The sequence below is a fragment of the Phoca vitulina genome, unplaced genomic scaffold, assembly GCF_004348235.1.
Source record: "Phoca vitulina isolate PV1807 unplaced genomic scaffold, GSC_HSeal_1.0 scaffold31, whole genome shotgun sequence".
Taxonomy (NCBI): domain Eukaryota; kingdom Metazoa; phylum Chordata; class Mammalia; order Carnivora; family Phocidae; genus Phoca; species Phoca vitulina.
Genome location: NW_022589734.1, coordinates 4,844,054 through 4,916,142, shown reverse-complemented (window position 1 = coordinate 4,916,142; position 72,089 = coordinate 4,844,054). Strand labels below are relative to the sequence as shown.

General features: G+C 39.0%; 3 protein-coding genes across 12 annotated transcripts in view; 1 reads left to right on the top strand and 2 right to left on the bottom strand.

Annotated features, from left to right (window-relative positions):
• CUNH6orf201 (chromosome unknown C6orf201 homolog) overlaps positions 1 to 11,025 on the bottom strand; it is a 15,348-nt gene extending 4,323 nt beyond the window's left edge. The window contains exons 1-2 of the mRNA XM_032424731.1: positions 10,833 to 11,025; positions 2,279 to 2,477 (exon numbers count right to left, since the gene is read on the bottom strand). Coding sequence (XP_032280622.1) covers positions 2,279 to 2,477; positions 10,833 to 11,025 — 392 coding nt within the window. The remainder of the gene's footprint in view (positions 1 to 2,278; positions 2,478 to 10,832) is intronic.
• Positions 11,026 to 17,301: 6,276 nt separating this feature from the next.
• Positions 17,302 to 25,850, top strand: FAM217A (family with sequence similarity 217 member A). Its single transcript, XM_032424730.1, has 7 exons — positions 17,302 to 17,777; positions 18,830 to 18,917; positions 20,757 to 20,841; positions 21,006 to 21,019; positions 21,651 to 21,725; positions 21,812 to 21,879; positions 24,333 to 25,850. The coding sequence occupies exons 1-7, from the start codon at positions 17,302 to 17,304 to the stop codon at positions 25,549 to 25,551; spliced, it is 2,025 nt and encodes a 674-aa protein (XP_032280621.1). The 3' UTR covers positions 25,552 to 25,850.
• Positions 25,851 to 29,579: 3,729 nt separating this feature from the next.
• Positions 29,580 to 67,602, bottom strand: PRPF4B (pre-mRNA processing factor 4B). 10 transcript variants are annotated; one of them, XR_004301850.1, is made up of 19 exons: positions 67,420 to 67,602; positions 57,853 to 59,052; positions 55,117 to 55,293; positions 51,262 to 51,417; positions 49,794 to 49,875; positions 48,247 to 48,457; positions 44,815 to 44,888; positions 43,144 to 43,234; positions 42,340 to 42,487; positions 41,268 to 41,405; positions 40,494 to 40,647; positions 37,532 to 37,646; positions 36,787 to 36,938; positions 35,368 to 35,454; positions 33,535 to 34,277; positions 32,981 to 33,026; positions 32,373 to 32,458; positions 31,544 to 31,589; positions 29,580 to 29,760 (listed from the first exon to the last, which is right to left on the bottom strand). XR_004301850.1 is itself a non-coding variant. In XM_032424776.1 (15 exons), exons 1-15 carry the CDS (start codon positions 67,554 to 67,556, stop codon positions 34,074 to 34,076), a joined length of 3,126 nt encoding a protein of 1,041 aa, XP_032280667.1. In that variant the 5' UTR covers positions 67,557 to 67,602; the 3' UTR covers positions 32,776 to 34,073. The 10 variants fall into 10 exon arrangements, 3 of the variants coding, with proteins under 3 accessions (XP_032280667.1, XP_032280668.1, XP_032280669.1); XR_004301851.1 differs by having other exon boundaries at positions 29,589 to 31,589; positions 33,535 to 33,669; positions 33,999 to 34,277; XR_004301849.1 differs by having other exon boundaries at positions 29,589 to 32,458.
• Positions 67,603 to 72,089: the final 4,487 nt, after the last annotated feature.

Sequence of the window (72,089 nt, the reverse complement as noted above, 5' to 3'; positions counted from 1 at the left end):
TAATGCCCCCAAACTGTACACTTAAAAAAAATGGGAAAAATAGGAAATTTTATGTTATGTACATTCTACCATGATAAAAATATTTTTTAAAAATAATACAATTCAGAATTCTTAATCTCAGGAAACAAACTGAGGGTTGCTGGACTGGGGGGTGGGGTGGGAGGGATGGGGTGACTGGGTGATGGACACTGGGGAGGGTATGTGCTCTGGTAAGCGCTGTGAATTGTGCAAGACTGTTGAATCTCAGATCTGTACCTCTGAAACAAATAATGCAATATATGTTAAGAAAGAAAAAAAGAAGAAGAAGAATGTAGCAGGAGGGCACGTTCTGCATGGAGCACTGGGTGTTATGCACAAACAATGAATCATGGAACACTATATCTAAAACTAATGATGTAATGTATGGGGATTAACATAACAATAAAAAAAATTTTTAAAAAAATAATACAATTCACCATATTAATAGAAAAGATAAATATGATCAACTTGATGGATACAGAGAAAGCATTTGACAAAATTCAGTATCCATTATGATAAAAACTAAGCAAAGCAGCCACAGTCATGAACTTCTTCAGACTGATAAAAGTAACCTGCAAAAACCAATAGCCAACAAAATACTGAATTATTTTCCCCTGACATTAAGAATAAGTACAGGATGCCTGCTTTTACCAGTCCTAGCTTTTAAGGAAAGCAAATGAATGTTCATAGAGGAAAATGTGAATAAATAGATCATTTCTTACGTTCTAACAATGGAGCTATCTTTTCAGAAACCACACAAACTAAGATGTAAATTAAAATATATTAGTTCATGTCAAGACATTATGGCCTGAAATTGAGGTATATAAACTTTCCGTGATTGTGAAGTTGTTTTTTTCTTTTTTTTTTTTTTATAGGCCTCCAAAGTATGGTCAAATAATTTTAACTCAAGTAATCAGGAATCATCACTTAAAATAACTTATACCCTTAATCTGGATGCAAATTTAGTGCCGTGTATTGTCCAAGAAGAAAATACCACCATTCTAATTCTTTTATAACATATCTTTGCCTTCTTCGAATATGGACTTTTAAGTCAAATTGTCAAGTTATGCCACTGAGGACACTGGGGGGAAAAAAGTAGACAAGGACATTACTTCCATAGAACAATGGTCCCAGTGGGAGCGTCCCGTACAGGCAAATTCATGAGCTGGAAGTCTCTCCCTGTGTCTGCTACCTTCAAAGCAGAGAGAACTCTGTCTTTATAGCAAATTATACATTTCTCCTGTCAGCTTGGCAACATTTTTGGAACACCTACTAAGTACTGAGCAGAAATTCTTTATTAGGTATTGTACAGCAACCCGTGCGGCAATACTAAAGAAACAAATATGAAGACATCATCTGTCTGGCACAATTAGGGAAGGAAGACCAACCAACAAAGATAATTTGCCAAGGAACCAAAGCTTATCGCTTGCTTCTTTTTTTTTTTTTTTTTTTTAGAGAGAGTGCGTGCGCAAGAGTGGGGAGGGGCAGAGGGAGAGGGTGCGAGAATCCCAAGCGGGCTCCGCAGCCAGCGTGGAGCCAGACACGGGGCTCGATCCCAGGGCCCTGAGATCATGACCCCAGCCGAAGTCAAGAGTCAGACGCTTAACTAGCTGAGCCACCCAGGCGCCCCCAAAGCTTACAACTTCAGGTGCCAGAATCCAGGCAATTCCACATCCCCACTGTTACCACCTGGTCTGAGGCCCACCACCCCTCTCCTGAGTCCACCCTTGTCCCCCTACAGGCCAGGGAGGGTTCAGATCAGATCGCGTCACCACTCTCATTAAGACCCTGAAATGGCTCCCATTTCTGTCCGGGTAAAATCTGGCAGACTACAGATCAAGCCAAATTTCTACTGTTTATGCTGTTGGGCCCTAGGCTGCTGGTCATCCTGGGGGTGAGCTGGTGTTTCCTGACTCATGCAGCGTAAAAGAGCTACAGTTCAGTGGTTGGCTCCCTCTCCAAGAATCCCATTGCAGCCCTGCTAGATCTCTGCTCACCAGCCTGCAATGCAATGGCTCCCGGGGGACCCACACACCTGCTCCTGTCTCCCTGAGTTTTCTCTCAGTGAGGGCTCCTCCAGACACTTGGGTGTGTGAAAATGGGGCTTATGTGCTTTAATACATAGCCATCCTTGTTTTCAGGCTTACCATGTATCTCAAAGACCACATTAAGTCATTTTTTAGCTAAGGCATAAAGAGAGTTTGTGGTCATCCTGGATATCTCTAAATATGTTGGCAGCAGACAAAAATTAGACACCTACCTGACAACTATGGTTGACATCGGAGGTTCCGCCACGTTTTTATTCCACAAGAGGCATTTCTTCCACCCACGATTTGCATTATTGATGGATTTTCTTTTCCACAGGGACATGCTACTTGGCTTTGGGGTCATGTTAATCTCTTTTGGAAACTCATGTCTTGCTAAGATCCTTTCTAAGCCAGAGAATTCAGAATTCTGACCTGGTAATAGAAGAAACGTTAATGCAATCCGACATGCCTTTTCATCTTTGCACAGCAAGAGTAACATGGCACTCATTTGAGAAAGAATATTTATGCCACTACGTAATTGCTATTGAGCTCTGCCATCCCTTCCCTGCAAAAATATTACTGAGCAACACTGAGACCCTAGCCTGGTCCTGGACATCCGATAGACGCACAGCAAATGAATGAGTGAATGAACATGCAAACCAATGTGCTGGCACCACCACGAATACTGAAGTCTATTTAAGCAATCCGTGCCTGATTCTCAAATCAATGGCAATTGAATGCACAATTATTTTTATCTCTGGAGATGTTAACCACACTCTGCATTTACGTCACATGCACTGCTTCACGTGGACCTCGTTTGGCCCCAAACCAAATGGCTCATCTTAATGGGACAAAGAGCTCGGGCCAGAATGTAATTCAATACACTGCATCCTTCATCAAAACAGTCCTGCTACCAAAAGGAAGGAAGAGGGGGACGGAGGGAGGGAAGGAAAGGGAGTCAGTAAAACTACATCGTGGATTTAGTGACATGACTGTCTTACACTGTGGTATAAGCTTCTCTCTTTGCCAACTGGTAACAATTTGAGAATCAAAAGCCAGCGTGCAGGCTGCTCTATGCGTGGCTCTGAGATCCATCTGGGTGTATGAGAAACTAAGACACTGTCATCAACCTAATGCAGGAAGAGGAGCTGAGCCCCAGTGATTCAGCGTGACCCTGCACAGAAATTAGGTCAGAACTCATCCAGCCTCCCTTGTTTCTCAGACTGAACGCCTGAAGGTCCCTCCCAGACAAGGTAATTGGCACAGACCCCAAAGAACCAAGAATTGGCCCAACGGGCCATAGCTTGGCAATCTGACTAAATGATGTAATGATTAATAGATTGATCCTTAGAGGCCTGAAAATCCTTCCAATGAGTCAGAAACAGGGCTGGAATCTGGGGCTCCTGCCCGGTGGTCTCAGGCCTGGCCCAAACAGCTTCCACATACTGCTCTTACAGACAGTTTATTAGCTCAGGATCCCACAGTGGGGCATCCAGAAGCTCTCCCTGGCACTGGAATGTTAGGAATAGCATATGGTTTGCTTTGGTTGTCAGACCCCACAGCTAAAGTTAATATAATATTAAACTGAATTAATTAACCCAATTCAGGTATTGGATGACATCCAGCTAAAAATATTATTTTTTTGCCTCAAATGAATTGTTTTTTATTGTCTTGTTGTATACACATACTTTGGTATTGTAAACTGCTTCAAATCCTTTATGTAAGGAAACAGGAATAAATTAGAGAGACTAGTATTTCACAAATATTACAAATTATCTTATCCTCCAGTATTTAGTACTGCACACCAAAATGAGATAAAAACTCAGAACTCACTTTCAATATTTAATTAGATCTTATTGCTGGCCTTCTTGAAATTATAAGCAAGTTTCCTGGTTTTGAAAGAAAGTACAAAAATTATAAGGATGCCTCAAGACATTATTGGAAGGAGAGGCACCTGGGTGGCTCAGTCAGAAGAGCATGTGACTCTTGATCTCGGGGTCGTAAATTTGAGCCCCACTCTGGGTGTAGAGATTACTTAAATAAATAAAAAATTTTTTAAAAAATTATTGGAAGTATAATAATATGGATTATCAATTTATAGATGAAATTTTAGCTATATTGGACTGTGAGCTGCTTGGATGGTTTTGTATTTCTTATTTTAATGTATGGAATGTAATACATGTTAGATGGGTAGAGGGATGGATGGAAGAATGGGTGGGTGGATGAATTAGTAATCACAAAACAATTCAGCATAGATCAGGTACACAAGTACCTGAGCCAAGTACACAAGCCAGTGTGTGTGTGTGTGTGTGTGTGTTTACCAGAGTCAGTAAAAATAGGTAACTTAGAACTCCAGGTTTTAAAATGATTTGTTGCCTTCACACTTCATAAATGTCTTCTCTAATTTGCACACGGAAGTCATGGATTTGGTGGCCATCAGTGGTCGGCTGGCACGTGAACAGCATGCGCGCATACACACACACACACACACTGCTTTGAGAGTTGCCCCACTGGTGTCTCCGCCTGAGCCCACTCACTCTGTGGAAACCACTCTTCCCGCCTGCGTCATCTCTCCCTGCATCCAATTATGCAACCTCCCAAAGTATCTGGAGAGGGGGAGCAGGGAATTAACCAAGAGAGGCATCTTCTTAAGCATTAAAAACAACATACAAAAGCTTTAAACTTCCTCCCATGTCCTACTTTTTGGTTTGGTACCAGTCATTGAAAGGACTGGTTTGGAGAATGTATTAAACATCATCAAACCAATCCTAAAGTGATCTCAGGATAGCTCCTTACACTGCTGTGCTGGGATGTAGTGGGGGAGGAGGAAGAGGAGGAAGAGGGTCACTCACAGAGGCTTGTGATGTTTGGGGGACAGTTATGTGGGCACAGTAGATCTAAATGCATAGAGTGTAATGGATCCTCATTCTTCATTTTACATTGTTCGTATGATTTAAGTTCCTATTATTTAAAATCCAGAAAAAAGGACCCTGTGTTTCTTTTTTTTTTTAAAGACCCTGTGTTTCTAACTACAAATCTTCAGTTTTTTTTTCTATTTCTTTCTTCTTCTGATGGCTCTGGGTAACAAATATAGTTTAATGCAGGCAAAGCTTCCCTGCAGGTGCAGGTGGGGGGGGGGGGCGCGAGAAGAAATAAAACCCATTTTTAAGGTCAGGTGAAATTTCAACTAGACGGAAGGCTTTAGACATGTAGCAGTGAGCCATTGGTATCCATTATTGAATTCATAATCTGACGATGAAAGTGTGAGAAATAGGGTAATCTCTTGCAGATGCACCTTCAAGGCTATCACTGGAAATGGCATTCTGGAAATGAAGCAGCCTTCCAGTGAAGAATTCAGGGTCTCGGAGGCTAATGTCCCCTCAATGACTGGATTCTGCCTCAGACCCAGGACTCTGAGGAAACATTTCTTCCTCCGAATGCCGTTCATGTCAGCTATGTCATGCACTTTCAACTGACTTCCAACCAGCGAAGAGCCCCTGCAGCCCAACCCCTCTGAAACAGAGGGACCTCAGTGATCATGAGCAGAGGTTTTATCTGGCAGGAACACTACCAGTGGCTAAAGGGGTATCAATACCTATCCGTGTCTACATTGGGACGCTAAGGGAACAAAACTGAAATCAACATATAACTGGAATATCACTAGAAAATCAAAACCCACTTCTCCAACCTCACATAAACACTGAATGCATTTTCAATGGTAAAATTGCGTTTTCATTACAAAAATACATGAAAAGATTTCCATTGGAATAAATAAAATCAGACAACTTAAAGTAGTATACATAGTTAAAGGGAACGTCTTCATTCCTCTTTCTCTAGAGGTAGCCACCGGCCTGAATATGATGTGTCTCTTTCCAGAACTCTTCCCTCTGCATGTACGTACATGTCTGTATGTACAGGTATACAGTCTTCTTTTGGTATAAGTGGAACCAGTGTTTCTTATTTTGCAGCGTATTTTTTAATATTCTACAGGGCATTTTATAAATATTTTAACATCAGCTTCCTTTTTAATAGTATTCCACAATACGGATGTATCCGTTTATTTAAGCGTTCTGCTATTGAATGACATGAGGCTGTTTACAATTTGTCATCATGATAAACAATGCTTCAGCGCACACACTCCTTCCTGCATCTGTGTGCACGGGTGCAAGAATTTCTCTAAGACACTAACTAGAAGGGGAATTGCTAAGTCAAAGGGCATGAGTATGTAATGGGATGTTAAAATGAGAAAAAGCTGGTAGGTGGCAGTTCCCCACCTATGCACAACATACCTATGTATACAAGAAAAAGCTAAACATGGGACACCTGGGTGGCTCAGTCGGTTAAGCGTCTGCCTTCAGCTCTGGTCATGGTCCCAGGGTCCTGGGATTGAACCCCACATCAGGCTCCTTGCTCAGCGGGAGCCTTCTTCTCCCCCTGCCTGCCGCTCCCCCTGCTTGTGTGCACGCACTCTCTCTCTCTGACAAATAAATAAAATCTTTTTAAAAAAACAAACAAGAAAAAGCTAAACATTCTTTAAGGCATGTGGAGATTACTTTAGGCTGAGTTGTTTGTAATACTGTGCACTGTAGCATCTCTGCTCCCCCTGGCAACTGAAGGTGCTTTAAGAGAACTACCTGAGATCCACAACTCTATGGTCAACTAATCTTTGAGAAGCAGGAAAGACTATCCAAGGGAAAAAGACAGTCTCTTCAACAAATGGTATTGGGAAAACTGGATGGCAACATGCAGAATGAAACTGGACCACTTTCTTACACCATACACAAAAATAAACTCAAAATGGATGAAAGATCTAAATGTAAGACAGGAACCCATTTTGATAATACTAGAGGTGAAAAACACACAGCGACCTCTTTGACCGTGGCCATAACAACTTCTTGCTAGACACATCGCTGGAAGCAAGGGAAACAAAAGCAAAAATGAACTATTGGGACTTCATCAAAATAAAAAGCTTTTGTACAATGAAGGAAACAATCAATAAAACTAAAAGGCAGCCTATGGAATGGGAAAAGATATTTGCAAATGACATGTCGGATAAAGGGCTAGTAACCAGAATCTACAAAGAATTCATCAAAATCAATACCGAAAAAAAACAAAAAATCCAGTCAAGAAATGGGCAGAAGACATGAACAAACATTTCTCCAAAGAAGACATACAAATGACCAACAGACACATGAAAAAAAGCTCAACATCACTCAGCATCAGGGAAATACAAATCAAAACTACAATGAGATACCACCTTACACCAGTCAGAATGGGTAAAAATCAACAACACAAGAAACAACAGGTGTTGGCAAGAATGTGGAGAAAGGGGAAACCTCTTGCACTGTTGGTAGGAATGCAAACTGGTGCAGCCACTCTGGAGAACAGTATGGAGGTTCCTTAAAAAGTTACAAATAGAACTACTCTACAGCCCAGCAATTGCATTACTAGGTATTTACCCAAAGGATACAAAAGTGCTGATTTGAAGGGACACCTGCACCCCAGTGTTTATAGCAGCACTATCAACAATGGATAAAGAAGAGGTGGCATATATTTACAATGGAAAAAGAATGAAATCTTGCCATTAGCGATGATGTGGATGGAACTAGAGGGTATAATGCTAAGTGAAATAAGTCAGTCAGAGAAAGACAAATACATGATTTCACTCTTATGTGGAATTTAAGAAATAAAACAGATGAACATAGGGGAAGGGAAGGAAAAATAAAATAAGATAAAAACAGAGAGGGAGGGGCACCTGGGTCGCTCAGTCAGTTGAGCACCCGACTCCTGATTTCAGCTCAGGTCACGATCTTAGGGTCACAGGATCAAGCCTCGTTATCAGGCTCCCTGCTCAGCGTGGAGTCTGCTTGCCCTGTCCCTACCCCTTGGCCCCTCCACTTGCTTGCTTACTCTCAATCTCTCTCTATAAAATAAATAAAATCTTAAAAAAAAAAAAAACAGAGAGGGAGGCAAACCATAGGAGACTATAGTTAAGAGAACAAACTGAGGGTTGCTGGAGGGGAGGTGGGTGGGGGGATGGGCTAGATGGGGGATGGGCATTAAAGAAGGCACTGGTGTTGAGCACTGGGTTTTATATGTAAGTGATGATTCACTAAATTCTACTCCTGAAATACTACACTATATTTAATAACTTGAATTTAAATTTAAAAAAATAATAAATAAATAAGAGAACTACCTGGGGAACTGGGCTGTGTCCCCTAACACCTGATGTATTCATTTCCTAGGACTACCATAATAAAGTGCCACAGTCTGGGTGGCTTAAAACAAAAAATGTATTATCTCCCAGTTCGGGAGGCTGGAAGTCTGAAACCAAGGTGTCATCAGGGCTGTGTTCCCTCTGAAACCTCTAGGAGAAAATCCTTCCTTACCTCTTCCTAGGTTTTAACATTTGCTGGCAATCCCTGGTGTTACCCTGACTTACAGATGCATCAGTCCAATCTTTGCCTTTGTTGTCATATGGCCATCTCCTCCCTCTGTGTCTCTGTCCTCTTACAAGGAGAGTCATATTGGTTTAGGAACCCACCCCACTCCAGTTGACCTCCTCTTAATTACATCTGCACCTCTCTCAAGACCCTATTTCCAAATAAATTCACATCCTGGGATACTGGGGGGTTAAGACTTCAACATATCATTTTGGGGGACATAGTTCAGCCCTAATACCTCAGAAAGTATAAGATAATTGGTTAGGACCACAGCTGCCTGTGGCCACAGAGACACAGAGACTCCCACAGTGTTGGGAGTCACTTGTATTTTCACCAGCTGGGTGAAGGTATGAAGGACAGGGGGTCAAGTTTTCTACATGTTATATGTGAACCCCCTGGAAATGGGTTAGTTTTGAGTCATCTTGAATAGGCTCTCAAGAGGGCTTCTGTCACCCAGTGAGGCAGTCTCCACTGAAACACGTTGGGAGCACAGCCTACAGAAGCTGGGCCAGGGGTGGGGGTGGAGGAGGGGAAACGTCAGCAGGAGGCTGAGTGAATGAGAGATCTCCAGCAAGGGAACCCACCAAATGCCCAGGAAAGAAGAGGCCAGCTTTGGAAAGCTGCCACCCTTAGAAGGCACGAATGACAGGTGACAATCTGATATTTCACATCAAGGAAATCTTTTCAGTTCTTCCCACCCTCACCCTTGTCAACCCAAGAGCAGCCAGTGAGCGGGGATGGAACAATAAAAAACAAAAAAGCCCCACCACATCGCAGGCCGACTCCCAGTCTCTGAGTCTACGTCAGGCCAGAGCGGTGGGGAGCAGAGAGGTCTTTACTCTGGTTGGGGGTTTAGAATGTGGGCATTAGAGTGGACATTTTGTTATCTGAATGAATACGACCAGGAAAGCTCTGAGATCTGCTTGTAGTTTCACCCAAAGCTGATGAGCAAAGAGCAACAGAATGGGCCAAAGGGGGAAGTTGAGAGAAAAAAGAAAATTAGTTTCTACTTACTCTTTGCCCAGTTCAACTCATTTAAGAAGCCAGTAACATACATTTCAAATTTTGACAAAGACTTTCAAATTATCTTCAAAAAAGCCTGAATCAGTAAGCATGCTAATAATGATTGGGAGGGTATTAATTTCCCCACATGTTCATCATTATTGATCTCTCAAGATTTGACCAGTATGATGGCCTAAAAAATGCCACCTTGATTTATCTTCTGCTTCCTTGATTACCAGAGTGTTTGAACGTCTTTGATGCTTATTGATAATTTGCATTTCATCTTGTGAATTGCCTATCTATGACATGTATCACTTGTAGTAGGTTCCTTATATGTTCCTTGACTATTTTTATGTAATTGTTAGTGTAATCTGGATGTTGGGGTCAATTCATAATACTGTGCATTCAGGGACCAGGGACTAACCAGAATACAAATGGACAAATTTGCCATCAAAACTTCCTACCCCTGACTTGTGTCTTCATCACTGTGGTAGCTGCTACTTTGTTTCTAAGTTCATGGGCACAAGTGGCTACCAGCTACCTTTGCCCTTCCCTGAAGCATAAACAATTCAGGAGGCAGGCTCCACCCAATTCTGCGAATCAGTCCAGTTATCAACTGCCCTGATGGAATTCCAGAAGTGGAGGGCCACTCCAAACTCCAGAAAGGGAAGGTCATTTGTAATCTTCGGGGGGAATATCTGGCTTCTTTCTGGGGTGGTACAAATGGAGGAAGAAGCAGCGGGAAAGAGAGCAAAGGAATAAATGTCAAAGCCCCACCTTCAACTTGGAAGTTCTCTCACTCATCTCAAAATCACATTTACACCTGTAAATTTAGTGGTAATTTCCCACTTAGTCCAGTTTCCATCATTCCACAGGTAAGCTTTGCCGAAAGAGGAGTGACAGACCTATCTCCGTTCATAAAAGACCAGTGAAAGAAAAGGAATGTGAAGGAGTGATGGTGGAGTCCATCAATGGGCACGCTATCCACGGGGCCATGGGTCTCAAGGACAGACCACACCCGCCATGTAGAGAGGCAGTTCTTGGGACACCTGGGTGGCTCAGTCAGTTGAGCATCCAGCTCTTGATTTCAGCTCAGGTCATGATCTCAAGGTCATGAGATCGAGCCCCCTGTGGGGCTCCGCACTCTGCGGGGAGTGTGCTTGGGATTCTCTCTCTCTTTCTCTCTCCCTCTGCCCCTCTCCCTGCTCTCTCTCTCTCAAAAAAAACAAAACAAAACAAAACAAAAAACCAGTTCTTACTTGTGGCTAAAAGAAGAAGCAGTTTGTGCCAAGATAAAGTGTGTGCTTGTTAAAAGAGCTCACACCACCCTCTACTCACGTACAGTTTTGTTTGTCCTCTTCCCTCTTGTAAGAATAAAGTGTCTCCATCAGATGGTTTGGCAGCAGCCTGTGAAGGTTGGACAGAGTCTCAAAGGTGTGATGCAGAACCTCAGGCTGTGCGTAGTTTTTGGGTGTCTTCGGTTTGTCTAGGAGAGGAAGTTTCAGTGTGAAGTGGTTGTTCTTGGCTGTCCCCATGACCACCCACCGGAGTTAGAGAGAACAAATAAAGAATTGGAAGGGTGGAGCCCCTTGCCGTTGTTCTTTCTCCATGTTTTTCTACACCTCTGAGGAGATGCCATGGAATCCCTTTTCTGGTCTCTGATCGCTTAGCGTTCTGAGAGTCACAATGGCCCAGACCTTCGCCTGGAACCCTGAGGGCTATCCAATCTTCAAACCAGAGGAAATCAGCCAGTCAAAAACACCTTGCCAAGTCTTACAGGGATTTCAGGCAGAAACTCCGGTTTCCTGTCTGAACAAGAGCAAGACCTGAGGAAAGCAGGTGCTTTCCCGAAGGGAAGAGGGGAAGCCAGTGTGCGTGCCTCCAGTGCTCTTTCTCTGGCTGGCACTCCGCGCGGGCCATGCACCTTGGGTGCATGTAATTCAGACTCCACAGACCCACGGGGCCCTGAGGGAGGGCACTTACATCCACACAGTTCTCGAGCAGAACTGAAAAGAGCTCCATCGCCCAAAACTGCGGAAATGTCCAGATTAACACAGGTAAGAAGCCAACCTGCTGTGTATTCTCTTATCCAAACTGACAAAGGAAACAAAATGTTCAATTCTAGCTTGAGCGGCAGAAGCCATTCTTCACCGTGGACCCCGAGCAGAAGTACTAAATCATCTTAAGCCACCACACTCGATGGCACAGCCCTGAGCCAGATAGAAGGTGCCAAGAGCTACTCCCAGATTTGGGGCAAACGTGCAAATAATAAGGGTTGTTCTAGCTACTCCTTAATCTCAGCATGCTCCACCCAAGGAGCCAGGTTCACTGTCATTACCCTGTCCCGTGCACTGGCTGGGAATCGCACCTCAAAATGATCAGGGAGAGCCATGGAAGCCAGGCATGCCAGGGCAAGAGCTGGGAGTGTTTGCCAGCTTTTTACCGAACTTAAAAACCCTTGACCAAGACTATAAAAACTTCAGGATTATATCGTAGTGCCCAGAGTGGAAGATACCAACTTTCACTTCTTAACAATCGAGTTCATTTTCCATTTGCAAACTTTAAAAAGTAAGACTTTTAAACATACACAAAAAGGTATACTTTAAATAAACTTAAAATATGATATAGAATCAGAGCCACTCGAATAGAATGTGATTCTCATAATGTCGTGGATGTTTTTGGAAAGAGAAGGGAGCTGGTGGAAGTGAAGGTGGTAGAATATTTTGATAGACAGAGACTTCTTTCTTCCAGGCAAACTTGAGTGTATTACTCTAAATATTTATATAAATTGAAAAGAACAAGCCATGTTTTAAGCCATTCAACAGGCCAAGGAAGTGATATATTAAAATTGATTCTTTATACTGCATGTAAATTGATATATAGATATATCAATATATATAAATTGATACATATATGATATATATATAATGCTATTACAATACCATTGACTATATTCCCTATACTGTACCCTTCATCCCCACCATATGTTCTTAATCATTGCTCTGAATAGCAACTGATGGAATGTTTCTAGTTATCTGGTTTATTGACCTTGGCTGAAATCAGAAGTAGACCACAATTATGATATTTTATTTTTAAATAAACTTTATTTAATGGATGGATAAATGTCTTTTGCAATGGATAAGACTTCTCCAAGGAATCCATCTCCTTCATCTTCTCTAATTGTGCTGGAAAGAACACTGTTCAAGACCAGAGTTAACACCCCTGAGGCTAACCAGCTGTGTGATCTTGATCTCAGCCAGCCAGGTCTCAGCCTGCAGAACGAATGTGCTCTGACAAAACAGATCCTTCTCTTTTGTATCTTGTTTGCGATTCGGCTTATTTCCAATTCTGTTCTTCCATGATCAATACATTTCCATTTCCACAACCACAGTGGCAACGTATTATTATTTTCTCAAAGAAAAGATGAGAGAGAATCCTCCTAAGCCTGCACTCCCTTTCTGATTGTGACAGCGAGTTGCTAGGAAGGGCCAGCCACGCCGCTCAGGTAGTAGCTCTGTGTTATTAACTAAATTGATCCCACAGCATAGCACCTGCAGGACACTGGGTTGTTTATCTAGTTAGGCTGATCTCTTATTCATGACTTTTAGGTAAACGGCAATTCCTTTTTTTGTTCCAAAGAGGGCTGTTGTGTCTCCCGAGCACCTTCCCCTTCCCCTCTGCCACAGTGGATGTGACAAGACCAGCTGGCTTCCAGAAGGCAAAGTATTCAGTAATGTTCAAAGGGAAAAGATCATCTCCAAGTTTCTTAAAGAAAGCGTTCTAAAGAGAGTGTTCCGTTCAAAGCAGATGAGGTGGGAGGCTTCCGGCCGCCGTAAGGAGGACCCAAGCTGCACCTTTCCTGGCACCAGAAAGTAAGTCTTCATCCTGAAACTTAAAACTTCCAAGTACACTGGTGACGTAAGACTAAGAAAACACGACTGCAGAGCATAGGCATTGAAGGACAGGAAGCCATAAGGCTATTCCAAGTGCAGGCAGCAGGTCCTGAAGAAAAATCTAAACAGAGGTGGACATATACCATGGAGAATTTATCCAAAAGTACTGGCTACAACTTCTGCAGCTGATGTGTCTGTTTATCTTTTGGAAAGATATTCCTGGGCATCACTATCACATTCGTTCTAGGAATGAATAGATTTTAAACAAGATCTGTTACATTTTTGCAACAAAATGGTGGTCTCCCAAACAAGGGAGTAAAAAGTTCAAGGTTAATTTTTCAAAGAGAAACACAACTTCTAACTAAAAAAATATTTTTATACATATTTCCTAAAAAGAAACTGTACACACCCAAGCAAGTTAGGACATTTCAGGTAAACGCTTACAGAAATGGAGACCTAAGTCGGGGATTAAGGTAATTGGCCATGAGGGAAAGAGAAAGCTGAAGCTGCAAACAGGGGAAGCATAGGACTAGTTACCTAACCACACACAAATTGAACTGAAATCACGCAGAATTGAACTGAAATGTTTCCCACTGAATAGCATCTTATTTACTTGAGAACAAAAATGCATGCTATTAATTAGAAAATATGACCTTGACTTTCTGAAAATAGTTACCTAATTACACCGAACAAGATTCCATTGCAGTAAACAGCCAGCCGTGAGGTTGACAATACAGCAGGGACAAATAAAGGGAAGTGGGGGCAAACACATGGGTGATAGAAAAGATATGAAAGGTTTTGAAAGAGGTGGACTGAACTAGAAGGATTTCCCTGCAGGGTAATTAGAAGCTAAGTAATGTAGTCACTGACATTTCTTTGCATCACCCTGGGCTAAAAAAAAAAAGGAATGTCTATCAAAGTGCTTTCCAAAAGAGTTTTCTGTGGGCCCAAATTGTCACCTCTCTCAGAGTAGGGGAAACTGAGGTGAGCAGCAAGGCATGCTTACCTACCGAGGGATTGGCCCAAGGCTTTCCTTCTTTCCACCAATTCAGACCACCTCCATGGTAATGAATGGAAGAGCCTGTTAAATGCCACGCTGAGACAGAACATCTGCCTCACCTTACCTCACTAGATTAGCTAAGAGGTACAGGTTTAAAGTAAGGCAAGCTTGATGCTACCCCTAAAATCTGAATTCCCGGAGGGGTTTTGGGGTGGCCTGAAAGGAAGGTGCATCCTGTTGGGCTAAGGATTGACGTTAGGGCTGCCCCCGAGCTACTGTGGAGAACAGTTCACTGTCTAATGATTGCCCTCAAGGCTGGATGACAGCCAACCCAGACTCAAAGCCGTGGAGAGGGTGATTCTCTTCGTTGTTGCCCTTATATTGTCCACGACCACAACATCTCATGCTTACTTTTCCTCTCTCTCAGCCTTGTCTCCTCACCACCTAGACTGCATGCTCTCCTGCCGAACTCTCTACAGGGACTAGGCTGTCACTATCGTTTTAAACCTGTAATACTAACAACTTTATCAATTCAACAAGTGGGGGGGGGGGGCATGATTTTTATGCTGATGTCAAAGCATTCAAAAAGTCTCCAGGGAAAGTAAGGAGAGTCAAGTTGATAAAGAAGGTTTTTAGGAATATGTTCTGTCAAGGAAAAATAAAAAGAGAGAGAGAGAGAGAGAATCTTAGAGGATGTATTTATGGAGGACAAATCTCAGAGGGACTTTAAGGGATCAGGATCAGTTCATGTTCTGAAACAAAAGGAAAACGCGGAAACCAACATGGTAACCATATCACTGCAAATGTTATTTTTTGGAGTAATTAAATTAACTCGAACATTTACTGAATGCCTACTATACACCACGTACCAGGCCAGATAGAATAAGGCCAGGCCTTGCCTTTAAGGCATCGGAAAAGATGGTGAGTGAGATATTGTAAATGAATAATTATAATGTAACAGTGAGAAAGGAATTGTAAGCAAATAAATCATAATAACCTGACAGGGATTTTGGAAAAGGAAGAGGTAGCAATGTATTCTTCCTTGAGGGGTCAGGGAGAATGATTTGTGAGCTAGATTTCTATGGATAGGACTTAACTAGGTGGATAAAAGGAGGGAGGAGGAAAAAAAGGATAAGCTATTATAGGAAAAGAAAAATGATGTATGTCCTGGGGGAGACAGAGTGTTTAGAAAAATTGCAAAATATCTGAGGTGTTGAACATGTAGGCCCTGAAAATGATAAGCAGATACTTAAAGCCTGGCTCATTCTTTGGGATTAGGAGGGCATTAGAGCAGATCTGTGCTTTTTATCAGCAGAATGGAAAACAGTCTGAAGGAGGAGGGAACCCAGGGGGGAGCCCGCCAAGGAGGCCTATGCTAATCTTATATTCATTCTCCTATATTTACTGTGCTCCAGCTATGTGCCTAGCACAGTTTTTTAAAAAAGATTTTATTTATTTGTCAGAGAGAGAGCACAAGCAGGGAGAGCGGCAGGCAGAGGGAGAAGCAGGCTTCCCACTGAGCAGGGAGCCCGATGCGGGGCTCGATCCCAGGACCCTGGGATCATGACCTGAGCTGAAGGCAGCCGCTTAACTGACTGAGCCACCCAAGTGTCCCATGCCTAGCACAGTTTTAGCCTGGTGATGGGTATTAAAGAGGGCACATACTGAATGGAGCACTGGGTGTTATACGCAAACAATGAATCATGGAACGCTACATCAAAAACTAATGATGTACTGTCTGGTGATTAACATAACATACTAAAATAAAATTAAAAAGAAAAAAGTTAAAGTGACAGGGTGTATCAATGAACTAGACAGGCAAGACCTCTGCCCTCATTCTCTACTGGGAAGAGGCGATAGAAAAGCACACATGATTAACAAGACTGAGGAGTATAGAGAAGAAAATAGGGTGTTATGAAATAGAGTAATGGGGTGGAAAGGTGTCTTTGAAGTTGAGTCAGAGCCGGCCTTTCTGAGAGGAAAATGGACGCGCAGAGGAGGGAGACAGACACCTCTGGGCAGGGGATAGAGATGGGAGATCCAAGAGCTGACACACCCTTGAAATTGGGCTGGACATCTGGTTTATATGTGCATTTTCCTGGGAAGATTCTCAGAAGAGAACCTGAGATGGCCTCTCTTTCCCCCAAACGTTAAGAACCAGTGCATTTAGATGCTTAATGAAACATTTTGGGGCTTGAATCTACAGTTGGATGTTCAACCCAACAGAACGCAATAGTATCATCAGCAAAGGATTGCAAAAATGTCTTCCTCAAATGTCAATGCTTTATTATAAAGAATATCTCTGACATTTTTAGTATTCGTTTACTTACTTATACACATATATCAGTCAGAAATATGTAAGTGTTCACTTACATATTTATGTTATATATGTATGTACATAATAATGCATATATAATAATATATCCATATTATATACGTGTATATATACTCCTTCCTCTGCCACCCCACACACTTATTTCAGGGAACTGAAGTCACAGACAGGCATTTGGAGGGCAAAACTGACCTATCATCTACATGTATCCCAGGTAGGAAAAAAAAAAAATCATCTTTTGTTCTTCCTGTTGTAACACCAATCACTGATCTGGAACGACCAGAGGTGGGCTTGCTCTCAGCTGGGATACCTTCCTTCTTCCATTTAATTATTTAAATAGTATATACTATAAGCCCAGACAGGACTGTACATACATCCATGCGAATACACACAGCTTGCTCCGTCTAGCGCACTACACGCCCGAGCTCCTGGCTCTATTCGAACAGGGGCCGGGGACCCACTGGGCGCCACGCAGAGCTCGCAGCTCGGGGTCGGGGTCAGGGCCAGGGCGGGAGAAGGCCGGGGAAGGCCCGGCGGCCGTGACCTCCGCCCGCGCGGAGCCCCCGGGCGGCCCCCTCCACCCGCGATGGCCGAGTGGGCCGGGCCGCCGCCGAGGAGGCGCGGAGGGGCGCAGGGGCCCGGGCTCCGGCTCAGCGCCCTCCCCCGGTCGCGTCGCCCGTCCCGCGGGCCTGGCGGCCTGGTGACCCCCGAATACCGGTGGCCCCGGTGGAACGCGGCGCCGTCGCGGGCGCGGGCGCTCGATGGTAGTTGCCGGGCGACCCGGCCGCGGGGGAGGCCCGCGGAGCCGCAGCCCCGGCCGAGGTTGGCCTCGCGGGGCCCCGCCTGGGTCCCGGCGGCCCGCAGGCCGTCCAGCGCCGAGGGGGCCGTGCTCCCGGCCGGCCGCCGCCCGCTGCCCGCCCTGTCCTCCCGCCGCAGGAAGGCCGGGTCCGAGGGGGCGCCCGTCAAGCCGCTCGCCCCGCACGCGGACGGGCCGGGGCCTCGGGGCGGCAGCGCCCTCGGAGACGACGCTGAGGACGACACGTGGGCCTGCGGCGCCGTGGGGTAAGAGCCCGGGGCCTGGGGCGCCCCCGCGAGCCCCACCTGCTGTCCCCCTGCTCTGCGCTGCGCCCCCCACCCCGGGACGGAAGGCGGGAGGGGGTGCTCGCCCGCGGGCTTTGGGCCTCCCAGCTGCACCCCCTGCCCTCCTGCCCCGCGGCTCCTTTCCCGACCCCTTGTCACGAAGGCCCCCTTGTCCTCGGGCCCCTCCTCCAGGCGCGGTGGCCTCGTCCAGGCGCCCGGTGCCCTACTCCGTGGCACACACGCGGATGTCCCCACGCAGCGCCACCTCTTCAGCAAACCCCCTCCTCCTTCATTCCATCCCAGGGCCCGCATAGAGCAGGTGGATCAATACTTACTGATTCAAAACTTACCTGAACTGTATTTTCTATTTCTTCAGGTTACACCTTTCCCTCTAGGAGACAATAAATTGTAAACGATTCGCAAATATACTGATTACCGCGGTGGCTTTAATTTGTGATTCTTTCCGGATAGTCCTACCTTAATGATTGTTTTACCTGTTATCTGATAGTTTTCTGATCCTTCTACCTTAAACAGTAGCGGGCTTAGATACCATGACAGTTGGGCCTGCAAAGTAATGCTTGGCCCTGTGGGCCTTTTAGTGTCCCGGGAACACGCATGGGGCGCCTGTTCTGCCCGCGAGGTTAATCCTGCTTTCAAACGTAGCACCTGTTTTGAATAATTAAAAGAAGAGTTCATGGCCCTGCTTTATAAGTTCCAGATAATTCATCATTTTTTTTTCTGATTTGTATTTTATCTTTCTGTCTGATAATGTCTCTGTTCTCACCTAAGACCTTAATATCCTAATCTTCTGTCGGATCTTACAATTTGCTTTCTCCGTGTTTTTTTTGGGGGGGACGTCTGGTCCCCCTTGTTTCTGGCTGATTTCATATTGTTAGCCCTCCTCTGCCCTCATAGTCCCTGTTCTCCTGCACTCGAAGCATTGTTGGACCTCCTTTAGACAGGGAGCCAAAGCTCAAACTTTTAAAACAATCGTTCTACCTTACCCATAAATGTGCCTGTCACAACCTGTGTAGGATTTTAAGGAAACAGAGGACCAAAACGGGGAGAAGAAATGGTGAGAACAGTGGTACCAACCCGCGTGGGTCCAACATCTCCCAGGAGGTAAGGCTAATGGCTTAACCTGAGCGTTTGGGCACCTCCCCTGGTCAAGACCTCACTCCCGCTGAATCTGCCCACATCCCTGCTGCTTTCTCTCTTTGTGAGCACTTTGTACTGAGTTTTCCTCTTGGCACATTTGGAATATCAAATGGGAAATTTTTTTCTTTCTTTTAACAAAGGAAAAATTAACCAGCTTCTCTCCAAATCTCAAACCGGTTCTTATTGCAACTGGATTTCCTGAAAGATGCTGCCTTGCTCCCTCAGGCTGCGCTCACCTTTTTTTTTATTCTCTCACACATATTCTGTGAGAAATGTTGGTAAGGCAGGAGGCGATATCAGAAAGCATAATCAATTCCCAACCTGTAAGGAGTTTGCAATCTAGCGGACCTCGTGTGTAGTTGATAGCTTCCCTTACCAGTTGACAGATTTGGTTATATTAATCTTATTATATGATCTCAACTGCAGTTTTCATCAGCTTCCCTTTACGTGTCACTGTAAGGGTATTTCTGTCACATGTTATTTTGTACATTAGTGGGCCAGGATCAGAGAGCTGAAAGAAGCCTGATAATCTGTCAGGGAGGTTTTAAAAATACAAATAACTGAGACTTACCTTCATCCTACTGAGTCAGACCTTGTAGTAATTTTTTTCAAGTATTTTTATTTTTTAAAGATGTATTTATTTTATTTTAGAGAGAGCGCAAGCAAGGGGAGGGGCAGAGAGAGAGAGAAAATCTTAAGCAGATTCCACACTCAGCACGGAGCCCAACCCGGGGTTCGATCCCACGACCCTGAGATCATGACCCGAGCTGAAATCAAGAGTCAGATGCTTAACCGACTGAGCCACCCAGGTGCCCCTCAAGTATCATTTTTAAAACGCTCCCCAGGTGATTCTCACGTAGAGACTAGACCTAATTATGTGTCATCTTGGGGAGCAGGGAATTAACCTCCAGAGAAAGATAATCTGCAGCCTACCTTCCAATGTTCAGCTACCCTTCCCAGCAGGAGATAATTTTCTTGTGGGCCAATTAAATCCTCATACTGTATTTAAGCTTATTCTCCCTGTTCCTCCTTTAGTTTGCGAATGATACCTAACATTTTACTTGTGTGATTTACAAAGGATTTTCTCTTTTGGAGATAGAAAACAACTGAGTTTGCTCTCAAAAAATTATTTTTTTTTTCTTTAATAAACTCCTCACCTCTTCACTTTCCCTATTCCAGGATAAATTGTTAATAATCCTCTCCTGCACACACTCCACATTTTTCCCTCACAGCATTCAGCACAATGTCTGGAACATAAATAGTACATATTAGTGCCTTTCCCTATTCATTTTTTGGCTTGCTTTTGAATATTTCCTGAGTGTGTTTCAATGTCTGGAGTCTAGAATGAGTAGTGGGCTGGTCAGTGTTGAGTACAATGTGAAGATTAGAGAATTTTCTTTGGTGGTTGGGAGGATTTTATGGGGTATCAGATCTGGTGTTCAGATACAGAAAATTTGGCGAATGTGCCATTGTGTACCAGGGACACACTGAACTGGATATTTTATTATATTTTTAAAATCAATGTTGAAAACCCGTGTGTCATTATTTTTAACAAAATGGGAACGAAACCATAAATTATTGTAAAAGCCTATCTCCTAATAGGTGTTATCAAGCTGATAATAAGTTTGATAAGAGAACACTGCATGCTTCTCAAAAATTCTGGTAGTGTCCTTATAGGAAGGAGAATGTGTCATGAAACTTTATGCCTTTCTCATACTTTAGCCACAGACATGAAAAATTATGTACTTGAGCTTTTAAAGTGTTCTTAACGTTAAGTTTATCCTAAAACAAATATTGTTTTAGAACTTGTCTCACTGGAATTTGGATTCAGAAGTACCTGCTCCTGAAAATAAAAATCTTCCACCTGGAAAGGACAGTGCAGTAGGTGGTAAGAAATCCTAGATGTGTGTCTTTATATTTATAAATACTGCAAATTTATGTTCATTCATACTTATAATATGAATAACCACTCATATTAAAGGGGGTTTGTTTTTAATACAACCAGTTTTATGTAACTATTAATTGTCATTTTTTCCATACACATTCTTTCAGGCAAAATTAACAAGGTAAGGATAAATGTTTGGTTTTAAATAATTCACAAAACATTATTTTAAAATTATATGTATGTTCATTAAAAAAAATTTCTTTCTTTAAAAATTTCAATTTCATTTCTGTAGAGTTCTTCAAACAAGTCAAAGCCTTTTCTGTTCTGCAGGGCTGCAAACTGGTCATTAAGTTAATATTTTATAATATATTTTTTCAATATAAGAATACCAGAAATGGAAATTAACATTGTAGTGACTATAGTGTTTTGTAGTCATTTCCAAAAGAGAAGTAGTCTCAGCTTTTAAGATATATTGAGGCAGTTAAAATGGTTAATATTTTGTTTTGAAATAGTGAGGAAATTTATCTTTCATCTACTTTTTTGGATCAAAATATAAGACACTTAACTGTTAGTAAAATAAAGATAATCTTAATGATATTCGAGGCTCATTAGTTAACACTGTTGGTATTTGTAACTAGTTCCTGCTGAAGTCAGTAAAAACAAATGATATCTGTTTGTATAAAAGGGAGTATTTTATGACTTTACAATATATTTACAATATATTTGTTGGTTAGAACAAGAACTATACATTCTTAGAACAGTAACAGGGACTAGAGATGTATTGTGTTTAAAAGTCTTCTGCTGCTTTATAGAACCATCTGGAAATTCCAATAGAGCAACTGATGCTAGAAGTAAATTTGTCAGAGCATGCTCACAAAAGAACACAGGTGAGATGTTATTCATCATAATCAAAGTATTTTTTTTTAAATGCATGCAGTTACTAAAATGTTGTCCATGGTTTTTCTGTTTCCAGAATAGTAAACAAGGGATATTTCAGTTATGGAGTTATCCTCTTAACGAAGGAAGTACCATGGAGAACAGGTGAGAGAATATCTATTTTCATAACCCCCTAAATTAGTGAGATACATTTAAATGCAAATGAGTTAACTACTCATCTGAAAGACAAAGAGAAAAACAACCAGAAGAAAAAGTATTGTGTGCCACTTGTGGGAAGTTATGGAAACTCACCCTAAAATAGGAAGTGGCTGGCGTACACCACAGAGATCATCAGTATAAGAAGAATTCAGTTTCCTGTGCCCTTAACAATGAGAGTTTCCATGGATAGAGCTGGGGCTTCTTGTCGAAGGGAAGAGGAACTGTAATAGAAACTGTGATAGAAAAATAATAGTCCATGGGGCAGGAATGATTTCTGTCCCTTGCGTATATTAATTCATTTAACCGTCACAATAATCCTATAAGACACTATTGTCAGCATCCCTATCTTACAGATGAGGACATTGAGTCAGGGTGACAAGGTATGTTACTTGCCCAAAGTCATACAATGAATGAATGGCAGAACCAGATTCATGCTCTCAAGCACTACAGTATATTGCTTCTCAGAATTTACTTGGGTTTGAATTCTTATTTTTTGGTTCTTAAACGTAATGTGTGTTAGAACCAGCTGGAATGCTGCTCACAAACACAGATTACTACTATGTGGAGATTCCATTTATTGAACACCGGCTCACTTTTACATACATTGTGTTGTTTAATGGAGATCTTGAGTTCTGGATCAGAACTAGAATTAGTTCCTCAGTTTTGTCCCCACTTTTGACAGTAGGGTGGCTCATTGGTAGCAGTCTCCCAGTCAGAGGACTTTACCTCGGTGAGGCTCAGCATAAAACTCAACCTAATGCTGAAATGAGTCCAAGAAGTGCTAAAGGGACCGTAGTGACTAATGTCCCAAGGGAATGTCAGTGTGAGGGGCATAGGAAAGGCTACTTTTACTAGAATGAACTCTGCTGGGAACAAGGATTTCAAGATAAGAGGTCAAATGAAATAAATTGAATTTTATCATACGAACGTACAGCAAACATAAACTGAGTCAGTAGAGGGCAGTGCTGGGATTACCAACATGGGTGCCACCACTCAGGTTTAAATCCCAGCTCCACCACTTACCAGATGTGTGGCCTTAGCCACTGTGCCTCAGTTCCCTTGCCCATAAAAGGTAGAAAATAAAAGCGCCTATCTTATAGGGTTGTTGTGAGGACTAAACAGAATCATGTGTTTGATAGGTATTTATTTGTTATTAATCCTGGGGAAGCCTAAGTATGTTGCAGTGTGAGAAGTCCAGGATCAGTGAAATACTCTATCACTGAAATTTTTCTCCTCAGTATGCCATCAAGAATAAAATACCTTTGATTTAGTGTTTAACATTTTGCAAAGTACATTCATGCAATTGTTTTGCTTCTCAGACAACCCCAAGGTCGGTACTGTCATTACCATTCTGCTCACTGGTGGCAAAGGGGTTCAAACCTAGGTCCTCACCCCCAGATTCCATGCTCTTTTCACTAAACAACATGGATTCTTCTCTTATCAATTGTAGATTTAAAGTGACTTTCCCATGGTTTTACAAAAGCAAGTGAGTTTAACTAATATTTAGCTAAATCAATAAATTTTTACATTTTCTATAGAAATAAAAGTATTTTTCAAAATCCTTCAAGAACACTTTGCTGTCTTTACTGTAAACTGGCATTAAAGGAAGCAAGAAGATAATGAGACTATATATGTCAATTAATGCTTCAACTCTTCCAATGTCAGAATTTCTAATAAGCTTTTAAAAGAAACAAACTATAAACTCAGTATTCTACAACACGGCTCTTTTGCAGTTTTCATTCTAATATAGTACCTAGAAGCATTACTCATAAAATAAAAGACCCTCAGATGAAAATTACTATGGGATAATTTTTTAAATTATATAGTTTCTTTCTTTCTTTCTTTCTTTTTTTTACTATGGGATAAGATTTGGTAAACATTGTTTTGCTTCCTTTTATGTTAGCATAATTTTTAAAACCACAATGGCTAAAGTAGAAGGCTTTATTGAGTAACCTAATTACATTCTTTGAGTTTCCTTTTATCTAATCTTGTGTCCGTAAATGTTTCACTATAATTTCAGTTTGAGTTGGAGAGCCCCCTTCTCAGACATCATCACTGCATGTACAATATGTTCATAGGCAAATAGATATAATTAGCCATTTTTAACCTAGTGGCCATTCATAGACACAGCTAGCCCATTTGTGGGTAGAATGATCTTGTCACCTGTGCATGCAGAAAGGGGTGTCCAGTTAATATTCTAATCTATACTTTAAAAAATGTATGTAGTTTTATATAATTGACCATATTTGGAAATGAACACATCTCTGTTACAGATAGGTACACATAGGCCATTAGAAACTAAACATTATCCAGTCTTTGATAATTTTGCTTATTATCATTTTAACAGCATTTTAATTCTAGTCAACACATCATTCACTATTTAAATCATTTTTTTAAAGGGATTTCAAGAAGTCTGCAGTGGAAACTGGCTTTAATGTAGCCAATAATCCCATGAGGCTCTTCACTCTGAACCCCTCCTTGACAAGTGCTTCTGTCGATAAGCAAGTTGATTCTTACTCTGGCCTCCAGATACCGTCGGGTCTCTGCTGGCCCTATGCTGATGGAGACTTTTTTAAGGACAGAAATGAGCCTTATGTTAATTTATGTTCAACTGTGGAAAACAATAATGGTGAAAGTTTATCTGCCCCAAATTGGAATTTGAAATATGGAAACAGCAGTGTGGAAGAAAACTTAACAGATGAAAGTGATTTATCAGAAAATGAAAAAGCAAATGATAGTTTGCTCAGCTATTTTAAAAAGATGGACCTGAACTTAAAGCCAGAAACAATAGAAAATGTTGAGGAATCTTTCACAGAGGAACCAAATGAAGTATTTCCATATCCTGATTTTCTCCCTTCTCCTTTCAATACTCTGGACTTGCACAAATTAGCCCTCTCAAAATCTGAAAATTGGAAAGCGACAGTGGAACCTCCCGAAAGCTCTATTGAACATTTGATAACTCGTTTACTGGAAATGGAAAGGTTACAACACATGACTATACAAAAAGAGAGGCCCAGACTTCAAACTACCTTCTGCGCTCCAGCAGCTACTGAGCGACCCTTTTCCTCCAAAGCTATCTCCAAAATGAGACAACCAAAACTTTCGGACTCTTTGAGTCTTCAGACAACTTGTGTAGATAAAAGTCACGAAAAAAGAAAAAGCAGTTCTGGATCTTGCAAGCTTGAACAAAATGCTTCCAAATGGAATTGGAGCAATGCCGGCAATACATACAAATGGACTTCTAGACCACCGTCTCTAAAAAGTTCATCTGCCACCAAACAGTTGATGGCAACTTGTGATGACATTAGGAATCTCAAAAGCTCCATTTTGAATCCATGCCAAGAACTCTCAACCAAGCCCACTACTTCCCAAACAACTCAATCGTTGGTTAAGATGGTCTCAACAAAATGTCTGCCACCAAGGTCTCCAATACCAGTTTCACCTATACCTCTCTCTTTTCCCGAAAATCACAGAGAAGACATTAAGGCACCAAGGACCAAAAAGAAACCTTATCAAAAAAACATAGAATTGAACAAACCATTCTATATTCAGAAGTTAAACTGTTTATCGCCTTCCTTTGTAGGTAAGGATAAGTGTTCACCCATTGACCAAAAATAACTTTTCTCTCCTGCATCTCAATGTGAGCAAATCTATTTCCAAGAAGCTTGGCTAAAATACGGTTCATCATGCCGAGATACAGGTATTACACACATGAATAACTTGATGTGATGTGGAGTGGAACTTGTGAAAAGCACTGCTGAGATGTCTATATATAAATCCAAGGGCTTCCATCCTGGCACATTTGACAATCTTTTGCATGTCATGTTTCAAAGGAATGTTTCACTTTGTAAACTATTCAAAAGATTATTCTTTTGTTGTGTTTCCCAGTAGAATTCCATCATCAGTAAATGCTGTAATCGACTGATTGCTGGTGTATTTTGTGTTCCATTATAGTCTTAAGAGTACATTACCTCTATTAGCAAATTAATTTTTTTAGTTCTTCCCACTCTGGTACCTTTTTTTCTTTCCTTTGCTAGCTCTAAAATCTCCTTTGTCTATCATCTTGACCTATCTTTTGAGTATTTTTTTGGCCATTAAAAGCTAAGATACTTGTGATTTTGTTGAATTAATATGCAAGATCCTCTAGATCCTCCAGTGAATCTTAAAAATTTTTCCTTTCCCAGGTCCTTTGTCATATACATGAAAGCGAGATCAGTTTTCTTGGGGCCAAATGATAGTTGTAGGCATGAAACAACCCTCTTCCACTCAGACCTAACAGTTTTAGAATGTCAAAGGAAAAATGAGAAAAGGTTGCTGTCCACAGAGCAGCCAAAAATCTCATGTTAATGGAACTTTTTCCCAAAGTTCTTTGTTGCTGCAAGTCTTAACCCCAGTTAGTTGAAAAGCAAACAGCTAAAGCTTCTTATCTCATTAATAGAAAGTGTGTTTGTGTAGGGGAGACTATGTGACTGACACACCTTACTGCACCTAATCAGGGAAACAAAAAAGTTGAGTCCGGGGTTCTGTCCCAGGCCCAAGGACACGGAACCTGAGAGTGGGGCTTGGGGACCTGCATTGTAAACAAATATCCCAGGTGATTTTAATGCGGGTGGTTCTTGGATCACACTTTGAAAAACATTGTAAAGGAAGAAGTTGGTGTAAAATGCATAGCTCAGAGTCTGGATGTTTGGGCGGGCGGGGGTAGGGATAGTGTGCTTTGGTTTCAGTGGATGTTTGGTGAATTCCAATGAGTTTTTCTTAAACATTAAAAAAAATAACACAATGAAAACTTCAAGCGTTGCCCGAAGGAAACTGAGAAGTAAAAGGCTCCCTACTCCCCAGCCCCCTGCCAAGGCACGGTCAATATTGTGTATCATCTTCCCTGCGCCCCCCCCCCCCCACCCCCCGCCCTGGCCAAGCCAGATGAAATATTCGAGATAGGGATGGGGGAGATGAATTAAAAGACAATTCAAATATATACTGAAGAGAGCAACTGTGGCTTCAGTTCCCTCTATTCTTAGTAAAAGAATAAGGCTCAAAGAATTAGAAGCAGAGGTCAAAGAGAGTAGGCAGTTTTTAGATTAATTTCAAAGAATTTTCTGGAATTGTATCAACATGGCAATAGAAAAATAAACTTAACTGTTCTTATCGTAGAACAGAACTTTACCTAAATCCCATAGTTGGTGTCATTATCCAAAGAGGTAGAACATCCCTTTCACAGAACGGAATGTAAAAACGGACTCATGCTTTCACTCCGTCCCAGCTTGCAATGGTCTTTGTTTCCCGTCAACCCCCTTTCCTCTCATTGTTACAACTCTAACTTGAGTCCCGAGCCTTATTTGGCAGACCTCTTACCCATTCTCATTTCTACCTTCTTTACTTGCTTGGATTTCATCCCCTCACCTTTAGGTTCGTAATGATGTAATTTTTATCTGTAAAAGCGCCAGGAAAGGGACCTGCCTGTTCAGTTCACCACTCTTATCCTGAACAACCATCGCCTGGTCTGTAGATCCCTTCCAAGTATTGGATTAAGGAAAGGACTTGGCCCAGCCTTGAGGCTGGTTATGTGGCTCAGCAGCACCGCTCCACAGCCAGGCTCTGCCACTTAACACATCTGCACCTCGGGCAGGTTCCTTAACCTCGGCTCAGACCTTTTCTCTCATATAATCATGTGAGGATTGAATCAAGTGCCTGACAAATTAAAAAATAGATCGGGGGAAAAACCGGAATGACAGAGGGCACACTGGATGGAACGAGCTGCCTCGGCACTGAATTAACTGTCACTGGAGTAACAACTCCGATTATTCACGTCCTGCTTCTTGCAAGGCATGTGTCCGGCGTCAGGAACGTGCTGTGGAGTGATGAAGACACAAGCCCTGGTTTCCAGGAAGACCAGGAGTGGGAGTGGACATGGGGGACGGGAAACAGGAGGTAGGGAGGAGTACTATAGAGATAGAGGTAATAGATCACTGTCAGCAGTTCCCAAAAATACATTCCTGCACTGAAGGATTGCTTTGGGGGGTGGGAGGAGATGGATTCTGGGCTTTGATGTCTTAAGAGATAGGTAGGGCAAATTTCTCACTAGAAACATAACCAGGCTACTTTATTTAGGATGCCATTAGACCTAAAAAAGGAGTTACTGACACACCTATCAGTTTTCAATTAGTCCCAAATTGCTTTAAATACAACTATGTAAAAAATGCATTAGCAGCAATGCTGACTTCAATTATGAGGCAAAGGTACTTATTTTAATGTTATGATCATTAGTAAAAATAATTGAAATTTTTTAAATGGAGTCCCTAAAATGAGGCTAGAAGAGACATATACATAGGAAGTAGATGTAGCCATCTTCAGTTTATCTTGTGAAGTGATGGGAGTAAAACAGGAAATATTTGGCCAAGAGAAAAACTTACCATTGGGGGTGGGAGCACTGTAGTTACCAACAAACTTGAAAGACTTGGCTATTTTTCAAACCTGTTGGAAGCCAACTTCTACCACTATTTTTGAAGAAACACTTGGCAGTTTCTAACAGACACATATAAACGGAAATAGTTCTGTTCAGGAAATTTTAGTTGAATTTGGCTTTCTGGCTTGCTTGTACATTCCCCATGTTTTGGCTGTCCAGTACGGACACCTTTTCTTAGCTCCTTTTTGGATCTTACCCGAGGCAGATTCTGACTTTCTTGTCAATGAAAGCACATGTAGAAAAGTTCTCTTCAAAGTTTGCCGTAACCGCCTCCCAAACCCAATGCACCCTGCATACTACCTTCCCTAACAAAAAATGATCTCATGACCCTTGTCAGTTGCTTTAGACAGAGGAGTATGTAGTTTTTAATCCTCTGCCAGCCCAAGTAGAAAACTACAACTGGGGCCTTTGCAAGGCGGCTGTCCAGGGCCACTGCCTTTACGGCCCATCTCTTACAAAAACCAGGACTCGACAACTAGGTAGAGAAGGTGGCACCTGCTCGGTCAGGTGTACCCCACAGCCAGACCCTTGGCCCTGCCTCCTCCAGTCCTGCTTTGCATTAAAGATTCACTCAATCTCCCCATTCCTCTTAGGTATTTTACAGTTTTTTGCTTGTTCTAAGCTGAGAATGTTTCCTTAAAAGAAAATGAGCGGATAGACTAAGGATACGGTCCAATTATTTGTCAGGCTTCCCCATCTACAATGAACCAATTGATTTAAATCATTACAGAAAAGGGTGTTATCTCATTACTTATGATGTTTTCTCATTATTAGGTAACCAAATCAGAAAGGTATGTAACAAGAGCATGAATACCACACCCTTTGGCATGTGTTCTGTACTTAGTTGCGAGGAAGGATTTTGATGTTTGTAAGGAAGATCACACTAAACTGGCCGTTTCCATGCAGCAGGTCCTGCCAAGTGGTTTGGTAAACTTCTCTCCACACCTTTCTCCTTCACTGAGGTTCACAATGCAAATCAGGTATCTTCTGAGAAGTTTTAACATAAATATCTAACTTTAATCTGGCAGTTGCCAATCATATTTGGGCACAGAATACCCTTCAAAGCACATCTATGAACACCAGTGAAATAGCATCTAAGAAACCTTAGGTAGGAAATGGTGTAACTTAAAACTAAATGTAAAATAGCAAACTCCAGCAAAGGAAAAATCAGGAAACAATATGGTAACAAGAGGCATATTTTATTAAGTTTTCCCAATAATTGGAAACATTGCTTCTAAAATGCAAGTTACAATTCAAATGATACCACGAGTAACTGGGATACATATTGAGTATTTTCAGAGACCAGCTTCCATATCTTGATCACTAAATGGAAAGATTCTTCAGAAGAATAGCCCCTTACCCTACATACAGAAGGAGAAAAAAAAAAATTAAGGATGCCATGATGATATCTATCAAATAACTGGAAAACATTTTAAAAGTCAATTTAGTGTACACTATCGACATGTAAAAAAACACAAATGAATTTGTAGTGAACATTTCCATAAGGAAGATATTCCATCTAGGAGGATGATAAACTCATGTTGAATATATGCTTGAACTAGGATACTACAAGGAAAGAAACACTTTTTATGAAGCCCAATTTCTAATGTCATTATAACTAATGAAAGGAAATTACTTGAGTTATCTCCAACATTTAAAAGGGCATTCTTTAACTACTTGGCCTAAATTTGAAGATATGTGATTCCTCTGTTTTACTCCAGAGATTTATTTCTACCTAGCCAGCTAGCGTTACAAAATGATAAAGAACAGGTAAAGCATATAGGAGGAATGCAAATATGAAACAGATCTGAGAACATTACACGTTTCTCTGCCTCTACCACATACCATAAAACATACATATTTTTGTATTGTAGAAATATCCTGAGTATTTGTTTTGGAGAAAAAAGGTGGTTATTATAATGGGAAAAAAATTACAGTATCTTAAAAACAAACTTATTTTGAAAGTAGTAGAGTGGAATGAGTTATACATTGGGGAATAAACAGGATGCAACTAACAAGGACTAAGGGGTGAATGGGAATACTGGGAAGGTCTTTAAAATTAAGATGTTCCCTTCCTTCAAAACCTCGATAGTCCAACCTGATACTCCAACCTCGATACTCTAAACCATGACTTTGAAAATAATGACCCTGTTGAAATGAAATGAAATGAAATGAAAACTATGACCCTGTTCACACAGAGAACAGGGTCTACAGTGTATCTGCATTCTGGATCTCACCTGCCCCCTGACTACAGAAAAAACTATGATCTTTTTGAGGGTTAGATCCTAAGACTTAGGAACCCTGACATCTGACAATCACGGGATATTTTTGCTGTGAAGTGTAATAAAACAAATGCTTCATCAGAGATTAACTTACTTGAAAACTATACAGCTACTCTGAAATATGAATGCAGGCTAAAGATAATTCACTAAATTATGACCATCATCTAACAGAGGTCTTACAAAGTTCCAAATCTCTGCCTCAGCAAACTTATTAATTCTAATAAAATCATGTATATGTACATAAAGAATGTTTATGGGTTTTTAGAATAGACAAATCTAGGAATGCTAAATTTGGGAACAAAGATCTACTTCTCTCACTTAAGAAGAAAAACGGACAGTGGTTCTAAATATTTTGTCTATCTTAAGACCGTGACTGGAGCACTCGCAAAAACAGTTACTAAAAGGGAAAGTTGGGGACTAGAGTATTAAAGGAGTTGAGTAACAGTGGTCTTAAAGTTCCACTTTCTATTCTTTTGCATCTGCCAAGGAGATAAGACACCTAAAGCTAAAGACTACTTTTTGATATATGTGATTTTGGTGGTTTCTATTTTTCTAATAACCCCTAGGAACCAATTTTGATGGCCATGTGTTATGTGGAATCTCACCATTCAAGACTCTTTCATAAAGAGTCACTAAATTTGACTACTGTTTTTATTGGGGGGGGAGGGGAAGGAGGCAGGAAGCATGATAAAACAAGCACTTTACAGATGTACACCACAACAGCACTACTATTCTAAGTGCCAAACATTAATGAAACCCAAATCATAATGCTGAAAACTAAAAAATTAGACAAAAATTAAATGGAGAGCTCCTTTTTTTTTTCTTTCTTTTTTTTTTTTTAAATCTTTTATAGGACAGAAACCTTAGCTCATGTCTTCTGGCTGTCATCATCTTCCACTGAACTGCACCTAAAACACAAAGAACAAGTAACAAGCAACTTTGTTTTTTAAAGAATAGGTAATAGTTTTGAAGGCATAAGATGAACTGTTTCTAGTGGAAGTTAACTTACTTATTAAATAATTATATAAAATGAAGTCATGAAAATCACCAGAAGCATCAAAATGTTAACTATTTCGAGTGAAAATAACTACCAAAGACTTGAATATGCAGCATATTATCACCAAAATAAAGTAAGTCATGGTGGGAAAATCACTACCCATTTTGGTAAGGTAGACAGCTGCACCCGTGATGCCTTATTTAAAAGGCTTCACTCTACCTGAAGATGGAAACCACCTTTTATTTATTTTTAGTAAGTCTAAACCATGAAGAGACGGGGTGTAGATTCAAAGTTGGCTTATTATATCATCTATCACCTTCCTGGCTGTAGTTCATTTCATGTCTTTAAATGGAGCAAAACCCACCAGAAGAATGCTGCTATTCTGATTTTCCATTCTTGAATGCACCAAAATGTGCATGCTTGTTGTAATTAGGTGCCTGGGTGAATAAAAAAATCCCATTTACAATTTAAAAATATTATTTAAACCCCCAAAATCTGGTTATTTTCCACAATGCTCAGGAAGACAAGCATTAATTTTACCACCCAAACAGAAAAGATGTACATACATTTCTGAAAATGCTCTCCTACCATGTTAAAAATACAAATTCCTTTGTGTTGCAAAACCAAGCTGATTTACAGGATTTTGTTTTAAATCGTTGCTAAATGTTTAACTACACATGCTGTCAGAAATAACCTTGTTAAGAAGGTGAAGCTGGTGTCTCAGCAAATCAGACCCCTTGGAGAAGGCGGTGAGTGGCCTGTGCCCCGTTTTCCTTTTCTCTTTCCGCACCATCAAAAGGAAAAGTGAGAAAATAGCAGAAACATTAGTTAAATCCTGAATTACACCCTGTAACCTACAGGAATTATCTCACTACACTGAAAGCTGACAATATCTGTAGGATTTTTTTTTTTTTTTGATGAAATAGTTAGGATCCTGATTATTAATAAAATGATCAACTTGTGGCTAAGCTTATATCTTTAACAAATAAATCTTTTAAAGACTTAAAGGAAGAAATGAAAGATTGCTTTTTAACTATGTATGGTTTACCTGACTTACCAGCACTGAAGACAAAAACTTTTAAAAATGGCTACAAATGCCTTGTTCACAAAAGACTTTATTATCTAGTGATGCATACTGAGAACATACAGAAATCTGCATGGTCCACTTCACATGCAGGAGAACAATCTTCACTTTACAATAAGTGAGTGTCAACTGTTTTATGCAATAGACAACACTTTAAAGTCACATTCTTAAAGAAAAGCTTCATTTACAAAAGAAATAAAAGGTAAAGAAGCAATTACCGCTTTTAAAAAGCAGCTGCTTTGTTCAAGAGTGGAAGGTTTATGCCTGTATTGAAAGACAACATGATCACAAATAATGAAAACAATGAACAAATGAAAAACACTTTTACCATAAAGCAGTACACTTTCAAAATGACATACAAATAGTTAAAAATTTCATTATGTTGTCTAACTTTTAAATATGAGGACTTTCAGAATTAGGCCTCAACATGTGTAATTAGTAAAGGAAAACTATGCCTTGTTTCTACGTCACTACGAACTGTATTTAACAAAATGTATATAAAGTCTATAGCAAGTTGATTTAAAAAAATTAAAGTTAATAAGAAACAGTACACTGAAGGCGCTCTATCCATCAAGCGCGTACTCTTCCAATTTTAAATGTGATGAACAGAACAGAAACTGTAACTATGCCACAGTTGCAATGCCAAAAAATAAAACAAGATCAGTTATCACACATGCAGGGAATTCCGCCACAAAGCTAATATCCCTCATTTGTCAACTGTTCCAATAAAATAACATCTTAAAACACCAGTGATGTTGATGGTTTAGCTTACCTTCAGTGTACTGAATGTTGTACACAACCTGCTTTAAAAGAGGAGACCATCCCTGCAGGCAGGCTCAAGAAGGAACAGACCCCTTTCGGCACTGACTACACCAAGGGCATGCTGCTGTGGCCTGCACACACACACCTAGGAAAACGTGAATATAAACAGCATTTATGCTGGCCATTTTATCTGAAGACCAATATGAAGCCAAGTTTGCTAAAAATAAATCAACCACCCAGTATTACTACTCATTTTATAACAGATGCTTTTGTCTTTTATGTGAACTGCAACCATATACATTAGCACTGTAATTTTGTGCAGTCTTGGCAATTAAAACAGTTCTACAGTGAAATTTCACATAAGACACAAAACAGATTAACTAACATTTCTAAAAGAAATATCACCCTTGGTGTTAATTCAAATATATCATGCTTCCTCAAATTTGCTGGAGAAATATTTATAAGTTTATATACATTAATAAACTGCTGTGAAATTTCTTCAGTCTTTGTATTTAATTACTCAAACCCTTGGAGCTTCTTTCATCTCGTTTAAATTTTTTCCTGGATGAAGGCATGCTGTAGGGCCTGGTTGATGCTAATTCGTTTAGCAGGGTCCAACATTAGGATCTGGTCCAACAAGTCCTTTAGCTGGTGTACTTTTTTACGTTGGTCTTCAGGAAGTCGCTGGCACCCAATCAAGTCAGCCAACAGGTCCTTGGTTGGATTAATGGTGCTCATGACAGTAACTTTCTCCTAAAAATAATTTTTAAAAATGTGTATGTCTACATGAGTTACTAAGCATATGTACCTTAATTTAAATCAGACTGCTTGGGTGTATCAGAACTTCTAATATATATACATATGTGTGTATATATATATATCATATATATATATTATCTACTCATTTAAAACTTCTACGTGACCTCCTCTATTCCCTACATCTTTTTAAGAAGTAACTGAAAAACTTGAATGAAAAAAAATCAACCCCAAGTTAGCTATGATAGTTTTTAAAAAACATACTCCAAGTTTGTAAAAAGATCAAACTGCTAACAGAAAGAAGTCTATGAAAATCCCCACACCATTAAGTAATTAATAATAATTAACAGTAAGCACTTCCTGTTTTAACTGTCCTCTCCCTACCCCGAAGTGGTGACAGACAGACATGGAAGTGTTTGTTGTTAAGGGCTCTGACAAAGTTAGGAACAGACAATATAACGGGGCAAAAACAGAGAAGTCCTTACTTCAACCTGGAGGATTTGGAAAGGCTCATAGAGAATGTGTATTTCCCCTGAGGCTTGAAGTTGGATAAATTATTTTTAGGGGATGAGGAAGGAGAGGAGGCAAATAAGGTCAGGATGGTCTGTGAACAAAGGCAGAGAGGTATGACACAGCTGCCTGCCAAGTGTGGAACGGGGGGGTTTACAGAGTACCATGAGGGGGTATGCAAACTGCTCAGGACAGCAGAGGCAGAGTTCATCAGAGAGGAACCCAATGAAGGGATTTTAAGCACGGAGAATAACATGATCAGATTTGTTTTCAAAAAGATCACTCTGGTAAGCAGTCCAGAAGCTGGATGGGAGGCCAGAGAAAGAAAATGATCCAAAGAACAGAGGAAGAGGGTCTAATTATGACCTATGATAAAAATAGACTCATTATACTAGACAAACATTTTTAAATCCTTCCTCTTTCTCATAACCTCATTGTGTTTTATTCAGGAATTGGCCACCAGCAAAAAGGATTTATTTTTAGTGTTTTAAATATTCACAGCTCCTACTACCACCCAGTATTCAGCTCATTCACAATAAGACAATCACTTACTGTAGCACAGTTAAAAGAGACTTACCCTCTCTGTTACTTTATCAACTTCTATATACATGAAGTTGAGGTTTTGATCAAAATGTTGGTCTTTGAATACACCTTTCCGAATCATCTGGCAATAAAGCAAAATAAAACTTGGGTTTTGAACTATTATGAAACAGTCTGGCCTACCAACAATTTGATACATAACAAGTCACAAATAGGACTTATTTAGTCTCCTCATTTAAGGATTCACTTAGATTCCTTGCTCTGGAGAGTCTAACATCTTTGAAAAAGCTAATATAAATGCTGTGCCTGAAACTACTCAGTAACTTGAAATTATATTTTCCCAGGCAGTGACTTAAACCAATTATAATATCACATTGTGCTTTCACTATTCAAAATTGAGACTCAAACAAAGACAAAATCATTTGTTCCTAGGAAAAATATTACACAGTTGGGGCCTTTTTTCTTGGCAGCTTAAGAAACCCGATGACGTTTTACAAATTATGTTCCAATAGCCCTGAAATGATACAGGTCAGACCTCATTAAAACAAATACCAACATAACTAATTTCTGTGTAACTTATTCTAAACAAGTCCAACATGAGAGAATTTGGACAGTACCTAAAAAACGTAATGGCTTCTGACCTATATGGGGAAAAATCTGTATAATCTCTCAGAAATTCAGCAAATAAGCTGAAATCATCCCCTCAGACAGGTTTATAAATGCCTAAAGTTTCTGCTTCATTTCTGAAACTAATTATTGTGGCTGAAGCATTAAGGGTGAGTTTTATGTTAGAAAGATGTCAATTTTAAGTGAGTTTTTCTTGGTACCTTCCTTTCCCAAATAACTTCCAATCTTTAATATAAACTGATTGCCATCAAGTTCCTTTTCCAATATTCACCCGTCATTCTCTGACAACTGAGCCCTTCTTCACATCTGAACTAACCTGACCTGCATCTTTTTTCATTCCACCTCTCAAGCATGTTTGGTGCTGTTACCAATAACGGTGTGCTCCCAAGGCTGCTTCTCTGCCCATCATTAAAGGATAATAAATGGAACAAGGGAAGAACAAAGATATGAAACAGTCATATATACATGTATGTTGCTTAACAAATTTATGCTCATCAATCTCTCTTCCTCAATTCCAACTCTAAACTATGGCCCCCTACCCTCCTGCTTAATTTAAGAGAGTAAAGAAAAGCAAAGAGAGACATTAGAGGGGAACAGGAAAATGGAGTTCTCTTACTCACTTTTGATAGCTCTTGGCTGATTAGACCCACTATTTTTTAAACAGCAGAAATAAAAAAAAGCTAAGGAATTACAGTAGCCATACATCTGTCTTTCTGAAATGGTTTTACAGCCACTAGTGATGAGTAAAGTGCCAGCAATCCACTGGTCTACAGTAAACTACTGCTAAGACCTTGGGGAAAAAAAATAATAGCTCGCACTAATGTCCTACCTTATTCGGCATCTTTCCTTTGAGATCCATGGCGAGCTTCAACATATGGTTATTGGTTTTGCCAGGAAATAAAATTTTTCCAGTGTAGAGTTCATATAAGGTACAACCTACAGACCACATATCTATACCATAATCATAGCTTTTACCTATAACTGAAAACAAAATGGAAGTTTAATACATGATGTCAGAAACAATCAACTATTTATTTTCATTAATAGGGGATTAATTTAGCTTGGCCTACATAACTGCAATCTTAATACCTCGCTTTGGCATTAGCCTCATGTTTTTTCCCCACTAATTCTTAACAGACTCTTAAACTTAAAAACCTTAAAAAATGAGGGAATGCGGAAGGAATGGGGGGAGGGGCAGAAGGAAATGTATATTTCTTTTCTCATTTCACCTTTGGTGGAGGTGCTAACCAGCCTCAACCAAGGCAACAGGAAGAGCAAAAACAAAGGTCCCATACAATCCATAAATTTGATAATCAGACCTTGAGTAATCAAGAGCAGTCTTCTAAAGCCGAGGATTTTCCACAATTGTTTTGCTACTCTTGTCAGACATGATCAAGACTCCTGTCACAACTACCACCATTCCACCTGAGGAGGATGAACTTGCTACGGTTCCCTTCCTCATCAATGACCTCGTGCAGCTGCTGAAGTGCGATGGAAAACAGTACTTAGACATTAAATATGCTGTTTCCACTGCATATGATGGCCCAGGTCAAAGAACATTTGAAGAAACTTACTGATTTCAGGAGCACGATAAAATCTACTGACAAGATAAGGTGTTATGTCATTATCCGCAACATGTGAAGCCGACCCAAAATCGCAGAGCTTTAAAATAGTTTTTGATTCATTAACCTGCAAAACATTTTATCATGGAAGTTTAATTCATGCCAGAAATAATTAAGACAAGTAATCAGATAAAAATAATTGGCTTTGAGAAGTTACTTCCAATACTGAAAACAAAGTTACCCGTTTATAATTCCTTTTCTAATTATAACTCAATTTCCTAATTATAAAAAATTAAGAGCTATCAAATATTTGATTATAATTAGTAAAATAACTTTTTTCAGTGAGGAAATATGGGATAATACCAAGTACACTTAATTTTAACCAATACTACTTTGAAAAGGGAGGGGTAGTAAGAGAAAAATCTCATTGAAGTAAAGCATCTTCTAAAAATCCCCAGAATACCTGAATAAAGTTGAGTTACTATTTAAAGGAACATGAAGACAATTCATTAATAAGGGATCAGACTTAGATTAACTTTCAATTGATTGAAGGTAACTTTCAGTTGCCAGAAAATTACGATAGCAATGAAAGCAGAGGATGATTCAGATTAAATCTGGACAAAAACAGAATAAAAACATTCTTCATCCGAAGCTGCTAGACCATCCCAAATTTAGCAATCACTTCAAGTCTAAAAAATATTAAATCCCTTAAATATAAAGAAGGTATTAGTCAAGAAAATGTTAAATATATTTGGCACAACTGATAAATATGAACTCTATATTAGTTATTTGTTTCTTTTTTTCCTTTGTAAATACTTCAACATACACAGTAACAGTGACATCTGCTGAGAAAGGCTGGAGTTGCTCCCATGGCTGCTGCCACTCATGAGTCAGAAGCATGTTCAGGATTAACAAGTGAAGGTAATTCATATTCCAGAGTCCCTTCCCCCCTTCAAAAGAGACACACACAAATTCCGAGTTGGGACTTGAACTTGGCCTACGGTTCCCACCCCAAAGAAACTTAACACTTTAAATAAATAGTCCTAGCCACTTTCTACTGGGATATCATAAAGCTTGGTCAGTGTTACAGATTGGCCCATTACAGATGATATCCACAGAATTAAGCTATTAATGGAAATGATTATTTTTCACTGCCATATTCATAACCATTCTCTTCACCTGGGGAATCAAGAAAATCGGTATCTTCAAATGCACAAGTACTTCCGAAACTTTTTAAAGTCTAAACTGCATTCAGCTACTTAAGGATGCAGTTTAAAACCCAGAGAAATCCCAAGACAATTTTAAAATTAAAACGTATCAGTAGGACTCCTGGGCTGGCTAAAATGCCTTCAACAACCTCAGGGTATCCACACTTATACGCACTCCTCCTAGACAACATTTATCCTCCCTGAGGAACATGGTGCTCCTACCACACTGATGGTTGAAATCCTGGGCTAAAAGCTTTGGGTTTTCATTCACAAACAGCTCCCTCTAGTTTCTGATGTCTACTTCCTCCTTTCTCAGGAAGGAGACAACATTCAATGTCTGAAGTCCATGTGTAAACTTATACTAGAGTAGCAGTAACTCAAGGAAAATAAAGTTTTAAAAACAAGAGCTCCTAAGATACTGGCAAATGTCTTACTCTTTAACTCCTACGGTGGTTACACAGATGTTCACTGCATAGTTACCTTTAAATTTTACGTATTTTATACGTCCTTTGATACAGATGGTATACTTCACAATTTAAAATAGAGAAACAAAACTGAGGTAAAAATTAACTATGAAGTTGAAAAGTCTACAATTCAATCCTAACATGAAGTCTACAATTCATTTATTTCACTGTAATTACTTAGCTCCTCTAACCCCAGGTTATATTAGATGTGTAACACACTGTAAAGTCAAACAAAACCTATTAAGATGGAATGTCTCATTATTAACGTGGTAGTCTGGAAGGATATATTTTAAGATATTAAAAAAGAAGAAAAATCTGAACTAAGAGCTAAGCTACTGATGAGGAGTCCTTAACAAACTTTAATGGAATCATAATCTTCTAAAAGTGGTACCTGGGTGGCTCAAGTCAGTTAAGCATCTGCCTTTGGCTCAGGTCATGATCTCAGGGTCATGGGATAGAGCCCCACTTTGGGCTCCCTGCTCAGTGGAGACTCTGCTTCTCCCTCTCCCGCTGTCCCTCCCCCCTGCTTGTGCTGTCTTATATAAATAAAATCTTAAAAAAAAAAAAAAAAAAAAGTGTAGAATGTTATTAGCAGACAAGGTAGGAATTCCCCAAGTTGTGAACACACCCCCAACTCTGAATACCTCAGAACAGGGGTGAAGAAATGGCGCCAGGGAAGGAAGTGGTATGCGTGTATTCATTGCTCCCCTATGATAATGTATTACTTCTAAATTTAAAAAACACAAACCCTGTGAAAGCTGCATATTACCATCCCAGAAGTCTTTAGTTAAGAGATGAAGAATGTGAAAGGAACGCCTTTCAACGTAACATCTAATCACAACCTAGCTCTGCTGTCTTTGGGCCCCTCCTGGGCACCTATAAAACACTACTCCATACCTCTATTTAAAAGATAATTCCTTAAATGTCTCTAAGCCTGTCAGACCACAAATTAGAGAACAAAGAGCTGTGAACACCATTTCAAAACAGCAACATGTGCATTTTTGTGTTTAGATACCAGAGGAAGCCCATCATTACTACATTAAGGCACTTTTGGGATTTGTGTGTACTCTAAATCCATCAATCTAAGGGAAAAAATTGAGACAATAGCCTACTTCCTCTTTCTTTATACTTTACTATAAAATTTCATGGACCAATTTCCAAAAAAGTAAACACTGGTTAAGTCCTTTGTAATGAGTAATATGTTGAGTTATTAAGACATCATTTCTAGAATAATACAGTGGTTATCACATTACTGGCAAGAACCTATATGGATATACAAGGTAGCCTGATTGTTTGACTTACCAGGATATTGTCTGGCTTGATATCTGCATGTAGGATATTGCATCTTTTAAGGAGTTTTAATGCCAAGAACAACTGCTGACTGTAGGATCTTACAGCTTTAATATGAAGACCAACATCCTTACCATATTTTTTTAACACCTCTCGTAAATTCATACTTTTAGGAGAGAAAAAAAAAAACCCACAAAATTAGGGCTTAAAATGCAAAATGGAAATAAAAAAGGCAAAACCATGTTCAAGCATAAAGTAAAATCAAATCCAAAACATTAACTAAAATGAAAGTATCTGTTCATGAGCCCAGATGTTCAATAAATTATTCTACACTAAAATGAGAGCACATGAACCTGTATATAAATAAGACAGTTTTCCAATAAAACTCAATTTTCAAAATAAATGGAAGGGAAGACACACAATGGTAAAATTCCTATTGATTTTAGAATGGGTTTACATTTGAAAGCCCAAAACTGAAGCCATACTTTTGAAGATCAAAACTATTTCTACTTCACTACTCCCATTTCTTTTTATTACATGTGATCCTTCCTTGGAAGTATTTAACTTTCAGAGAATATCTGTTGAGCTGAAGGCTACATAAGGTTAGTATCTGACACATAATATGTGGTCAATTATGGTCTTTACATTAATGATTGTCATGAAGCTAGTTCTTAACCAAAAGTAAAAAAAAAAAAAAAACCAGAGCTAACTGGAAAAAATAAACATACAGAAATCTGTCATGGTGTTTATCTAAATTTTTAGTAATGTACAGGTTTGACAGTGTACCTTAGAGGCTCAAATACGAGACAGAGATGCTGTTTGTGATAAAAGTGTCTGAAGAGTCGCAAACAATGAAATTTGTCATCAGGATCAGCATCATTAAGTTTTTTCAGGAATTCTAGTTCTTTTAAGCCAGTTTTTTGCCTGAAAAGAAAATTAGTTCAAAACTGAATACAGAATTTAAGAAAACTAAACAATATTTACTAGTTCCAGTCTGATTTACCATAGGTGATAAGTAGTTTGGATTTTTAAGTACTAATAGTAAATCTGTTGAGGAATGACAAGTCTGTATGTCACTCACACAATACTTTATATTTAGTGAAATATGGTTTCCACGGAGCTTATTTCCACAATAATTAACAGAAAAAAACACTGGAGGAACAAACCCACCTTGCCTGAAGGGAATTCAATCTTCCACATTTTCTTTTTTCTCTGGGGGTGGGGGGGTGTGGGTGGAGGGAGAGGGAGAATCCTAAGCAGGTTCCACGCCCAGCTCAGAGCCAGATGTGGGGCTCAATCTCACAACCCTGAGATCATGACCTGAGCTGAAATCAAGAGTTGGACGCTCAACTGACTGAGCCATGCAGGTGCCCCCAATCCTGCATATTTTTATTTAAAAAATGTCTTGATGTAAATGCTATTTTAACAAAAATGGAACCACACTATATAAGAAACTAAGAATGGATGTCTTACCAAATATTAACATTTGGTTTTCCTCTAAAATTCTAGTTCTAATTTGTCAATAGGCCATATTTTTAAAATGGCTTTAGAATATTCTCTAAGCCTAGGGCAGCTGAATATGTTAATATACATCTGTAACAGTTATTCCCAGTGTTTTAAAGCCGATGGCAAGTTGACTTTAACATCAGCTCAGTGTGTGGTATAGACTGTGCTTATTAAAACCTATGGGTATGGCAATTACCTCTATTATATAAAAGAAAAAAAGGCAGCAGATTCACTACCAGACTTCTGTTATTTTATAACTTCAATACTTTTACAGATTGTGTTACTTTTTAAAAATGTTCATTTGTGACTACCTGTGTTTTTAGGTTTCATTACATAGGTCTTCTGAACTTACATGAGCTCATTGTTTCTGATGATTTTTACTGCCACTTCTTGGTTGGCTCTTGCATTATCTCTGGCTCGTACGACATTACTGAAGACACCCTGGCCAGTGTAGCCATACACATTGTAACGCTTATCTAGGACTTCACCTATGTTCACACCTGAAAAAGTAAATTAAGAAACGGGAATTTTGACCATAGTAAATACTTAACAAAACTATGAGATACATATAATAAAGCAAAAAGAAACACAGCGCAGTCACTTAAAAAAAAAAACGTGTCAAATCTCTACTGTGTGCCTGGCTTCCTAGACACCACGGAGAATCAAAGACGAGCCTCCATCAGTCACTCTTTCATAATGTGGTTCAAGCTGCATGCCCACTTCCTATCAACTGCTAAGGATTTTAACATTGAGTAGGGAAGAAATGTGCTCACTGAAGTGTTTCCAACTGTAGTCCTGCATGACAAATACTGCATGACTGGCATCCCAAGTTCCTGTATGTCGTTTTTCTTGGTTTCAGATCAAGACGAGCAAGTGACGTTCCCCCTTCCTCCTGGAGGATTATCTCATGGCTGAAAACAACTTTGAATAGATTTAAGTTGCACATCAAGTCTTCACCTCACTTCTATTCATGAAGCTCCTGAGCTGCTTACCAGAATACAACATGGGTTCATGCAGCTATTAGATGTACCACACATTTTAAGTGATGGCATTGTGACGTGACTTTCAGAGTTCTCCAACATGTAACTTCATCAAGCAACATACTTCTACAAAATGTTGTAACGAACCCTAAAACTAATCAGAACTGTGAACTTACGATAATAGCCTTCTGCATCTGTCCAGTTATCCCTGAGGTTGGGATTCTCTTTGAAATCTTTTCCAATGCCAGCAGCCCGAAGACGAGCACTCTGAAATGGAGGAGGCAACAAGAGAGCCATTTATCTAACGGCTACTACTCATCAGGCAGATACTTAAAGCACTTCCTTTAAAACCAAAATGGGGAAAACCAGCTATAATTTAATAAAAACATTTTAGCCAAATTAAGTCAACTCCTACCGTCACCTACGTAAATGCAATACAGCTGGAAACATGACTGATTACCGAAGTCTCACATCACAGTAATGCTCAGGAAAAAAATTAACAAAGTTATCTTCAAAAACTCTTAGTAATATGACTAGGGGATTATAAATGAAAATAAAAACTCAAAACCAGATCTGGTTTTTACAGTTATTAATAGACAGAGGAGGACAAAAATTATAGATGGGCACTCAGTTAACAGTGTTCAACTCTCTCCTACCAATTTTCACATTTCTTTTACTGCTTTGTCCACAAAACACCCCTTGATTTCTCTTCCCATACATGCTGCACTAACAGTTGGGGTGAGAAATTAAGAGTATGTGTAACTTCTGAAGAGTATGACACATCACTTTCCGTGAAACCCGGAAGACCCTTCACTATCATCCAAGTAAATGATGGGCGGGGATACTTTCACTGGCTTAACCATTTCATCCTCTCTTAACCTAGCTTTGTTTTGGTGTTCCCGTTGCAAAATACAGATACATTACTTAAGCCAATGACCAATGTCTTCAGGGTCCTGGACACAGACTGTTTAATCTTACTCTCTTTTTTTCTCTATTTTATGTTTGGCCCTCCACTTTCCCTTGCCAAAGCCTCCTTATTTCTCATGTTCTCTTGAATTTATAATGAAAATGGTCTCATACTTTTAAGTATGTTAAAACTTTTTCAAGAAAAGTCATTAATAGCTAAAAAACCAAAATTTCTTAACCCCTTCTTTGTAATAACATTCCCAACTCTTCAGTGAATGTATTAGGATCCAAATCCTAAGTTCTCATTCACCCACAATATAGAAACCCAAAGTGGACTCTGTTTTAATACAGGCCTGGAAATTACTGACATCATCTTGTCTCAGCTAACTATGTACCCCCGCCCCCCTGCCCCGGTTTGTAAATCCAAAAAAAAGTTGTTTCAAAAAAATAACTACACGTTTAAGTCATTTGGTGTTTAACTTTTCGGAAGCTCTCAAATTGTTCTGCCATACTTTTTAAAATCTTAACCTAATTTTAGACTTAGAGAAATGCTGCAAGACTAGTACAAAGAGTTTCCAGATACCCTTCATTCAGACTGTCCAAGTGTTAACATTTATTAATTTGCTTTATCCTTTTCTCTCTATACATATATAACACACACACTTATTATATATATATGTACAATTATTTTTTTTAATAAAGATTTTATTTATTTGACACACACACGGGGGAAGTAGGGGGCGAGCAAGCACAAGCAAGAGGGAGAGGCAGGCAGGGGAGAAGCAAGCTCCCCATTGAGCAAGGAGCCCGATGTGGGGCTTGATCCCAGGACCCTAGGATCATGACCTGAGCCAAAGTCAGCCGCCTAACCGACTGAGCCACCCAGGCATCCCTATATATATATTTTAATAGTTATGTTTTTATGACTTAAAATTACTTACATCAAAGTAGGCAGCAAACATATCATCAGATTCGGTAAACATATCAGGTGCCAAGAGCTTTTTCTGAGATGAACCTTAATGGAAATTAACAGTAATATTTGAAAAATGAAGGGATACAAATTAAAACACAAATAAGTCATCAATGTAATATCACTAGCAATTCAAACCTGCACATCAGTTTTTCACTAATACCCAACTTAAAGTCACTTTGTAACACTTAAGATCTAGAAAGCTATCCATTTTTTACTAAAAGGATGCATTTTAGAAAGTTGAAAGACCTAATGTCAGTACTTTCTTGACTGTTAAATTAATATGCTAATAGCTAAATAATAATTATGTATTAAAATCAAAGTTCCTCTTTAAAAAATTCCATTTCCAAATTGCAACTTAAAATCTCAGAAGGTTAATACCCCCACTATAGATCTAGATCTCTATGTATCTCTCCCCTAAAAAGTCCAATAATCCCCAAGAAAAACTGGGCAAAATAAAAGGAGTTCCTTAAAAAAAGAAAGGAAGAAAGAATGCAAGGGCTTTAAGGATATGAACACACACCCAATCTCACTTATAGTAAGGGAAATGCAGATTAAAATTATAAAGAAATACCCTTTCTCTTTTGATAGGCTAAAAAACCTGAAAGTATGACAACATCCTGGTAACAAGGCCCTGATAAGCAAGTACTCAAACATTACTTGCAGGAGGCAAAACTGTGCAAGCCTTACAGAGTGAAATTTGGAAACATAGCACATTATACTCTTTTGACCCAGCAACCCCACTTCTAGGAAATTATTTCAAAGACACAGTTTTAGCATTAAAAAAATGACTTAATGCACAATGCCATTATAATTAATGCTCCAATGAATAATAACAACTGGATACAACCCAAACATCCACCATTAGAAGACACAGTGAGTAAGCCTTGGCACATTCATTACACTGGAATAGCACAGAGCTGTAAAAAGGAATGAAGATCTTTTCATACTGATGAGTGTGTATATTTTTGTGTGTGCTTGTGTAGGCAAAATACAAATACACATGTGAAAGACATTTTAATAATCAAATAGAAAATTCCTAAAAATCAAAAGCAATTAAAATAAACCCAAATCTATCAAATGGGTGGTATAACCATACCAAAGTATTTCAAATGACTTTACACCCTGGAATGTATCCCAAGGATAAAAAGAATCATTAAATTTTCAATTTGCATTCACTACATTCAATATTGGTGATCATACTGATAACTGTAAATAAAAGCTTCAAAATAACCTAAATAATCAATGTTATTGGGAATCATGTTTTTCACTATAAAACAAACAAGTCGAAAATCAAAGATGTTAATAAAAACCCTGTAATCTCAAGTTTGAATTGGCAATTTTTCAGTATGAACCTCCCCTTTCCAAAAATGCAGAAATGCACGTCCTAGCTTGGTCCACTGAAAAATCCCATGAATAATGGGCACTCCTAAGTGCTTTGTGAAGTCTAAATGGCATTTCCTATTAAATGGAACCAGGGTTCCTTGGAGCAATACCTGCTTCTATTCTGGGACAAGATATGCACAAGGTGAGCCTGTGATATCTTACAATGTGGTAGAACGGGAGTCTGCAAACTACAGAGTGGGGCAAATTTGGTCCCCTGCTTGTTTTTATATGGCCCATTTTTACATTTTTAAAGGTTTTAGGGAAAAACATAAGAATATTTTGTGACATGTAAAAATTATATGAAATTTAAGTTTTGGTGTCCACACAGTTTTTTTCAGAACACAGCTGCTTTGGCATTACAACAGCAGAGTTCAGTAGTTGGAACAGAGAAAAAAACGCATAAATTACAAAAGCCTAAAATATTGACTATCTGACCTTAAACAGTTGCCAGCCCGTCCTAGAAAGAAACATAATATATTAATACCAATAAATCCTGTAGGGTTTAGATCAAAAAGACATTGGAAACCAACTTAAAAATGCTCCCTCCCTCCCCATCTCAGTTGGAGAGAGAATTTTAGTACATAGTGATACCAAATAATAAAAACCTAACAGAAACAACCCAAATCTCACTGGTCATCTCTGGAGGTTGTTAATGTACCAGTTCTATTCCACCCTAAGTTATCAGTCAATAAAAGAAAATAACCAAGCACTTATCCTGATTTTCCTGTACAAACTATATTTCTTGGTTAACGAAAGAATGGAAACCTCTTCTTTTACAGAATTATAGCTAATAATTCAAAAGGAATTATGGAAATTTAAGAATCACGGCTTCGGAGTGTGCCCACCTGCCCCCACCCCTCATGAAATAGTGGATCTAAGGAATGATGACCAATGGCTGCTGAAACTGCCAGGTGAACAGCTGAAGGGCAACTTCATGTTGGACAGATGTGATCATCTTATCTAAACACACAATCTCAATATGAATAAAAATAGGACAAGCACACAGCACTTGATGCGATGCAAGTACACACCACCACTTAGGCAGTATTCTTGCCAAAAAAAATTAACATATATCTACTCAGGTCTCTTACACTTATACTAGTTTATAAGAAACCTGGAGAATAGAAGAAATAAAGATAAATGAAACAAGAATGTGGCAGAATCACAAAAGAAAGAAAAGTTTATAGGACACATGGCCTCAGCATCCTCACAAGAAAATGGGAAGGATGAGAATAACTACTAAAGACTTGGAGATTAAAAGATGTGCATCTTATTTGGATTTTGATTCAAACCAACCAACTGTAATTAGAAAGATATTTAAAAATGATCAATTCTTTAGGTATAATGTTTTTTATTTTTAAAAGATTTTATTTGTTTACTTAGAGAGAAAGTGCGAGCGGGAGGGGGGGGAGAAGAGAGAGAAGCTTCAAGCAGACTCCCTGCTCAGCATGGAGCCCAAAATGGGGCTCAATCCCAGGACCCTGAGATCATGACCTGAGCCGAAATCATGAGTTGAACGATTAACTGACTGAGCCACCCAGGTACCCAAGTAATTTTTTTTTTTTTTAAAGTCCTTATCTAGAAGAGCTACACAATTTCATTTATGAAATGAAATCATGGCTGGGATTTGCTTTAAATGACTCTAGCAAGCAAAATAGAAGGTCATGACAACATTTTTTTTTTTTTTTAAAGTAAGCTCTATGCCCAACACTGGGCCTGAACTCACAAACCCGAGATCAAGAGTCACATGCTCTACTGACTGAACCAGCCAGGTGCCCCAAACAGAAGGTAATGAATACATGAGATTCAGTATAATACTGTTTAGGTTATGTGAACTAATCATAACATTTATAAAGGACATTCACTGGGACACATTTGACATTGTTATTACCCTAAGATTTAGGAGGGGCAATATTTCTAATCCCTTTCACTTTTACCCATCTCAAAACAATCTTTTTCATTATTTACAGAGCTAAAAATTCAGAGAAAAGCACGTCAAAACAAAAATCTAACTTACCATTATTCTGTTCAACAGTCATTAGATTATGCTTGGCTTTTACTGAGGCCTCAAATGTATCAACGTTTTCCCGTTCATACTCTTTCACATCAGCAGCTACCCTTTCCAGAATGTCATCCGGAGAAGGTGACCGTGTACAGGTACTGCTCTGAGGGCTGCTTGGTTCAGATGGCACAGACATATTGCTATCTTCAGCAAGATACTTGTATTTCTGTAACAATAATACAACATATTATTTTCATAAAATCTGATGCATATCTGCTAAGAGGTATTGCACTGAAAAGACTGTCAATGTTAAAAACTTTAAAAAGGTATTGATGTCTTGATTGAATCAGATCCACAATCCCTTACATATATTTCCAAAATCCACAAAACTCTGAAAAAGTTTTTCTACGTTTGGTGCACATTCATTAGGTGACAAAACCTCACCTGAACAGATGCGATACTATTTGTAGTCTTATTTTTATCTCCCCCAGTGTGAACATAGTATGTCTCATTGCAGAAATACTAATGTGTTTGATAGTGGGGTGCTGTTCTAGACCCCACTGATGGGGCTAAATAATATACATAGATGCACCATATTACCTTTCTAAAATTCAAATAGTTCTGAGTTCTGAAGCACATCTGGCCCCAAGGGCTGGAGATAAGGGATTGTGGACCTGGGCAAGAACAAAAAAAGATTCAACCAAGTCTCTAGGGATATCAGTTTAATAACAACAATTTCATCAGTGTCCCAGAAAAGCAAGTTTCTCTGGAATTCCAGTTTTGCCCTACATCCTCTGGTGATTCAAGTTCTTTCCTTTGCTCTGACCTCCAGTGCTAGATTTATGATTTGCTATGTATGTGTAAGCTGGCACAACTATTCTTTCCTTTTGCCTGCTGTCTTCCTTATAGTATCTAAACATTTTTCACTTCTTCCAGAATGTGTTCTTTACTCCATCACTCACCTTCCCATGATCAAGAGAAAGCATTACACTTTACAGGGACTGCCATCCACAAAGGATCTAGTGGCCATGGCTCTATCTCAGGATGCCCGAGGCATAACAGACAATCTTCCAAGGAAGGTAATCTTAAATGACTACACAAAGACTTATATACAACACCCTCTCCCCACCCCATTTGCTTAATCACCTACCTCTAAACTACTTTTAAATTATTTTTGAGATGTCCCATTTAAGCAATCACATTTACACAAGAAAATCTGTTATTTTTTTAGACATTAAAATGGTTTCCCCCCCGACATAGAAACAGGTATAATTACATAATTTTTTGCTAAATGAAATTCCAAAAAACAAAAACAAACCAAAAAAAAAAAACCACTTCAAATTTTGCCTTATAGTTTATATCTGAATCCTAATATATAACAAAAAAAGGGCAACCATTTCAACTTAAGAAATCATCTTTTCAAATCTCATAATTTCACATATACATTTCCTTAAGACTTAATCAACTGCTACTACCATCGATTCTTTATTAAAGTAAAAACCCTTTTGCTAAGAGAGTAATTATTTAAAAAGATTGCTCAAAACTTTACTAATATCACATACCTGAACAATTGCCTGCCTCTGTATTCTTCTCTGTTCTATTAGGGCTTCTTCATCTTCTTCCTCTACATCAAAGTCTTCAAGGCTTAAAAAAAAAAAATTGCACATATATACACACAATTTCAAACATCCTTAGACAGTCACAAACCATAACCATTACACAGTTTAAAAATAAAAGCTAGAAAACATAGGTCATCCGCAAGTTCCAGCAAAAGTCTTAAGCCATCTTACTCTCTTTATCCTGTTTCTAAACTCTCAGTTGCCTGGTTTGGAATCCTGGCAAGTAATTTAACCCTCTGTATTCATTTTCCTCCTCACTTGTTTCATGGCACCAAACTAGGGAACAAAAGATCCTCAAGTTCAAAAAAGTGACCCCTGGCTCTACCATGACCTTGCTATTACTAAAGTCACTTCACCTAGCCAGCCTCAGTTTTAACCCCTAACAGAGTAAGAGACACGTAAGAAAACTAGTACCTTCTCTGGGTCACAGAAAGCTATAGATCCTTGGAAAGCTATGGATCCTTTCCCTATCAAAAATATGTACGTAAATATTCGCATACAATCTGACGAGGAATGTGGCTCTACCCGCAGACACTGCCCCACTGGTCCCAATTTCCTCCCGAAGAACTCCGAATCTTTACAATCCCTCCCCGCACGGCCTCTTTTATGATCTGCTGAATGTTCACTCCACACCAGTAAGCAAACTGCATTCTCAAGGTATCAGGATCTACGTTTAACACCCTTCCCTTAACTTGCATATCACCTAGCTCTGATTGGGCTTTCTTGACCTTAGCACTACTGACATTTTGACAATTCTTTGTTATGGAAGAGGGCGTTGTCCTGTGCATTAGCAGATGTTGAACAGTATCTCCGGTCTCTAGCCACAAGATGACAACCAAAAATACCTTTAGATATTGCCAAAATGTCCTCAGAAAGGCAAATTACCCCCAGCTGAGGACCACTGCTCTAAATTATCTTATTTTTTGAGATGTTCTATCTAGACAACTGAATTCACATTAAAAAAATTTTATCCACTAGACAGTGAAATGTTTCTGTATTTTCCACACTGTAACAGGCATACCTAACACCAGATAGCTTCAACTGCAAAGGATGGGTCATTTTACACGAACTGAGAAGTTTAAAAATTACTATACCCCCCACCCCCAACCACTGTAAAACTGGTAATCAAGATTGGTAGGGATATCTAATAGATCTGTTGTCTCTAACAAAAATGAAAAAGGGAAGGCTCATGATATTCACTCCAGTCAAAACTGGAACCTCTAAATTCAGAAAACCATGACCTATGCCATATAATTTTAACCTATAAAATATACACAAAAAATTAACTTTTAAATTCAGGACCTAATTAATAGATTCACTTACAATATCCAGGTGGAAATTAAAAGATTTCCAGGTCAAACAGTACTTGTCTAAATTGGAAAAAGGAAATTATGGGAAATTCCATTCTTACTTATCATCAGATGAAGATTCTTGTTCAACTTTCATTCCTTCAGAAAGACTTCCTTTAAATTTATCTTCCTTTATTTTGCTTCTGCTTCTACGTCTACGACCACCCCGTGATCGAGACCGCCTTCTCAAGCGTGACCGGCTCCTCCGACCTCTGTCCCTATTGGGGGGGGGGGATCATACATACACACATTTTAAAGGTCAATTAAAGGTAGAGAAGTTGTGGGTGTGTTGGGGGCAGTAGTATACAGAACTCTTTGTACTTTTCAAAAGCTCAATTTTGCTGTGAACCTAAAACTGTTCTAAAAATGAAATCTTTTAAAAAGGGGTTAATTAAAAATTTAAAGTAAAATAACAGATCAGAAAGATTGGGTTAATCAGCTTAATTGAAGATAACTAAAATACAGGTATTGTTCTTACTGGACTGCAAAGGGGCACAAAAGAACTCTGGGGGCAACAGAAATGTTCTTGATTATGGTGATTATGTGTTTGTCAAAACTCATATAACTTTACACCAAAAAGGGTGAATTTATTTTATGTGAATATGTTTCAATAAAACCGAGTTTAAAAAGAGATCACTGCTAATAAGGTATAGAAAAGACAAATCTGACAAAAATTCCAAGTCTAATTAACATGCCCCTCAGACATTTTTATAAGTGCATAAAGATCTTGCCTCATGTGTAACAGAAACTGATATTACAGCTCAAGCATTAAAGGTGAAGTTTATGTTGGAAAGATGCTATGGAACTCCAAACAAAAGGCTGCTAAGTCTACAAAGAATTGGCAAACTCTGGTTAATGTCACATCTGACTACCATGCTTATGTCACATTTCTCAAGAAACCTTACTAAAATAACATGAAAGGAACAACTGAAAAGAAAACCCTCAGGCAAAGAGAATGAGAAGAACTATGACAACAGAAATGTCAACAAAATCTTGATGTGCAAATTGGATAGAATAGTAATAAATCAAATTTAAATATCAGTCCAACAGGAACAGACAAGGTAAATAAGAAACAAGTAAATGCATGCCACAAAACCCAAGAAAGCCTCACGAACTGGAGACACTATATTCTGCTGGATGTGGTGTGAGGTAAAAGCTAAAAAGAACTGGTTGAAAGCCTTAGCAACAGCTTGCCTCTGTATAGTTCAAATGCCAAAAGTCCCCCTTCACATTCTGGCATAATACTTAAAATTTATTTTATAGAGAGGTGTTGGTTGTTATAAAAACTGACCCAAGGTAGCAGGGAGGCACAGTACTGAACATTAAAGGATTAAGGGGAAGTCTACATTATGAAGAACCACAACTCTCCAGGCAAACATGACAATATTCTCCAGCAGATGAGAGGATTCTGGAAAACTGCTAGCCCAAAAGAACAGGACTATAGCCATTGATATGCTAAAAAGATTTAGTTACACTGAAGTGATACCCACTAATCCACAAATTCTACATTCCCAGAATGGAAGAAAGCTTCCATTCAGCTTTCACAGTGGCTAAGTTTTAAATGAGAATAGGCAACAAGAAGGATCCAGCTGTTTATGAGTAAAGTCCTCAAATGAAAAAAGGTAAGGAACAACAAAAGGAATCTGGGAAGAAACAAAGTATAGGTAAGAAAACTATCAAGAACAAAAACTCCATAAAATAAATTCATTATCATCTTTGACCTAAAAGATGCTATTTCTATAAAACATGAGTAAAATGTCATAAAAAAAATTAAACAGCCAACAAGTCTGAGAAATAAAAATAAATATACATGAGCACAGGGGAAAAAAATCAATAGAAAGGTAAGAAGGGTGAATGGGAAAATCTCCTAGACTGAAATTAGAACAAAAGGACAAACATCAAAGAGGACTGTGTGTGTGGGGAAATCAGTGGAACAATACAGAAGGTCCAGTGGGGGGGGGGGGGGGGGGGAGACAATGGGCAAGAAGGAAACCAAAACCAAAACAAAAGAGAGAAAACTTCCCAGAATAGGCAGCCATAATATTTCTGCTTTAAAGGGCCTACTTAGTGCCCAGCAAAATCAATGGGAAGAGACATGCACCAAGGCACATTATGGTGGAATTCCAGAATGCAGGACATTTATTATAAAAAGAGAGGGAGAGAGAAAAAGCAAGTCCTCTAAGAAATGCCCAGGCATCAGAACAGGACTTCTCAATAGCAATATTGGAAACCAGAAATCTGTGGAATAACAATTTCAAAGTTCTTAAGAAAAAAATTATTTCAACTTGCAATTCTACTCCTTGACAAATCAAATCAGCAATGGGGATTTAAAAAAAAAGGGGGGGCTTTTAAGAAACAAAAGTCCCCAAAAATGTCCTTTTCATAGGAAGCTGTTGGAGATGCATTAACAAAGCAAGGAAGTAAAACCTGAAGATGCTGGATACAGGAAAGGGAACCACAAAATAAGACAGAAACAAGGGAATATCCAGAGGACAGAAAAGGGAAAAAAATTCTACAATATAACTGTACAAGCAGACCTATTAGTCAGTTTGGAGACAGAAGGCTAGAAGCATTAGGAGGAAGGTCTTTCCTTGCCCCCTTCCCCTGACTACTTGCTCAGCAATGAGCAATAGGCACAAGAGCATAATGACTGTAACAACATAGAGAAATGTGATACAATTAGGTAGAAAAGAAAGTGTGATGGGTGGAATTAAAAAAAGTAATTGTTGGGGTGCATGGGTGGCTCAGTTTGTTAAGCGTCCAACTCTTGATTTCAGCTCAGGTGTTGATCTCAGGGTTTTGAGTTTAAACCCCATACTGGGCTCCACTATGAGCACGGAGTCTACTTAAGAAAGGAAAAGAAAAGAAATTGTCCAAAGTAAGATTGAATCAATAGATAACATGGCAATAACTTCAAAAATTTAAACATACACAACCTCAGACAAAGCACTTCTACTTCAAGAAATCTAGTATACAAAAATACTCAGAGATAATGTAAAGATGTATCCACTGGTTGGAATATAAGCCATTGGTGTGCTGTCTTTTTAAACTACATTCATGTATTAGTTCAATTAAAAATGTTAAAAAATTGGTAAATGAAAAGTCCACTTATGTTTGAGTTAAAATGTTTAACACACAGGGCTGCGTGAGTGGCTCAGTCGGTTAAGTGGTAGACTTGGTTTCAGCTCAGGTCATGATCTCTGGGTTGTGAGATGGAGCCTGAGGCTGGCTCTGGGCTCAGCAGGGAGTCTGCTTGAGATTCCTTCCCTCTGCCCTTCCCCCCACTTGCATGCATGCTCTAAAAATAGATACACCTTTAAAAAAGTATTTAATGTATATACTTTAAAATGATTCCTGCTTTACAAACCAACATTTTGATTAACCAATTCACTACATGTGCTTTACATAAAATGGTTTCTACTACTGTGAGTTAAAGAGGTTTTTGCCAAGAGAGTCTTTCACAACTACTGAGGCTATCATCTTGAGGTCATGTTCTAAGGGGACCAAATACAAGTTAATAGAAACATAGAGACCTGCAATTACATAATGACTGGAAACTGGGCTACTTATTTATTACCTTATGATCTATCCTGCTTAAAACAAAACAAAACAAAACAAACCAGTAAGCATAGCTCACGTAGTATTTCTTTAAGAAGTAGAAAAAAAAAAGTGTTCCCCTTTCAAAAGATTGAGTTTTTAATGAACCACTGATTTAAATTTGAAAAAAAGATAAAGAAAAATCAGTGTATGTGAAATATTACATGTTGGTAAAAAGGAAACTATATGGGATCACAGCTTCAATTTTTCACAGAGAAAAATGGTCTTTAAGGAAACCCACCTAATGAGCTGATATGAAGCTTCAGAAGCATACAGAGTTTAATGAATTAAAAAGGTCAACATATGTAACATATCTCTACCTCCTCCGAGGAGACCTGCTTCTTCTCCTGGGTGACCTACTACGTCTGAGTGGGGAACGAGACCGTCTTCTGATGGGAGATCTACTCGCTCTTCTTCGGGTTGGAGACCACCTATTGATCGGGCTGGCATCTTTTGATCTTTCACGTCTACTGAGGATATCATCTCGAGGTCGTGTTCTTAAGGGGACCAAATACAGGTTAATAGAAAAATACATTAAATTAATGAATTTGTTTTGCACATAAAAGACATCTTAAGAAAGGGCACACTAACCTGAAGACAGAACACACAGATTAACATGTTTTGCAACAAAACTTGAATTCAGAAAATCACAAATGACATTTTGGTGTTATGGTATGCACACAGTAGAAGGTCTACTTCCTCTGGTCTCACAATTTGAAAAATTATAAAGGTTATTCACGTTGTTAAACCACTGATTCTAATTCCAGATAAACAACTCAAATAAAACTTGTCTAAGTAACAGTATTCCATTTCCTCAGTTTGAAGACTGTTTTTTTCCTAAATTTTGACATTTTTGTAATATAGTCTTATTTTTAATATATTACATACAACAGCATCTTACAATCACTGTTACCCTTACAACAAAGAAAATCAAAGTGAGGGTTTAGAGAAAGGGACAGTCCATCTAGTCAAGGAAATACATATTGGTGTAACTTTCCTGGAAAGACATTCGATAATACTTCATAAAATGTAAATGTACGTTACCTTAGACTTTGCAGTTTCACTTCTATGAATCTATTCTACAAAAAACTTCACATATAAACAATGGACATCTTTGCATACAATCCTGAAAAACTGGAACCAACCAAAATTTTCATGTTTCAGTGAGGGAATGATTAGAGGTGACCCTTGAACATGGGTTTGAACGGCACAGGTTCACTCACATGCAGATTGTTTTTACAGTACAGTACTGTAAATGTATTTAGTCTTCCTTAGGATTTTCTTACCTCTAACTTACTTTATTATAACAATACAGTATATATGATACTAGAGCATACAAAATACGTGGTAAGTTATTGGTAAGGATTCCAGTTAGCAGTGGGCTATTAGTAATTAAGTTTTGGAGGAGTTAAAAGTTATATGCCGATTTCTGACTGTGTGGGCGACTGGTGCCCATAACCCCTGTGTTGTTCAAAACTCAACTTTGTATATCTATACTGTGAAATATGCTGCTGCTATATAAAGAGCTAAAAAAGATCTTCGCTGTCACAGAAATGTTTCATGAAAAAAGCAAATCACATTTTAACATGTAGGACTCCATTTCTGTATGAAAGAACATTCATATAATTGTACGTGCATAAAAAAAGAACTAGAAGGACATATTTTTATGACTGGTAGTGGAAGGATGAAAAGGTAAAGACTTTACAGGCTTCTGCCTTATCTGAATTTCTAATTAGTATCTTTTCTGTAATTAAAAAAAATTGTTTCAAATATTCAACACTAGTCCTTAATAAACTGCTCTGAATTTCCTTTTCAAAGGGAAGACAAATTGAAAGAGACAAAGATCACTTAGAAACACTTTAGAGGACATAATCAGCAACACTAACAACTGTCTCAATTTAGAAAGCTAAAGGAAGAAGGGGGCCATTTAATTACAATGCTACTTAGAAGAATTAAGAGTTATCTAAGATGCAGCACTTTGTGAAAACAGCATTCTTGAAATTTTTCAGAAAAAACGATTTAAACCTCAAGGTCAACTTGTATTTATACTCACACACAATACGTGGCTAGGAATTTATATCTTTACATAGTATAAGCCAACCTTCTTTTAAGCTAAACCTGGCTGATAATTTCACATGTCCAATTATTCAACATAAGGACACTAAAAAAAATCAGTTTCTAAAATAGTTTAGTCTAAACAATCCCCACCCACTCTGCTAAAATCCTTCATGTGCCTTAATTACCTATTAGTTCTATGATGCTAGGTAAATGGAATAATCTCTCAATCTATTTTCTCATTTATAAATTGAATATGAGAGTCACTCCACTTTATGAGGAGAGATAATCAGGAGAATTTGAGGAAAAAACCGATGGGCTAAAAGCATTATACAAATATGAATTATTTTCATTATTATTGGTAAAAAAAATAAAATCATTTCTTACACTGTTCTTCTTCCTAAACTTAAGACATACTATTTTTTTTAAACAATGAGATGAGATTATAGGTATATGAATTAGTAACAAAAAAATGTCCACTTTCAATTTAATTTTATTTTTGGGGCAAAAAAAAATTTGGTAGTTCCAATTTACATTGTTGGAATTCAAAATCATGCCAATTCAAATGAATGGATACATCACAATCCTTAAATTGACACCTCCTTTTTTAAAGTTAAAAATTTCAGCCTGTACCGTTCAATGAAAAATCCCCACTCTAGAAATTCCCCTCACTTCCCATAAATGGGAATATATGAATGGGTATACATAGATTTATCAGCCAAATTACTTGGATTTAAAGCACTGATTCTGCAAAATTGATACTAAATTAAGAACCTGGGGGAAAAAAACTGATTCTGTCACCAAGTTCAGTATTTGTAAATCTTTCAGTCAAGCTACTCACTGAAAAAAGTACAAATATTAATTTAGTTAGTGGACAGGATCTACTTAAAACTGTAAGACTGATCACACTACCTCATTTTTTATTGTCCACAAGTTCTAGTTTCTCCTTTTTAAAATCCGGTGCATTGGTAAAAAGCATTAACATTTTGAAAACAAGTTACCTTGGAGAAGAAAGTCGTCTCCTTTCTGGTTCTCTTCGTTTTCTTTCCAAGGATCGGCTCTTGGCTCTTCTACCAGGAGACAGAGTTCGGGAAGGTGATTTGCTTTGTTTAGACCTTCTGTCATTTACAAGTGGAGATCTACTTCTCCTTGATTTATCCCGTTGTTTTGGAGACAAACTTCTTCTTTTAGGACTTCGACCCGGTCTTCTACTGGGTGACCGATTTTCTTTCCCAGAAGAAGCATCTTTAGAGGGAGATTTAATTGGCTTCTTTTCTTTATCCGTGTCAGACCGTTTTGATTTTCTCTCTTTGGACCGTGATCTTCTGTCTTTGGATTTACCTCTTAAGTCAACTGGGGATCTGGATTTTTTGCCTCGATCACGACTTCTACTTTCATTTATAATTGGGGATTTTTTTCTATCTTTTGACCTACTTTTATCTTCAATTTTAACCTTGTCATCAGTAGGAGATCTGGCCTTCCCAATTTTCTCTTGAGATCGCCTTCTAAGGGTAGGAGATTTTGATTTCCTTGCTTGATCTTGAGACTTACTTCTCTTGGATGGACTTTTGGACTTTTTCCTCTCCTTTGACTTGCTCCTAGTTGTCTTCTCTTTAACTATTTCAACACCTCCCTTACTTTTCTTTTTATCACTCCTATGTCTAGTCCGTTCTTTGGATCTGCTTTTACTTCGCTTTTTCGTACTATTTTTATTGTCCATTAGTTCAAGTTTCCCCTTTGTACTTGATGATCTGGTACTAGACCTATTTCCATTTCTTGCTTTTTCATGAATCTCCCCCTCTTCTTCAGAGCCAGACTCATAGCCTTGCAATATGAGCCCCATCCCAGATTGGACCTTTCCTTCCATTAACTCATTATCAAGTTCAGCTTTAATCAAGGCTCTCTGTTTTTCCAAGTCTTCCAGCAAAGCTAAATCATCAAGTTTAGTTCTTTTTGCTGGAGACATACCTTCTTTGTCAGAAGCATCAATAACCTCTTTTCTTTTGTGTTTCTTATGTTTATGCTTATGTTTATGTTTTTTATCCTTGTCTTCTTCTGAGGAATGTTTATGTTTCTTATGTTTACTTCTGTGTTTATGCTTCTTTTTTTTGTGACGACTGTGCTTATTTTGAGACTGGTCTTCTGATACTTCTCCATTTTCTTCATTTACACTCTTTTCAGAATTATCAGCATCTTCCATCCTATAAATTTATCAAACACATTTTAAAATTTTATCATTTATCAAGCATTTAGTCATAACAAAATGATAAAATACATCTCAATGTAATACATGAAGTTAGTCACTGAAATATTTTCAGAACAGCTTCAGACATTTAATTGCAAAGATATATGGCAAAAACTGACTTAGTGATTTAACTTCAATTTGTTTCTAACGGTTGAACTCAAATACACAGAATACATACATAATGAGGGAAGTCAAAATAATCACACTTAATAAAAAGAAAATCCAAAACCAGTACAGTAAAATGTTAATACTGATTTAAAGTCACTCAGTAACTTGTTTTTAAACCATAATTTCCCACACAGACTTAACACCAAAGGCATGCCCCACCCCCTATTTTCTTTTTCCAGAAAACATACTGCCATATATTGGGAGACTAATCTCTTTCTCCACTTTATATTGAAAAGTATACTTTTTCTTTTTATAATCTTTACAACCAATATTCAGCTATATCCAAAAAAAGCACTCTCTAAGTGTGCACTGGTGGCTGATGTTTTAACCCCCCAAAGGTTTAAAATTTCAAAGTGAGCTGACAAGGAGTTAGGATGCTCAGCCTGTAGTGGCCACTGAGCAACCACTGAATCACATCAAAGGGTCTCCTGCAGGTCAACAATAGTCCAATATCAGCAAAAGCCTACAGTTCAACCAGTATTTGTTCAACAGGCTATTTAATCTCTTTAAATTTCAAATGAAAGATTACTTTCCCAAAATACACTCATATTGATTGGTGCCATGCAAAAAAAAAAATATTAATAAAATTAATTACATCAAAGGGGTAGCTTTTGTGCTTAAATGTTTAGACTATGCTGAAAGAGTTTATGATTCTAAATTATTTTGCTAAATCCTTGCTGTTCATTAATCCCAGGTTAAACACAGACTACAATAGTATTATTTAACCTTCTCCTTTAAAATCATTCCATACTAAAACATCACATCCCAGAATGTGAGACTAACATAAGACTTTAAATCATCTGGATTCAGACACACTATTGTTGGAGGAAGATACGGATTATTTTGTCCAAGTCCTTCAAGTTATATACTCCTGTACTTTTACTAAATTTATTATTTGTAATAAATAATAAATAATAAATAAATATTATTTGTAATAAAATTAAGAACTAAGGAATTCAATTTTTTTTTTTTTTTAAGAGAAGGGAGGGGAGAAATGGGAGGGGGAAAGAGAGAATCTTAAGCAGGTTCCACACCCAGCGTGAAGCTAGATGTGGGGCTCAATCTCATGACCCTGAGATCATGACCTGAGCCAAAATCAGGAGTCAGATCCTTAACTGACTGAGCCACCCAGGTGCCTCAGAATTCAATTTCTTTTAATGTATTTTTTTAAATCACTACACTTAACGCAGGCATTAAGAAAGGTAGCAGGAAAACAAAGATGTACAAGACCTGTACCTGCCACTTCAAGGAAATTATAGTTCAGGGGAAAAGAAGTCACATGAAACACTGGAAGAATGCAATGATAAAGACACAAATAAGGGCATTATGGGAACACTGAAGGATCAACTAAAATCATTCTGAAAATGGTCAAGGAGATCACAGAAAAACCCCAGCTACTTGTTAAGCAGAGACTTTGAGAGGAGAGAAAGAATGTTTATTGAGAAGGTACACAGATTATAAAATAAAGGTTGAGTAAAAATGTCCTAGAGAATGAGTAAGAAATTAATGAGAAGGGAAAAGAGTACTTTAGATAGGAAAAAAAAAAAAGGTGACAAAAGGTACAGTTATAAATAGCAAACTATAAGCAGATCAGTGTTGCCAGGCATCAAACTTGTGAAGAAACTGGTCTAATGGTTAAGATCTCAAATGGACCAATTCCAGGAGATGAAAAGATACTGCAGGAGATTCTGGGAGTGAATGGCTGAGATAGAGTTAGAGGCTCACTGGGGTCAGAGGCCTAGGAACTGCAGGATTAGGTTGCTGGATAGTGGTCTGTAAAGACACTGCCATTATGGCAGGAGTCAGAGGAAAATCTGGCCCTCCAGTCAGGTCTCAGTCTTCAGTAAAATTGGAAGGGCTGAGGAGGGAGGTGACATACTAGAGGTATTTTTGAAAAGTTCTTAGTTGATAACAATGAGGTGGTGTGGAGAACATGAAGAACATACAACTACCACATGGCAGGAAATTTAAATTTTTGTCAGACTGCCAATCTCCATTTTGGTACTGTGGACTGTGAGAAAGAGGAAAGTATTGAAGACAGCTGCAGAGAAAGCTGTATCTTCTGGTTGAGAGGTTTTAGTTTGGACTGACTTCTCTCTAATGGGGAACAAAGACGACAGAATAAATAAACAAACAAAAAATAAATATATAACAAAGACGACAGAATATATATATATATTTGCATCTTCCAGTGCACTTTAATCAAAATTCCGTCATCAGAAGAGTTCTTGTAGCATACAATGTTAAGATGGGCATGTCAACTTGGTCCTACAAATGGAATTTCCACAGACTTGCACTTCAAACACGTATGAAAAATAAAATATATAATATTTAGCTTTATAAATTTCCCCATTTCATCACTTTGTCCTTAAAATAAATTACTACCTCTGTCCAATAAATTAAGGAACCTGGAGTCACGAAGCAAATATCAGCCAAATGACCTCCATTTCCTGAAAAAGTTCTGGGGGAAATACTTGAGACAGTCAAATGCTTACAGGAATCAACATGAATTAAAACTAGCACATTCCTCACAGTTGGGCGAGACATCAAAAATAGAAGGCTGCTAATGGCTGTTCTTCTCTGTTGGGAAAAAATAAATCCCCCCTGACCATACCGAATGGTTGTAGAAGCTGCAACTGAACTTTTGGCACCGGTGGAGAAAAGAGGCTTTGCAAAGAGGCTTTCCAGGGTTCTCTGGATCATCAAATTTTCTCAAAGACTTAGAAAAAGAAAGTGTAATATCTTTATGTGAAAAAAAAAAAAACAAAAACAAACAACATGGTTCTATTATGGTGGGAAGAGGGGGGAAACCACAGATTTAAGTAGAATACACAAAGACATTTCTTTTTCTTTCTTTTTTTTTAAGGTTTTTATTTGACAGAGAGAGAGTGTGCGCGCACCCGCAGGGAGAGGCAGCGGGGGGGGGGGGGGGGAGAGAGAGAGAATCCTTAAGCAGACTCCCCGCTGAGCATGGGGACTTACATGGGGCTCGTTCCAGGACCCTGAAATCACGACCTGAGCTGAAACCAAGAGTCGGACGCTTAACCGACTGAACCACCCAGGTGCCCCGATACAAAGACTTTTCAACTTTGTTCCTTATATAGGCTATATCCTCATATAGGTAACCACTTCCCTTACCCTGAAATCTCCCATCACACAACCTAGAAAGTGGTAGTACAGGTTTTTTTTTCCCCCCCGAAACTTGACTTATAGGGGGAAATGTGTGAGAAAAACTGAATTAGGCTAATTCAAGATATAGAGACAAGTATGGAGAACCTGTTTAAAGGCTGACAATGATTTTCAGGCATATAAAATCTCAGTGCCCAAAGTACAAAATTCTAGTCAATAAGTTAAAACTCAAACTATCTAAAGATCCTCTAATGTGTCTTTAGGAACCAGTCTCCATAGCCCGACTATCTGGTTTCAAATCCTGATTCCAATACTAGTTGTGTAGCCTCAAGTCTGCAGGCACCTCATCTACAAACTGGAGAAAATAGTACCTACCTCAAAGCAAACTGTAAGGATTGCATGGTTGTTAACAGATGTTATTAAGGCTCATAATAGTGCCTAGCACAAACCAAGTGCCTCAAAAGTAACAGAGTATTCTTCCTCAGAAAGTGGATTAATATTTACTCACCATGACACTGTGGAGCTGTCAGGGCTGATACTAAGAATGTTATTTTCAGTAATATGGTCAAAGAGCATGGATTGAGTCAAACTACCTTGTTCAAATGGTGTTTCCAACATGACACACCTAGTCTAACCTTAAGCAAGTCGCTCCTCCATGCTTCAGTTTTCTCAACTGTACAAACTGGGGAAATAACAGTATTGATAAATCACAGGCTTGTTGTAGCAATAAGTTCATATATAAAAGGCTACCACACAAAGTACTGAAGAAATACTAAGTCTCCAGGACAGAGGAGACTAAGTTTCAAGGAAGTTTAAGGGTCCTGCCTTTGGTCAAACACACATCAAGCTAGTGAGAAGGCTAGTATTACATTCCAAGTCAGTCAAGAGCTCTTCCATTTGATTGAAGATGCTTTTAAAATGTCAGATCATATCACTACTCTGTGTGAAACTTGATTATTGCTTCCTATCACATTGAGAATAAAAACCAAAATTGTTTACAAGGCCCCATACTATCTGCCCAACCTCCCCAACCCACTGATCTTACTACTTTCCTCCCACACTTACCATGCTTTAGCCACACCGCTCCCCTTAAATAATAGGTAAACCCTATTTCAGGGCCTTGGTACTTGTACTTGCTGTTTCTCCACCTGGAATGCTTTTCCCAAACATATACATTGCTGGTTCCTTTGCCTAGTTTCAGGTCTTTGCTTAAATTACTTTCTCAGTCAAGTTTTCCTCACCAATTCATTTTAATCACAACCCTCACCCTACCACACACATATCCCCTTTCTCTGCTTATTTTTTTTCTCTAAAGTAACTGCCACCACCTAATTCTTGTTTGTCTCTCCGTATTGTAACACATGCCCTATGAGACCAGAATTTTAATTTATTTAGTTCACTGCTCTATCCCTAAGGCCTAGTAAACTTTCTAACCTATAGTAAGCAGGTACTCAATAAGTAATTTGTTGTGTCAATAAATGATTTATATAGAATAACACATAAAAATTGTATTCATTAGACTACAGCTATGCTTACTGGCTATACTACACTCATCTCTTGACAGGAACCATTTTGTTTTTGCTCGGTTCTATCTCCACTGCCTCATACAGTGCATACACCTATCTGGTGAATGCAGTGCCCCAAAATGATTTAAATTTAATTACCTCCCTCCCCAAGAAAAATCTACTCTTTGAACTCTTTTCTAATGCTTTCTACAATTTACAAGTCTTCAAGGAGTTGCAAATCAAAATTCTTAAGAGTTTACCCACAGAGGAAGTAATTCCCTTCAAAAGAAAACCTAGCTCCTAAAGCTTCTGAGAATTAGAAGCTACATCAAGATGTCCAGTGTCACTTGAGTTATTTCCATGAGTGTCCCTAGTTTCTAACGTAACTTAATGAATGTTATCTAAAGAAATGACTACACTACTGATAAAGATGCTATAAGCACTTAGGGCCTAGTAGTTTAACCTTAATAATTCTAGAGTTCTCCTACACTGGGGTTAGTAGACCTTCACCCTCCTCAAGTTGCTCTCTCAATGCAAATTCCATAGAAAATACCAACTGAAGTCTGACTAGGTACATCAGGAAATCGTGAACTCAATGAATTGATGGCATATTACACATAACAAGCTTGTGCTAAAACAGCTAATTTAGGTTCATCATCAACAACTTTCTTCTAAAACTTTACGGAAAGCTACCCTGATAAGAAACTTCATAGTCTTCTTGCATAGTTCACGTTTATAATAAATACAGGTATTTAAGTTCCATATATGTAAATTTACATTTTAACATTTACGTTCTGCAATTTAACACTTTACAATTTACACATTTAGCAGGTCCATGTTTAAACCAACATTTAAAATCGTCTACAACAAGACTGTCATAAAACAGTACTTACTGAGAATTGAGTAATATCCTTCAAATCACATTATTTGGAAATGAAGCTGATTTAAAGTGCAGACTATATGGAAGTGCTAGGAGTGTTTTTATCATTTATTTTGTTAAATGCAACGTATAAGTTTCATCCTTCAAAGAAGGGTCTCTGGGCATCTGGCACAATGAAACAACTTTAAAATAAAGACTGATTACGAACCACTAGTGTTATTTTAACTTCGTCTTTCAAATTTTTAAAAAGAATACTCTTAATGACATTTTATCTGGGAGGCATTCAATTTATGCTCTGGAAACAGAATGGTGAGCATTCTCTTCTTTACAAAGAAAGTAATTAAGCCTGTTTCTCTGACAACTTCAACTACTTTAATACAGAATTAATGTAGATGTAAAAATAAGAATGGATTCAAAAGACCAACTAGTCTTAAAATGAACTCCTCCATCCCTCCTTTTCCAAATTGGGTGTGGAAAATTAAGCTTCAAAGAATTAGAACTGTCACATCAAAAAAAAGGGACCTTTCTGGGACACTGGAAGTCAATAAAAAGGATTTCAAACCTTAAAGGCTATTTTTAAAAGGAGCCACAATGTATAGTGGGCGAGTACACAGTACAATAGTTAGGAGCAGGGCTCTAGAATTAGACTACCTGGGTTTAAATCCTGGGTTTGTCACTTAGTGTGACCTTGGGTAAGTTAATTTCTCTGTGCTTCAGTTTAACCATTTGTAAAATATAGAAAATAACAGTATCTACCATAGGGTCGTTATAAGGATAAAATATTTGTTCAGTGCTTTGAACAGTATCTGGTACTTGGTAAGTGCAAATAAGTGAATGCCGATAAAAATTTAAATGTTTAAAACCATCAAAGAGGCTGAACTAAAGAGAGCTAAAGGACAAACGTAAAAGCCACTAAAAAGCCTTCAGGGAACTTAACTTTTTATTTCGTCCCAAATGTTCCACTTCGAATAGAGTTCATACAATTGTAAACTACTCAGTGTCCTCTAAAGAACTGTTCAGACACTATATTCCAGCATTCACTATGAGCAGCGCACAGTACTTGCTTTCATACAAAATTTATCTTTGTTAAACATTTTAAGTGGGACACTTAACAGACCAAATACTCCATTTATACCAAGAGTCCTGTGAGGAGGCGAGGTAGAATTAAAGACTATTTATTTCAGGGGCATTCATGTTGCAAAGGCATAAATAAATGCTAATTATCAAGTCTAGTATTTGAATATGCATATAAAATATGATCCCAGCACTCCTCAAAATTAATCTGAACGGTCCCTGAAATCAAATAAATGGACATGATACTACAGAACTTTGAAGAGATTGCTAGAAAAAACAGCTGCATAACATTTGTATTGTACTGGCATAAATACTGGAACGTGCCACACTGTGAACTCGATGAGAAACAAAAGGAGGTGAAGTCTAGTTAAAACTTTAGAATCCATCTGCTCTCTTCTAAGTCAATTTGTGAAGATAACAGAGCAGTCTTCAAAAGCCCTTAATTTCAACTTAGTTTAATTTTCTGAGTAAAGCAAATGACTGAGGAGTCCAGAACTGAATGCATAGCAATGAAGTGCTGGGGCGCCTGGTAGTAAAAATTTCTCCTCTCAGTCCCTAGTTGCTGGGAGACTGTATCTCTTTCCTAAAACGGATTTTTAAAAAAATCAGATAATGCTGATGCACAAAACGATCGCTCTATGAATTCTGTTTTGAAATTCACTCTCTATTTTGGGTTCTTGTTTGAGTTTTCCCAACATGAACAGGAGAACAAAATACTGCTTTTAAGCAACGATTAGACTTTGCAGGATATACAAGTTATGTTTTCACTTGGCCGCATAGATTCTTACGTTAGCTTAATTATAGACATAAAGTGCTTGGGTTTGGAAGTAGCTACTACTTCTTCCCCTTGTACTCCCAAAGAAGCCCTACAAACTCAGGCCAAAAATGTCAGGCCTCAAAACCAAGAACTTGATCTTACTTTGCCTCAAGTTTGCAAGTTGGCAAATAAGCTGCCAACAGGCAGAGGGAGAAAAAAATAGATCGAATGATGCTGGAGTTAAGAGCACAGGGATGGGGAAATGAAGTACCCCGTTAGCGACAAAGTATTATATAGCTCTGGGATGGTCAAAGAGGTTAGCCCTACATCCCTTCTCCTCCCTGCTTTCAGGTCCTAAAACTGACACCAGCAGCAGGACGACGGCAGAAAGTCTTATGGCTTGCCCCTCTCCCGCCACTGCTCCTCGGGTGCCCAAAACCGATGCCACTGAGTGCTGCAGCCAGGGAGCTCGGCTCGGTCCCAGAGGGAGAAATACTAAGGCGCGACCGCACAGTCGCGGCAGCCGCCTCGCGCACGGGACCTGTAGAGGCCGCTCGCGCGTACGCCTCCCAGGGCAACGACGCGCGGCAGGCCGCGGCCGCCTTCGACCCAACAGCCGCGGCCTCCGGGAGAGCGAAGCTCGAAGGCCGCCCGCCCGCCCGCCCAACAACGTATCGCGCGGGGAAAGACAAAGTTTGGCTCTCGCCGTTAGGCCTGAACTTTCCCGCCCGCCCGTGCAGGTCTCCGCGGTTTCCCACTCGGCGGTCTCCTGGGCGCCGGCCTTCCGCACCGCTCACAGAGACTACTTACTCTGGCTGTTCCCGCACCGACAGAGTCTCCGCGGCGGCCATCTTGAACTTCCTGACTCCTCGGCGGCGGTGGCGGCGGCTTCCCGGACGGTATAAGGTAGTGGAAGTGGAGGAAGAGGGAGCAGAGCCGTCGCGCATGTGCTAACCGCGTAGGGAACCGTGGAGCTCTGAGTCCGCTCTAAGAATCCGGATATAGAAGTGCATCCGGGGACATGGCGCACGAGCGCCATGACGCAACTTCCGGGGCGGGGGTTGGGCGTGAGGAGGTATAGACGGCACCTGCTAAGGGTTTAGGGGTGAGTGATTTAGGCTTACCCGCTAGTGAATGTTGGCACCGAACATTTGGTTCTGAAAACTTGCTAAAGAAGGGACAGAGGGAGTCAGATATCGGTATTTTGTGTGCGGTTCCGAGAACTAGTTTCACTGAGGGGCCCACAAGTTGAGTTAATTTTCAAACGAGGACAAGATGATGATTTTGCTGCTGGGCTGAGTAGGAGACATAGTAAATGCCTTATTACTGGATAGATAACCCAATCTGAAGTGGCATTAAGGGAAAGTTTGTAGATAGACATTTTGAGCATACTGGGAGGTTAGGACTGTATCTAGAACGTAAATGTCTTTTAATATGGAATTATTATTAATACATTTATTTGAAACTTTTGCATTTCCTTTCAGCTTTTGCTTAACTTCGGGGTAACGATTCGGGAGTCGTTAGGTTTGCTGGTTCAGTAATATTTTTGGTCCAAATCACTTTATGTGATTTTGTTTTTCTATAATGAATTCTACAGTAATCGATTAAATGAAATATTTTATGAGAAAATATTTACTGGTTCTTGGAGAGCTTTTAACACCACGTAGGTTTCTATATTCGTTCTCTTTCAAGAATATCTTTCTTTATACTCTGGAACCTGAAATCGGGGTGACGATCGCTTTCATTCTTGTAATCAACTGAGTTTGGTTTCACCATAGAAATTTGACCTCAGAATATCTGGGCTTGCTATATATCTTGGTTTTCAGAGGGGAAGATATACAAATATTCTTACAAAATGAGTCCCTCGTTGGCTTAATCCTAAACGTGTTTAAAATGTTAAACGTTTTACCTTCGTGGACTCTATTAATATGGAACACTAACACTGATTTTTGTGGATTCCCTCTCCTCCCCTGACTCCACTGTAGCATTTCTTTATATGGTCCTTAATTGCATTGCTTTCTGTGTGAAGGATTTTTCTCTTTCTCCTTAACAATGAGATTCAGGTATAATAACTTGGAAGACTTTTTTCATAGGAAAAAGTTTTCAGAAGTATGTTAAAGATGGTTTATATCTATTATTTACTAATAGTGTGTAGGTTGGGATTTCAGAGTTCTAATTGTTTCTGCCTCTAGATTCTCATCTCTATGTATTTTTTTTTAAAGATTTTATTTATTCATTTGAGACACAGAGATACAGAGAGAGAGAGAGCATGAGCAGTGGGAGAGGCAGAGGGAGAGGGAGAAGCAGCCTCCCCACTGAGCCAAGAGCTGGATGTGGGGCTTGATCCCAGGACCCTGGGATCATGACCTGAGCCGAAGGCAGACGCTTAACGACTGAGCCACCCAGGTGCCCCTATGTATCTTTTCAAAAGTAGTATGAATTCATGAATTTATTCTTATATTTATGGTTTATTATATTCTCTGCCCCAGCCCCCATGAAGGCAAGGCCATGTGTCATTGTATCCAGATTGGCTCAAATGTTATTAAAATAACAAAAAATATTTAAAATAAAATTTAAAATTAAAATAGATGAACATAGTTATGTATGTACAAACCTATTTCAGATTTATTCTTGGAAATAAGTGCAAACCTGCCAGAGATCTCATCTTGGATATAAAGTAGAATATACGTTAGGGCAAAAGAAGCCTAGCACACTGGCACCAGGAGGTAAAGTAACTTATGATGACTTAGTTCCCAATTGCCAAGCCAGGATATGAAATGAAATCTAACTCCTGTCTGTGCTCTTTCCTTACTCTGCTGCTTCCCACAGAAATGTCATTTGTTTAGCATCTACTTATTGAGCACCCACCTACACAGCTCTTTGATATTCAAATGTGTTTTCAGTTAAAGGTAATGGAAAGAGCAATGGATGGGCATCCAGATATACCTTATTTTCCCTGGGTCTCTTCCTTAATGCTGAGTAGCTTATTGCTGAAAGCTCATAGGCAAATCTCAGTTTCCTCAACCACAGTATTATCTCCTTTGTCACCTCTGCTGTTTGATTCTAAAAAATTTCTTAAGTGTAATTGACATGTAATGTTTTATTAGTTTCAAATGTATACATAGTGATTTGACCATGCTCACCATGCCGTACGAGTGTGGTTAAGGCAGGATAGGTGGGGAGAATAGACGCTAAGTTGTTCAGGTTTGAAGCCACATTATGACCGGCTCAAATTTAGACTTGGACAAACCCTTCAAATTTTTTAAAAAGAGCATAGTAAAAACAAAAACAAAACATTTCAGAAAATGATGCTGGCAAATTTGCTTTAAGATTTTCTCACCAATTCGCTTTCCCTTGCACGGTTACTACCAGTTCGGACCGCACTAGGAGGGATTTGTTAAGGATTCACCCAAAACTGTGTTGTAGTTTTGGAAGAATGGGGTTTAGGGAAGGCGGAGTTAAAATTAAGGCAAACATCATTTACTACTTTAAATAAGTCAGCAAACGTTTATTAAGGGACAAACTTAAGTCCAGGTTTTCACTCTTCTGCTTTTCCTCCCAGAGTTTGGGAACCGCTGCACCGAAAACGTGCAGACACAGCTAGACCCGGCCCGCGCGGGAAGGACAGTATAGCGGCTGAACCCGCCGGCCGGAAGTCCCTGAACAGGCGGGGCCTCGGCGAGCACGCGCTTCCCGACCGTGGGCACTCCGTCCGCGCGCCCAGAGAAGCGCGCTCGTGCGTGCGTACGTGCGTGCATGCGTGCGTCTGGCGAAAGGGGTGGGCGTGCCTGAGGGAGGCAGCGGCCTGCCGCCCCCGGCGGTAGCCTCTCTCTAGCTGCGGTTGTAGGTTGAGAGCTGGTTTTCTATGGTCAGTACATTTCCGTCGCGCCTGGCGGAGCCGCCCAGCCTTTGCGCTCCTCCTTCGGGCCCTGAGCACGCGCTTTTTTGCCCCTGTCAGTCTCGCCGCTCTTGCCACTTTTAGAGCTGAGGCGGTTTTCCGGAGCCGCGGGGCCGGCCCGGCTAGTAGTAAGTAGGTCCGAGATCCGCGGCCTGCGGCCGGGGGGACCTGGCACGCTTTGCTGACCGCCGCGAAAAGCCGAATTCAAAAAAAGCGGACGTTGACTCTCTTGCAGACAGGGAGCGTAAAACCCACAACGCTTGGAGCCTCACTACCAAACAATACCAAAAAAGTGTTCTGGCCCGGAGACAAGGTTTTGAGAACAAGCATGCATTTTTGACCTTTTTTTTTTTTTTTTTTTTTTACCATCTTTGCTTCCTTTTAAGTATTATTACTTTCGTGCAAGATACACACTCCAGGGGTAGTTTGAAAGTGCTTTTGAATTATGTTCCTCCTATGGAAAGAGATTATTAACGTTTGGACCACCTAAGCTACATAGTCATCAATCCCGATAAGCTCTTATTTAGCTCATCTTAACGTAGGCTACAAACAAAATAAAGAGTATCATAAAATCCTTTGAAAAAAACTCCTGGTCCATGGAGAGTTCTCAGATGTCAGTTAAAAGAATGTAGATCGCCTTTTAGATAATACTTAAGGTTTATCTAGTTTAGATCTAGATTTCGAATCCGTAGCTGGAAGACATTGAGACTGAATTTTCTTTTATTACTAATCAAGAACTTTGACTTTTGTTCCATGAAATGTAGTTTTTTGTTGTTTTAAAAACAGTTCTGAAGCATTCACGAAAATCTGGAAAATACAAAAAGCAAAAGAAAACAAACAAAACCACCTAGAGTTCTATTGTCCAAACTGAACCAACATTGATATATTGGCTTGGTTTGACTTATTTCCATATGAAATACTAAGTTTTCTTGTACTCATGAGTAGAATGCGATAGTTGGCTTTTTCATGTAACACACCCATCTATTTTTACATAATTCTAGTTTCAGTAAACATTTTTATAACCAGGTGATGTCTCTTTTTTCCTTTGTTGGTGGATGTGTATGTCATTTCAGTTTTGCACTATTGTATATGACTATGATGAAGCGATATTTAGAATAGTATTTGGAACGTGACCATTCAAGGGGAGTTGACTTGGGCTTCACCACTCTACCAAGCAACTTATTTAACCTTTCTGAGCCTCATTTTATACATCAGTAACATGAGGGTAATAGTCCTCATCACAAGGGTTATTATGGGAATTAATTGAAATAATGAATGAAAATGCCTGGATCATTTATTAGTAAATACCAACTAACTATTTCTACATGTAAAGTTTTTTTCGATTTTTGTATTTTTAAATTTCTTTTGTTCTGATTTTTTTGGTAACATGCATGGTTTATTCCCAGATTTTGTGTATGGTTAAATACTATCACCACACTGGGTCTAAGGGGTTTTATACATAGGCTTTTTATATATTTTACTATATAAATTATTCATAAAAACATAAGTTAGAAATACTTTTTTTGCAATAAAAGTTATATTTGGCTATAATTTGTAAATATTCATGTTTTATGGTAGGGCC

Coding starts and splice junctions, on each gene's coding strand:
- FAM217A (XM_032424730.1), top strand. CDS start 17,302: ATGGCCGAGTGGGCCGGGCCGCCGCCGAGGAGGCGCGGAGGGGCGCAG. Junction 18,918..20,756: donor GGTCCAACATCTCCCAGGAG/GTAAGGCTAATG, acceptor ATATTGTTTTAG/AACTTGTCTCACTGGAATTT. Junction 21,880..24,332: donor GGAAGTACCATGGAGAACAG/GTGAGAGAATAT, acceptor ATTTTTTTAAAG/GGATTTCAAGAAGTCTGCAG.
- PRPF4B (XM_032424776.1), bottom strand. CDS start 67,556: ATGCGCGACGGCTCTGCTCCCTCTTCCTCCACTTCCACTACCTTATAC. Junction 48,458..49,793: donor AGAGGCAGGCAATTGTTCAG/GTATGTGATATT, acceptor TTATTGTTACAG/AAATACAAGTATCTTGCTGA. Junction 36,939..37,531: donor TTATCGTGCTCCTGAAATCA/GTAAGTTTCTTC, acceptor TTTTGTTTTCAG/TTATAGGTAAAAGCTATGAT.